Source organism: Vulpes vulpes, chromosome 4, assembly GCF_048418805.1.
Source record: "Vulpes vulpes isolate BD-2025 chromosome 4, VulVul3, whole genome shotgun sequence".
Classification (NCBI taxonomy): domain Eukaryota; kingdom Metazoa; phylum Chordata; class Mammalia; order Carnivora; family Canidae; genus Vulpes; species Vulpes vulpes.
In genome coordinates, this window is record NC_132783.1 from 114415752 (window position 1) to 114487840 (window position 72089).

Below are 72089 nucleotides of genomic sequence, written 5' to 3' on the forward strand. Positions count from 1 at the left end.
TTTGTGGAAAGATCATAGGCTTTGAAGGCAGACCTTCTGTGTCTGGTGTATGGAAACTTGGGTAAGATATTGACCTTGAGATCCCGCATCTCTACCTGAAGAAGTGGAGGTGTTGTACCCACCTCACAGTATTGTTGGGAGGACTGGAAAATGTATGCTATGTTCTTGGCCCACATGAAAGGCTTACAACTTGTGGGTCTTAGTAGGATGATGATCACAATGATTGTGACTGGTGATCAATAAGCGTCAGTTCTTGTTCCTTTACCTTTATGGTCTCAATGGGGGGTGAGGCCCTGTGCTTGCTTGTGAATTACCCAATACATGGGGTACTTCTCAGGAAGGCTTGGGCACAGATTTTACTTTTCTCCCTCGCAGGTGAAGATAGGACCCCACTGATGCTGAGATTGTTTCAAAGACCCAGAGAGCCTAACATCTAGAAACATTCCCTCATATGCAGATTATTTGAGTAAATTCTTTCTGAATGGTGATATGAGACCATTACAAGAAGGTTCTAATATAGCTAAGATAGGTTTTTCAGATCAGGGAAGAATCTGGCTTTGGTGGAGAAAGACGTGGGTACATCAGGGTCCCCCTTTAGGGGATTTGGGGGTCATCTGGAAGATGCTGCACTGTATGGCCACTTTTCTTTGGCTTAAATTTCTGATTTATTTTAGAAACTATTCAGAAATTTTCAATATGTTAGTGTGTGGGCTCTTCCAGCCAATAAACAGCCTACTCGAAAAATGCAGTCCTGATTAGCTAGAGAGTCCTGCAAGGTAAAGGCCAAAGTGAGTATAAGCAGTATAGACTAAAATAGAGAAGGATGGGATCAGGACTGCCGGAGCAATCAAGGCAAGCTTTCTGAAGGAGTAGGACTGCTAGCTCTTAGAGAAGCAGGGATGATGGGGGAGAGGCCTTTCAGGCAGGGAGACAGCCTGGACCAATGGTCAGAAATGAACATGTGGGCATCATTTAGGAGAGGAGTAAGAAATGAGGCAGAACAGAGGATTGAGGGGGGCTTATTGAGTCTGTGGGAGTCACACTAATGTATCATTTGAGCCAGATATCCTTCCAATAAGGAACCAAGGAAGGTTTTTGACAAGAGAATATGACAAAGCTGGCATGACTATAAATGGCAAACAATATTTAAGTGCTGAGTAGAAAATCTACCAAACCTAGAGAAGAAAACTGGTGTGTGTGTGTGTGGCGGGGGGTGGGGGGGGTGGGGGGGGTGGGGGGGTGGGAAACGGTTTAACATGTAGAAAATACAGAAAAGTACAAGAAGAAAAAAATTAGTCCTACTATTTCCAGATGATTTGTTATAATTTTGCTTTTCCTTTATTTCCTTTTACATAGTTTTTGCATGTATATATATATATATAATTTGTATATAACTCTTTATAAATAAAGTATCTAATGTCTCATGACATTAGATGAGATAGACCAAAGCATTCCCTCATTTGTAGATTTTTATTTTGCTTTAAAATTTCTATTTATAATAAATACAATTTGGGAAACATTTTAAGTGGGGAGATATATATATATATATATATATATATATATATATACACACACACATATATATATCCATATATGTACTTAGATTTGTTTGTTTTAAATATCCCAAGGTAGAAATATTACATCAAAGTGTATGAATAAATTAAAGAATTAAAGATTTTTGGAAAATATTACAAAATTGCTTTCCAAAAGAGTGGTACAACTTTACATGTCTGTTAACAGTGCTTGATCATGTTTGTTTAAATACCTCTTGCCTACACTGCATACTCTAAATTAAAAAAAAAAAAACTTTGCTAACTTTGAAGGTATAAATATTTTAAGTTTCATCTCTTTGATTACTTATAAAGCTGAATATTTTCCATATGTTTGTATGTTATTTAAGCTTCTTTTTAAAATTGCTTACTAACATCCTTTGGCCAATTATTTCTATTGAAGTTATGGTGTTTTCTTAGTATTGAATGAACTCTTTCCATAGTGACCATTTTTAATAGCTATTTTTTCTGTTAAAAATGTTTCTCTTTAAAAGAAATCAGAAAATGAAAATACATATTCAAAGAATATAGTAAATGTCAAAATGTCAATTATAATCTGACCAATCCATGGATTAGTACTGTTGATACTGTGGTAAACATCCTTATAAATTTTTTTCTCCTGATCATATATATGCATATAAATAGGGACATATGTCAAAAATGAGAAAAATGGGGCCACAATTTTGATATTACTTTGTAATGGCTTTGTTTTATATAGCAAGTTATAGACATCTTTCCTATGCTAGTAAGAGGAATATAGACTTGTCACCATTACTATTTGGGCAGTATTTCATTGCATAGATACATGCCTTGTTTATTTGACCAATGTGTAACTTATATATTGAAAAGTTTCTCTTTTTTCCTATTGTAAACACAGCTACAATGAATATATTGTAGTTATAACTAAGTGCCACTGTCCTATTTCCTGAGGAATAATTGTAAATGGGATTGCTGGGTCACAGAGTGAACATATTTAACATTTTGATATGTATTGTCTAAATGTTCTCTGTTTTTTTTAATTTTTAAAATTTACTTTTAAAGATTATTTATTTATTTATTCATAGACACACACACACACACACACACACACACACAGAGGCAGAGACACAGGCAGAGGGAGAATCAGGCACCATGCAGGGAGCCCGACGGGGGACTCGATCCCGGGTCTCCAGGATCATGCCCTAGGCATCAGGTGGCGCTAAACCGCTGCGCCACGGGGGCTGCCCTCTCTTATTTTTTTTTTTTAAAGATTTATTTATTTATGGTAGACAGAGAAGAGAGAGAGAGAGAGAGAGAGAGGCAGAGAGACAGGCAGAGGGAGAAGCAGGCTCCATGCAGGGAGCCTGACTCGGGATTCGATCCCGGGACTCCAGGATCACGCCCTGGGCCAAAGGTAGGCGCTAAACCGCTGAGCCACCCAGGGATCCCTATCTGTACTCTATTAAGTGTTAAGAATTCTCCCTTCTGTCCACCATAGTGTATTTCTCACTGTATCACTAATGCTGAATATTACTGTGTTTTTTTTTTTTTGCCAACTGATAGATGAAAAATAACCATATGTATGTATGTATGTATGTATTTAGGGGTGTTTACAGGGATCAAGAGACTTAGTTTACCAACTGACTATTATATATTTTCTCGTCCATATGTGGTCCAGTTTTCTTCTGGGGTATTTATACTGAGATATTTATCTTTTTCTATGAACTCCATATATTTTTCTTTTTTTTTCCCATCAATTCTATTAATTTTTAACCCTAGAAATATCTTCTTTCTGATTTTCTTTTTTTAAAATATTTTATTTTATTATTTATTCATGATGGGGAGAAAGAGAGAGTGAGAGAGAGAGAGAGAGAGAGAGAGAGGCAGAGACACAGGCAGAGGGAGAAGCAGGCTCCATGCAGGGAGCCCGACATGGAATCGATCCCGGGTCTCCAGGATCACACCCTGGGCCGAAGGCGGCACTAAACCGCTAAGCCACTGGGGCTGCCCTCTTTCTGATTTTCTAATTAGATCTGAGGAGGTAGCTTTTGAATTACTTTTTTGATATCTGGGTAGAACATGGCTCTGTTGAGAGGTGGAGGAAGGCTGATAATTTAGAGATAGTGATAGAAACAATTGTGTTGTAATGGAGCATAATGGAAGATTAGTTTGAATCTTTCCTAATGTTTAGTTGTTGTTGCTATTTAAAGCGGCAGCTCCATTCTCTTGGACATGGAAATCATCTTTTCATTTCTGTTTCATTTCATACATTCAGTGGTTCAACTTCTTCCATTTCTTCCTTTGAAATACTTCTTAGGTTTGAACTTCCTTTCCTCCCTCATATCCTCTAAATCTGGATTACTACCACCTTGTGTGTGCCTGTGTGTGTATGTGTGCCCACATACAGCTCCAGGAGGTCAGACTTTCTGGTATCTTACTATTTTATCCTAGCCCCCAAAACAGATCCTGAAACTGAATAGGTGCTCAACTGATACAATTTAAAATGAACAGATGGATTAGTAGCAAAGGGTGGGTGGTTCAGCTGCTTTGCCCATCAGACTGCCTCTCAGGAAGAAATCAGTCTGTCTACCGTCTACCGATCTGATCATCCATTCTTTTTTTTTTTTCTTAAAGTTTTAATTTAAATTTCAGTTAGTTAATATACAGTGTAATATTAGTTTCAGGTATACCATATAGTGATCCAACACCTCCAATCAATACCTGGTGCTCATCATAACAAGTGCACTCCTTCATCCATATCACCTATTTCACCTCTCTCTCCACTCACTTCCCCTCTGGTAACCACTAGTTTGTTCTCTATGGTAGAGTTTGTTTCTTGGCTTACCTTGCTCTCTCTCTTTTTACCCTTTGCTCATCTATTTTGTTTCTTAAATTCCACATAGGAATGGAATCATGGTATTTGTCTTTCTCTGACTGACTTATTTCGCTTAGCATTATACTCTAGCTCCATCCACATCATTGCAAATGACAAGATTCCATTCTTTTTTTTTTTGTAGTTGAGTAATATTCCACTATGTGTCCATGTGTGTGTGTATCACATCTTCTTTATCCATTCATCAGTTGATGGACATGGATTGTTTCCATAATTTGGCTATTGTAGATAATGCTGTTATAAACATCAGGGTGAATGTATCCCTTTGAATTAGTATTTTTGTGTTCTTTGGGTAAATACCTAGTAGTGCAATTGCTGAATTGTAGGGTAGTTCTATTTTTTTTAAAGATTTTTAAAAATTTATTTTGAGGGATCCCTGGGTGGCGCAGCGGTTTGGCGCCTGCCTTTGGCCCAGGGCGCGATCCTGGAGACCCGGGATCGAATCCCATGTCGGGCTCCGGGTGCATGGAGCCTGCTTCTCCCTCTGCCTGTGTCTCTGCCTCTCTCTCTCTATCTCTCTGTGACTATCATAAATAAATAAAAATTTAAAAAAAATTTATTTTGAGAGGGAGAGATAGAGCACACATGCACGTGGGTGAAGGAGGGGTAGAGGAAGATGAAGAGGGAGAAAAGCAGATGCCCCCTTGAGCAGGGAGCCTGATGCAAGGCTCCATCTCATGAACCTGAGATCATGACCTGAGCTGAAATCAAGAGTTGGATGCTTAATCAGCTGAGCCACCCAGGTGCCCCAGAGTAGTTACATTTTTAAGTTTTTGAGTAACCTTCATACTGTTTTCTAGAGTGGCTGCACCAATTGGCATTCCTACCAACAGTGGAAAAGGGTTTCCAATTTTTCCACATCCTTGCCAACCTGTTGTATCTTGTATTGTTGATTTATGCAAGTGAAATATCTGATATAGTGTTAGTATCCAAAATGTATAAAGAACTTATAAAACTCAACATCCAAAAAGTGAATGATCCAATTGAAAATGGGAGAAAACATGAATAGACATTTTTCCAAAGAAGACGTATGGATGGCCAGTAGTCACATGAAAAGATGCTCACCATCACTCATCATTAGGGAAATAAAAATCAAAACTACAATGAGACAGCACCTCACACCTGTCAGAAAGGCTAAAATCAACACAAGGACCATCCATTCTTTATTCATGAATGCCTGAAATCCCTTGTGAAAAGAGATAGGTTAAAAAATGAATTAATTGCAGTGTTAGCCAGGACTCTGTCAGTAATAGAACTTGAACTAAATCAAGTAAAAGGGGGAACTTACTGTAGGGCTGTGAGTTATTTTCATGGAACTCACAGGCAGAGATGTAGCTGGATCCTAGGAAGAGGCTCAAATGAAGACAATAAGACTTTAGGTCTTTGGACTTACTTTCCTTTCTTGTTGTCTGCTCTTGTCTATAGTTTATAATTAACACTGAAGAACAGTTTCCTCTTTTTTTCTTGGACCATAAGAATGCTAGTTTATAGCCATGTCCTACCTCCTAAATCTGTATCTCCTTTATTCAAGAGACTTGCCTACTCTAGAATCTCTCAATTCTATTTCCAAAAGAAAAGAGTCAAGCATCTGTAACTTGGGAACAGAGTCATATTGTACAAGCATGGCTTTTAGGGGCCCATGGCCTGAGGAGTAGTTAAGGGGATGCTGGGGAGCTTTGCAGATACTGTGAAGGGGTCTATAGTTACTATTATATCCAAGCCTTAGGCTGAATGGAACAGGCTATCTTTGTCAGCCAAACTCTATTGCGCTTTCTTCCTTGGAATAGCCTATCTGGATTCAATCCATTTTGGTCAAGGATTTCACAAGAATATTCAGAAGAGGGTAAAAATAATTGTAGTACTAATGGAACACCACAGAAATGGGACTGTATGGGAAAGTGGAACAATGTTAACACATGAGCTTTGGGATTAGTGGTACCTTTTATTAAGGACACAGCTCTCTACTGTTTACCTTCATTATTCTCCCTCCAGCTAAGTTTGCTAGATTTAACTGGTTATGTATGTCCCATGAAGTATTTAGGACATACTTATGCTAAAAAATTATTCATTGTTTGTTTGAAATTATCATTTAACTGGATGTCCAGCATTTTATCTGGAGATCCTAACCCCAACCCTATTAGGCATTTCATACCTTATCAGAGTCTTCTGATGCATAAGTAGTATAGCTCCAATTGCTTTCTCCTCTACACACAACCTAGTCAAAACGGATTTCTCTCCCTTCTACATTCCCATAGGTTTATTTGGTCAATCTACAAGTCTTTATCGAGTACCTACTATTTATTTACCAGGCATTTTGCTAGCCATAAGAAGGAGGTGATGTCTAAGATGTCCCCGCCCTCACCTATCAGAATTCTCAGTGCTATATATGAGTGCGTGCTCTCTGCCTAATTGCAGGTTAGGGGCTCCTCATGTCTCAACTTTGATTTCTAGCATAACATCTCACACAATTGTCAAATGTGCTCAAAGAGTTCGAGAGGGAAAGGTTCTGGAAAGTGTGGCTGATGGATTGAAATACTTTGGCTTATTTGTGATTTCCTAATAGGCTGAATCTTTCTAGAGGTTTGGTTACTAATCAATCCTACATGTCAGTGCATAGTCTCTATGAAATATTCCCGGATGATATGGAACTTTTTTGCACATAGGTAGACTAAGTGTTGGGCAAAGCAATGTTGGGGGAGGGGCACAGAAGTGAAGCAAAGAGTCTTCAGGGAAAAGAAACCATTACATTTAATGCAAGGGGTGGACTACTGTTTTCTCTAACCCTGCAGCAGTCTTAGAAAGTGTCTGGGGATTCAGACACTTGGAGTAGCATTTCAGCGAGTATTACATTTCATATAATATAGGAAAAGGCAATTCACTTTTTCTGAAGGTGTTGATGACTGCTCTTATTTCTGAGGAGAGTTCTCTATACTCATGACAGTTTGACTCCTTCCCTCTGAGTGCTCCCTCCTTCATCAAAGCAGTATAAACTTCCCAAGCTCAAGGAAACCTTGGACATCAGAAAGGCTACCCCTTTTATTTAGCTGATCAGGGTAAACGGTTTAGAAAGGTGAAGTTACTTGTGTGAGGCCACATAGGAAATTCATCTTTTGATTCTTAGTCCACTACTTCATCGTCTCCATAAATGGTTTACAAACTTTTGGAGTATTTTTAAGCAAGTCTTAAAAAAATTGTATGAGGGATACATATGCACACACATATATACATATACACATACACATGCATGCACACACATACAGATAAGGGTGGAATTGCCCTGAGTAAAGTAGGGGCCAGTTTTCCTTTCACATCCCTTTGGAGCACCCCCCCAAAGAATCATGGGGTGTGGGAGAGTCTGCTTACATAACCACTACAGTATCCCATATTTTTCCTAACTTTGACCCTGAAAATTTTTTTGTAAGAAATCAAATAGATTTTTGGCCATAATCATTCTAAAGTGTGAGAATATGCTAGGCTTGCTCCATTTTGTCTCTAATGCAGAACAGAAATCTGGTGCGGGGGAGAAATTACAGACAGCCAGGAAGATGTCTAATACAGTTTGGGAACCGAAAGGGTGATGGGAAAAACTGTCATCCCCCAGCCAAGCTGAAGGATGAAGATAACATGATCAGTATCTCTGCACCCACCCACTGCTTTTCAGCAGGAACACAATCTAGTTTCCTTCCTCTGTGTTTTGTGTTTCTACACTCAGATCTATGATAGATAGGATCATCAAGTGCATTTTAACATAACAAGATTTTCCCCCAAAGGTAAATACCCAATACAGCTATTTCTACCACTTGTTAGTGATAAGGAAGATGGAAGAAGACACAAGACGCCTGCAATGATGAAAGCTTTTAGAGTATCTTTCCCATGAGTGTGGGACACAGCACTATTTATTGGATGATTACATCTCTGGACAGACTCTTTTATCATTCATAGACTGAGGCAGAAATTTCATTTTTTCTTTGCAATTCCCTAGATCCCGTCTAACCTAACAAAGATGGTAGCTCTCCTTAATTTCAGATTTCAACTTTTTAGAAAACAAATTCTTAATAGATAATTATCACTATAATAGAATCAGAAAGAAGAAATAAGACTCTTTGGAAGGCACTGTTTATGCGCCACCCCCCACCCCCCCCCCACCCAGCACTTTGCTATTAAGCTAACAGATGGGCCCATCTTGCTTTTCAATCTTCCCCTGGGGTTGGTATCTGAAGTCTTTTTTGGATTATGAAACATATTTACATGTTTAAAGGGACTGTCCCTTTAGCTAAAATGCAAAAACCACTTGGGCATAAGCATAGAAAATCTCTTCATTCTGAGATGGAGAGCTATCAGCACCATCCAAGGCATTTTTGCATTTAGATTTTTCTTTTGTCCTTGCAGTTATTTTTAGATGATACCAAGAATTTTCAGGCTCTCACTTTAAGAGATAAAAACAATCAAAAGTTGAAATACCCTAAACCCCAATCCTAAAGCAAGAGCCATGATATATTACCAGAGATCTTCCCCCTGCCCCCAACCCCTTGCTGAAAGATCTCTGGTCCATAGTGCCCTTATATTTTGTTGGTTTAAGGGGAGCTTTCTTCTAATATGATACATATTTGTAGTTCTAACCTCATGACCAAACAAAGCAAAAATATATTTGCAATGTTCCTGAATTAAAGGTGAGTTTTACATTTTATTTTCTGAATAACAAAATATACTTTATTACAACCAAAGAAATTCTACTAATAACAAATTCTACCCTATTTAACATCAATAGAACTTGTGTGCAATAAATAATTAAGTAGTAGCATCCTGAAGATCAGTTCATTCAATTGCTAGTATTTGGTAATTGCATTCCTTCTCCTTGCTACAACCCTGCAAACTTTGTCTATCTCCCTTAATCCTGCTACGAGGTTCACTTCTGCTCAACCCAGTGCAGGTAGTGCAAGTGAACATTCAGACTTGATGTTTTTGCTGGAGCAGGTCACTGGTGTTGATAGGACCTTTGGATATACTCAGTCACTCAGTGAGGACCCTGTGATCTTTCCACGTGTTATGACAGAGTAGCCACAGATGACGGAACTCTGAGAAGTTCCACTTCTCAGACCACTGAACCACTAAAATAATTGGTACCATTCCAGCCCCCTACAGGCTTCTGTGCTGGGGGCACCGTATCTCCATTCTCCTTATATTATAGTAGAAGTAAGTCTGACTCCTTATCTAACCTTCTGTGGTTGTTTCATTTTCCCTATATCCTCTTCCAAAGCAACTACCTTTTCTCCATTATCATTCTCATCATGGACCTCGTAGATAAGTGCAGGAATTCTTTACTGTCTGTGCAGGAAAAGGTTAATAAAGAATGCTGTCCTTAGAGAGGCCTGTTTACACAATTGACCCTTGGCTGGTGTCTGAAAAATTGGATTTTGAGAGGTTTCCATAATTCCATAAATGATTCTCTCCCTGTGCCTAAACTGTTTGTACAAATGATGTGGTTTATGCTACACATTTGCTTTTGTTCTGGGAATCTGGAATTTCAGAATGTGTTAGGCAAAGGGTATCTACATGAGTAGCCCCCAGTAAAAACTTTGGGTTATGAGTCCCTAATGAACTTCCTTTTTTTAAAATTTTTTTTTAATTTTTTTTATTTTATGATAGTCACAGAGAGAGAGAGAGGCAGAGACACAGGCAGAGGGAGAAGCAGGCTCCATGCACCGGGAGCCCAACGTGGGATTCGATCCCGGGTCTCCAGGATCGCGCCCTGGGCCAAAGGCAGGTGCCAAACCGCTGCGCCACCCAGGGATCCCCCTAATGAACTTCCTGATAGCACTTCATAAATGTCATAATTTGATGTTGGAAGAATTAAGCACAATCCTATGTGACTCCACTGGGAGAGGACTATTGGAAGCTTGCTCCTAGTTTCCTCTAGACTTTGCCCCATGTGTCTTTTTCCTTTGTTCATTTTGCCTTGTATCCTATGATAACTTTTATTGTAATAAGTATTAGCTATGTGCTGAGTCTTGTCATTCTAGTGAATGATCAAAACTAGGAGTGGTCTTGGGGAATCCTTTCTAACATAGTGGTTCTTCAGCTCAGGACTCTAGACTCTACAATTGAGCATTTATCCATAGACTGCAGTTGCTCTAACAGCTGTAAAAACAGGGGAGTTTCATTGCAGATAGTGTGGCAGCAGCATTGTCCTCATTCCACTTCTTCTTCTTCTTTTTTTTTTTTTTATTGAGCTGTGATTTACTTAAGTGAGATGTTCAAAGCCTCTTATTTAATTCATGGAATGTATTTCTAGAAAAACCAGCTTTTACTGGGTAGAAGTTGATGATACTGTTATTCTGAAGTTAAATCCTGGGGCCTATATATATAGTTGGAGCTGCAGTAGAGGTTGCTATGAGGTGTGTTTGTAACAGGTTGGGAGAGTACTGGTGGTGTTTAATTTTATGTGTCAACTTGGCTGGGTCATGGGATGCCCAGGTACATGTTAAACATTCTGTACACATCTTTGAAGGTGTTTGGGAGTGTTTCTGGATGAGATTAACATTGAATTGGGAGTGGGTCTCATCCAATCATTTAAAGAGCTGAATAGAACAAAAGTCTGGCCCTTTTTTTGGCCTGACTGCCTTGAGCCAAGACAACATTTTTATCCTGCCTTCAGATTTAAACTGAAACATAAGCCCTTCCCGGTTCTTGAGCCTGTTGGACTTCAAACTGGAACTTATGCCATTGGCTCTCCTGGGTCTCTAGCTTGTTCACTCCCTGCAGATCTTGGGACATTTCAGCCTCCATAATCATGTGAGCCAATTCCTTTTAGTAAGTATCTCTCTCTCTCTCAAGGTAAATTTCCTTGGATAACCCTGACTAATGGTCCTCAAACTAAACCTCTTGCATTAGGCACTGAGAGGGACAACCCTACATGAGGTATGGTATTTGTCTTTCTTGCGTTTGGAGTGAACCCGTCCACAGGAGCACCAGTGCTTCAGATGAGATCTGTTCATGACTCTAAATTTTCATCCAGAGCTATTATTCCCACTCTAGACTCTAAAATACATATCATTTTCTTACAAGATGAATATTTTTTCTTTTCCTTTACTATGTGTCTTTATACTCTTCCCTAAAGCTTGTTTCTTTTTTATTTTCTTTTATTTCTTTACTTTGGATTCATACGTATATTTATGATTTTCATCCTGGCTGCTATTCCCAGGTGTCTTTATACCCAAGACTATGATTCTTGGTCCTTATTATTCCCCTTTTATTATTTTCTTTCTTTCCTTTGAACAAGAACCCATAGCTCCTTATCTATAGACATAGCCTGCTCTTATGTGTTTTCCACAAACACTGGCATAAAGCTTCAGCTGTCTTTGGTAAAGACACATTGGGAGACAATATGCTCATGAGAGTTGTGCAATGGGCAATGTGTTCTCAAGAATAACATTTGAGGTGGGAAAATTTACAAAGTGGTATGGAAATGGAGCTCCAGCTCTTATGTTATAATGATACCACCCATTGGGAAAGCTCATGCCTGCTCTTTTTGTCTGCTTCTTCCTTAATCTTCTTCCTATGTTTTCCTTTCCAGACATTTGGTTATACTTTCCTCTGGTTCTCCAACTGTAGGCTGATTTGTGGTTTTAACAAGCTCCCCAGTGATTTTTGAAATGCTTGGTCTGAAAACCACACTAACCACACTACCTGATTTCTCTGCCTCCTAGTCCTTTTATAAACAAGTCCAGCCAGTGGACATAGCCTGAGAAAGCAGGGAAGGGGTCATGGATGGCATCTGAACCTTGGATTGTGGGAAATCAGAGCAGTTCCTCTGGGCTTCTTTTGGTTTTGAGAAATGAGCTGAACAATATAGATAGTATTCCTGGGAGCTTAGATGGATTCATTCTATCATTCCAACTGTTGTCTCTTGAGAACCAGGATTGAAACAGTACTAGAAGGCTTTGTTTCTGGGAGTGTTGATGAATTAGAAAGAAGACCAATGTGAACCCAAATGTAATCCCCTTCTGGGTTATGAGAGACGAAATGAAGAGACGCCAAAAGTAGTTGAGCCACCATTAAAGACTCCTTGTTAATATGACTAGATGAGAAAACATTTAAAATCAATGAAGAATGAAACAGGCTTCCCAAGAAGAAAGAACATTATGAACTGCATTGTGGCAAAGTATTAAGGATTGAGAGAAGCCAAATTTTTTTCAATGTTGCTAATTTGATGTGGGAGATTTTTCATAGATATCAAACTCAGTGACATCAAAATGAAGGAGTCCAAACTGTCATGTACCCAGGGCTCTTTGTGGCTACCCTCTGTGACATTCGCTTTGTCAGGGATTCCACTCCTGGAAATCCTTGGCATTAAAAATGCATCACCTTGTGACAAACAGTTGGCTCAAGGAAAAAAGAATGTAGCCAAGAGAAAGTTTTTATTATAACAGTGTTTTTTAATGCTTCCTGCAATGGTCAAGCCAGAGACAGAAAGGGACATCAGTGTCCATCATTTAACTTTCCAGGCTTGAATTTGCAGGGTTTTCACCCCATAGGGAATCTGTCCAACAGAAGTAGGAGGTAAGGCACAAATTTAAGCCACAGGTTTTCAATTTTCTGGTATATAAGTTAGAGCCAGAAATATGAGACACACATTTTTAGTTTTCTGATAGACACATTAAAGAAAGGAAGAGGAAACAGGAGAAATTAATTTAAAATACATTTTATTTAACCCAAATATATGAAATAAAATATATGACAACATGTGATTAAAGTAAAAATTATTAAAGAAATATTTTCCGTTCTTTATTTTTTGTACTCATGCTTTAAAATTCTGCAGGTTTTGTTTTGTTTTGTTTTGTAAGTTTTATAAGTAAAAACTTCTAGAACACCTCATTTCAGACTCACCATGTTTCAAGTGCTCAATAGCCACACGTGGCTGCTGGTTAATGTAATAGCACAGTTCTACTGTTTGTTTGCCTCTTTTGAGTTGCTTTGGCTGCAAAAGTGATGCTTGCATGATTCATGATTCAGCCAGCTATAGTTCCAATTTATATGGTGAATGGAGATGTGGCTTATACATTTCCACTTTTTACATGAATGTAGGACTCTATTTAAATAGTTGAACATACCCATCAATTGGTATTGCTATAATATTTTTATGTTATTATAGTACATAGAGTAAGAGTTGTAGAAATGCAATACTTTAAAACAAATACTCAACTATTACCTGTTAGTATGTACCAGCATTGTTCTAGGAGCTAGGGATAAAGTAATGAACAAGACAGGCATGGTCATTGTCCATATGGAGTCCACATTCTTGAGTGAGGATACAGGCAATAATTAAACAAATAAACATATTGTGTGTTGATTATATAAATGCTATGGAGAAAAACAGGAAAGGGACTAGAGTGTTGAAGGAGACTTTACTTGTAAATTCTAACATTATCCAGTAGTGACTTAAAATCTTTCTTCTTTTTCCTCTGAGGACCTTAGAGAGTGATACCCTTGTGCCCACTTTTTCATCTCTTTACTTCAGTGACCCTCTATCCCTTCCTCCCAAAATCTAGAGCCTACAGAATTAAAGACGCTCTATTTTATTCTTTCTGGTACAGATGTTAATATGTCCAGGGAGAATTATCCAACTGATATTTTGAACCTCAAGGAAAAATACTTTTGAAATTTTTTGATTTTAGTTCTATCTCAGCTCACTGATAGCAATGGGAGATAAAAATGATTGGTGAGGGTGTTTGCATGAAGACACAAGACGTTGTATATCTAAATCATGAAAACTATTTACTGTTACTATTTTTTCCTTTCTGAGATGACTTTGCTCCTATTTACTTATATAATATTGTTCGAATTTGTCAAACTTTTGACAAATGACTGGAACATAGTTCAAGCAATTAAATATTTAAAAGGACAATTATTGACTCCCAACTGTAAAGTCTAGAGTACATGGCTTCAGGCATAGCTGGATCTAGGTAATCAAATGAAATCACTGGGAATTTATGTTTCTCTATCTCTCAGCTCTGATTTTTTACTGTATTGCTTCACTTAGGGCTTTTTCCATGTCACGGTAATATGGTTTACAGTCTGCCAGCTTAGCAACCCATGTGAAAATTCCTTTTTCACCATTGGAGTCAGCAAGGATTTCTGGTGGCTTTCAGTGGCCGTACCTATCCACAGGGGATTCAGTGTTATGATTAGCTTATCATGGGTTACACATTTACTTTTGCACCTGTGGTAGAATTAGTCCCATAATGAAGACATGATCTGAAAAAGGAGGAGAGGTGCTTCCATGAGAAGAAAGTAGAATGGTTGCTGGGGAAGCAAATAAACAAACAAAAAGCCAAACAAAAAATAAAATAAAAGAAGATAGGAAGGAAGGAAGGAAAGAAGGAGAGAAGGAAGGAAAGAATAATGGCATTCACATCATGAGCTATCTATGACAGGTGTGACAGGTAGCATGATTTGGAGAAAGAACCCTGAGCTCCAAGCCAAAAGACTAAGTCTGGGTACTCTATATTCTATAAATTACTAAGAAGCTATTTTTCATTCTTAAATGTCACTTGTGGAGTGGGGATAATATTCCTTGTTCCACTTAATTTACATGGCTGTTGGGAGAATAACTTTTGATCAAGGATGTATAAAAGATGTGCATATCTTAAACTATAGCACAAATATTTTATAATCCACAATCACTAGTTCCTTTATAAACCAATTGCAATTCAAGAGACTAGATGAGAAAATACTTTCTGTTCAAACACTTGAGTTATGGAAAATATAGCTATAGAAGAGCTAATTTTTAAAGACATTAAAATAGAACTTACTAAGGTTTTAAACAAGGAATATAAAGTACCTCTTATACAGTAAGCAATAGGAGGAAATAGATGGAAGATTTTTTAGAATCTTCAACTTCTCACTCTCAATTTCTCTTTCCATTTAGGAGCAGCTGTTTTGCTGTCCTCCCCTATGGCTCCAAGGTTGCTAAATTACTGCCTTGAAAGGAAGTCCATAAATAGATAATCTCACAGGAGCAAGAGATTCTGTTAATATCTAGCTCGGTTGGCAGTACCCTAAATCTTTTGCATTAGTTTAGGTCTTCCAAGAAACAGAAGCCAAGATGGGATTAAATGTCCAAGGATTTCATTAGGGAAAACAACTTAGAGAAAAAGTGTGGAGGGAGACAGGAGAGTCTAGGGGAGCTATCTACTCTCTCATTTCTGTGTACTCTTTACCCGTATTAATTTTGGCTTGATCAGTAATAAACTCAGTTTTAGATAGTATGATCTTAGGGATCAAAACCACAACTAGAGAAATCACAAGTTTGGCTAAATTCCAAGGATTAAGGTCCAAGATTAGTCCAGAGGAAGATTGAAACCCTTCATTCATTTGTAAGCTTTGTCTGGAGAGTCTTCATTAGCAAGATTAATCACATTTGGAAATAATTGAACTCTCTTAACCTAGCATAAAAAGCCATATTTGATTATGACTCTGCCTTTCTCCTCAGTCTTATTTCCCTCACTCACTAAGCTGCAGCTACACAGGCTTTGTTTCTGTTCTTTGAATATACCAAGCTCATTCTCCTCGAGGTTGTTTTCCTGGAATGACTTAATTTGGCTGGCAGATTCTTGTCTCCAGACCCTATCGTAAATATTACTTTTTCAGAGAGGCTTTCCTTACCATCCAGTCTGGAGTCGCCACTTCTTATCTATCATGCCACCTCATTCTAATTCTCTGCATTGCCTTTACCAGAACTGGGTGTATATATTTTTTCTTTGTGTTTAGTATCTTTGTCTACTACTTGAATGCAAGTCTCAGGAATGTAGAACTATTATGTATCTTGTTGGTCACTCACTGCACTTCTAATCTAGAGCCTAGAACAATCCTTTTACAGAAGGACACCAATAATTCCTTATAGAATGAGTTAAATGAAATGGGTGAATGACGGTTGAACAGCTTCAGCACCACGGAAAGCTCCAAACAAGTCTTTAGGCTTCCCAAACTTTTGGAGAAATGGATCCGGTTTATGACTTGTAATTAGAGGGCAGAGATTCTCTGAGAGGTTGAGACCTTTAGGTGTCTTGATTGGTTGGGATGGCTCAAACGGCGTCTGCCAGATGTTTCCCCTTGGAAAGCTTGGTTTCCAAGTTTGGTCTGTCTTGTCATGACTAAGATTTCCCTTATCAAAGCTGGCCAGGTATCTTGGGAATACTATCTTAAACTAACTTTTTCTTCTCTATGTTTTGTGCAGAGTTATTTTTCTTTTCCTTGGGGCAGCTTCTAGTCATTGAGTACCTCCTATGTGCCAAGAATTGTGTTTGTTGTTAAAAATTCAGAATTGAATAAACAGGGTTCTTATTCTGAGGGGTTTGCTGTTCCCTCACAAAAGTAGGCTACAAAAGAAAAATGAAAGAAAGGGCTATGGGATAGAGATAATAGAATGCCTGAATAACTGTTTATCAGTAGAGAGCACAGTTTTAAAGAGCTGACAAGAGTTTATAATGCAGAACATACAGAAAGGACATTCTAGAGAGAAAAGCATAAAAAGAGTCAGGAAAGTATATGATGAATTCAGAAACTGGATGGTTGGAATACATAAGGTGGTGAGGAGCAGAAGGAAATGAAGCTGAAGTGGTAGGATGAGGCCAGATTATATAGTATGTGAATGTGGTACAAATTGGACCTTTTTTTTTTCTAATAGTAGATAGGCTTAGAAAGGGTTTTAAGTAGGAGAGAAATAATTTCAGATGCTGCTTTGGGATTATCATTGTAAAGATTGAAGGATATAATGGATTAAATGGGGTTTCTAAAACAAAACCACCATCCTGTGGTAAGTAGTAGTTGTCATTCTTACTGTTGCAAGTAAAATCCTTACTAGGAGCTGCTTAGTGGCATGTTTATTTGGATCAGTGCAGTTAATAAAGCCCCCCTCCTTAACACAAGTGATGCAAATTTGTAACAAAAAATATAGATGAATAAGAAAAATAAATCATCCCTTAACTCAACACTCAGAGAAAACTATAGTTAGAAGTGTGTGTGTGTGTGTGTGTGTATTTTGAGGGAAACTATTAGGCACATATATTTTGTACATATTCTTACATATGCTTTTTTTGCTTCATAATACATCATGGACATAATTAATCATATCAATAATAATATACCTTCCTCATTATTTTAATGGCTGTCTATATTCCATTGGGCTGATGTACTCTTAAAGTCTTTAACCAACTGCCTTCCAGAAGGATTATTCTATATTTGCTAAGAGAAAACCAGTGGAAAATGGGAAAAGATCCATGGACCATAAACTTCAGGCAGGAGGAAAATTTTGAGGATTTTTCAAGGAAAGGATTAACACGCTCAGCACAAAATTTTAAACTCTGTGAGGCTTTTCTAAGAGCTCGTAGCCTGTTAGGCTTGAGATAGGGCTGGAGGGTGACCCTTGGGGTTTTCTCTGGATTCAGAAACTCAAATGGCTTAGTTATTCTTATCTGCCCGCTGCCATGGCAGGAACCTGGCATCTGAAGCTGAACTGCAGTGACTCTGGCAAAGATGACTGGAGGCCAGGAGTGCTTCTGGGCCCTGGGTTTTCACATCCCCCGCCATGATACTTTAGACCAGAAGCTCCCAAACTTACTTGACCAGTTGCTGTCTCAGTAAAATATTGTTGTGCACCCACTTCAAATATATGCACATTTATTCTAAAATTACACTCAACTACTACTGTACTAGATTTTTGGCACATTATAAAATCTAAAGCAAATAGAAAATTTAAAAGCATGAGAATGGAAGTGAGATATTTTATTTATTTATTTTTTAAAAGATTTTATTTGTTTATTGATGAGAGACACACACAGAGAGAAGCAGAAACATAGGCAGAGGGAGAAGCAGGCTCCATGCAGGGAGCCTGATGTGGGCCTCGATCCTGGATCCTGGGATCACTCCTTGAACCAAAAGCAGACGCTCAACTGCTGAGCCACCCAGGCATCCCAAGAAGTGAGATATTTTAAAATAAAAGCAAAATCTTTTAGCTCAGTTAAATATTATTAATATAGCCTGTAAAATAGTTATTAATTATTAATATTTTAGAGAGGTCAATGTGGTTGAACTAATACTTCACTATGCTTTTAAAAAAATCTTAAGACTTTGATATTTATGAACTCTTGACCAAATTAAGTTTATTTTTACTATCCAAATAAAAAATATACTGCACAGAGATGTGTTGATCCACCAATAGGTGTAATTGGACGTACTTTGTAAATCATGATGTTCATTCTAAAATTCTATCCACTACTTTACATAAAGGTTTTGGTTGAAATTAGCTGGTAAATTTCTGTCTTCTTAGGTTCTAGTTAGTTGATTTGTTTTAAAAACTGGTTTAAAACCACTGAAATTACTAATTTGGAGGACTTTTAAACAGGTAAAGAAATAGTTTTTATTCAGCATACAACTGAGGCAATATGAAATGGGGCATTTCCAGCATGTTTTTAAAATGCTCTCTCCATAGCACAAGTTTTTTTTTTAAAAAGCCAAATAAAAATGAGTAGCTTCATTAAATTTTTTTTACTTTAATTTCAACAACTGTTCAGTATTTTCCTGTAAAATAATCAGCTAATCTCAGTGGGGCACTAAAGATTTTTCTGATCACTTCCTACCTTATTATAGAGGAGTATAAACATTCCAGTATTCAGCAGTCTTAATTATCAGTGAACAACCTTAGTGACATGGTGGATCATATAAATTTCAGTACATTGTAATACTCTAAACCCAAGGAAATGAGAGAAGACCCACTTCTGACTCCTCTGAGTTGTGTAACTCCTTTCAGAGCCCATTGGAGTCCTTACCTGAGACTGAGGGAACCAGTGCTGGCCCGTATATTATGTAGTAGGAAAGTTTAATTTCTTTCTCAATTTCAAAAATTAATATGAGAGGTCTTGATATCTTTTCTTCCTGTACTCCTATCCTGTATGCTCCTTGAGGTTCATGGTCACTATCAATCCCTTTTTTTCCTTTGGGATACTGTTTCCTATCTTTAAAATGGGGAGAGGGGAGATTATGTTTAAGACTTTCCTACTCTGACATTCTAAGATTCTTTTCAGTTTCTTAACATAACAGAGGTCACCTAGCAGAAACCTATAGTGTTAGGGTGCTGGTGGATGAGTTTTGCTGAGGGAGTGGGAGTAAGAACTGTACCATTGGATGTAGCTGTGCTGTGATAGGTAGTTCCAAGTGGTAAAGGGTGTTGGACTGAGCAGCGGAAATATGGAAGTGAGGAAAGGATGATTTTGGAGACAATGCTTTTGCTTCTGACCGTGGACAGGTTATGTTTGACTTTCTGCATCTTAATGGCCTCATTAAGTAAAATGGAGTGGGGAAAAAGAGTTGATTTTCAGGTCTTTTTGAGCTGTAAAAGATTCCAACTCTGTGGGGTCCTTGGACGAACAGAGAATAATATAGAACAGAAGTACTTCACCCTGGAGACCAGGGTCACCTTTCTAGTGCTGGTCACCTGACATTGGTCAGAACTAACTTCTGGGATCTGGGACCTTTTCTGAAGTGGTAGCATGGCAAATGGGCTGGTAGGGGAGCCTTTGGACTCAGAATGCCCTAGCTCTGACACTTACTACCCATGTGACTTTGGGCAACTCTTTGAGTATGTCTGCCTCTCATTTTCATCATTTGTAAAACAGTCGTAATAATAGGACTTCCCTCCTGGGTTGCTGGGGAGATTAAAGCTAAATGAAATAATACAAAGCAGAGAATTTAACACAGTGCCCGGCATATGGTACATCTTTAATAAACAGCTGTAATTATTCCTGTAGTTCTTATGCTTCCCTCCTCTCACCTGGAGGGAACCTGCAGACTTTTTTGATCAAATCTAAACTCAGCCCTACCAAATAAAACAATAACAACAAACTAAATTTGCAGAAATAGAAAAGTCTTTCTTCCTACTGCGTCTATTCTGAAGTCCCATGAATGATAAACTCTTCCAGTTTCTTAGGCTAGTCTTTAAATATTCTTTTTTCCTTCATCCCTGCAAATGCCACCTTCTTGCCCTGAACAAATCTCAATGCCATATACAACAAAGTCTTCTCTTTTTCTTTCTTTTCTTCTTTTAAAGAACAGCTTGAAGCTTGGGTCGAAGCAGAAATACTACTCTGTTAGAGCTTAAAATTTGCAAGTGTAAATCTCTTCCACAGCCAGGTGCATGGGCCCAAAAAGATAAGGGTGTTAAGAGGTGCGATTTCCATGTTGGAAATATCCTCAGATTAATTTGAAGGCACTTGTTAATAGTATACTATTTCTCCACTCTTGGGCACATTATTATTGCTCAACTTGCCAATTTGATGTCTTAGAGTCAAACTCTCTTTTTTTTTTTTTAAATATTGTATTTATTCATGAGAGACACAGAGAGAGGTAGAGACATAGGCAGAGGGAGAAGAAGGCTCCCTGCAGGGAGCCTGATGCAGGACTCAATCCCAGGACCCTGGGATCATGATCTGAGCCATAGGCAGATGCTCAACCACTGAGCCACCCAGGTGCCCCTAGAATCAAAATCTTCATTAAAAAACAGAAGAAGGAATTAAGCATTACCAATTTTAAGTTGTCCCCAAATAAATAAGCATATGGAATACTTTTGGTTGCCTCTTTGCAAGATGGGAGGCTTTCCAAGAAAGAAGGCAGGTGTAGAGGACTCAAAGCCAGGAGGTTGCTCTGCAGGGGGCAGTCACATTGCCACAGCCAGGTGTGAGCTGCTGAGATGGAGTAGGTGCCCCAGTCACCAGTTGGGGGAGCTGGCAATTCCAGGAGGCTATCCAAAATGATTTCTGATAACATGTCAGAATAGCCCTTAATGAGTAAATTTTGTTGGACCTGTTCAGTTTTCTGTGTTTTCAACTGGTACATGTACATCTTCAGAAGTGTATGGTGCTGTGCCCAAGAGGCATGTGAGGTTGCAGAATAAACATGGCATGTTTTGTAGCACCTGTTGGTCTTGACACTCCTTCCTTTCTTAAAGATTAAAATTACCAGAATGTAATTTGGAAGCTGTTTAGCAAACGTATAGTTAGAAATACAGGCCTGGTGGTTAGGTAAAAATGTACCAAATCTTCTCTGAATCTCAGCTTCACCATGTGTGGACTGGGGGTAATAACACCTATTTCCTAGGATGATAATAGAAACTAGATGTAATTAAATCTAGCTCTTAGCACAATGCCTGGTACCCATAAGTGCTCAGTAAGTAGTGACTATTTTAAGTTCTTGGTAGAAGCAGAGTTAATTTGGTTGCAAGCAACAGCAATTAACTCAATTTAGCTTGATAAAGGAAGGTTTATTGAAAAATATAGCAGGTAATCTCAAGGTATCCAAAGATGGGAAATATAATCTAGCTGGTTATATGTGCTGATATGGTAAGTCTAGAACCAGTGACTCCTTCATTATGCTTTTCTATATATCTTTATTCCATTTGTCTCCATTTGGAATACTTTGTAGTAAAAATTTGAGAAAGTTTGACTGAATGCACTCCTCATATCATGGATGCAAAAGAAGAGAAATGCTGAACTGTCAGAGCAAAGGAACCTCAGCTATCATCTGCTCCATAGATGGCCACACCCATAGCACAGGAGTTGTTTCTTACCCCTCTTAAGCCCATGGCAGACATCACCAATTGATCTTGACGCCAATCTTTTATGCCGCATTCAGAGCTGACTTCATAATCTTTAGCATCACACTTCTGGACAGGGGCTAACAAATGAATGGAGAAAGCTCATGAAAGAAAACTGATCTGCCATTCTTAATCCAACCACTTTGTTATAAATGAAGAATGGAGGCTTAGAGTGGGAAAGTGACTAGCCCAAGTTCACATTGCCGACCTCGAATTAGAAGCACACATTCTTTGATGGAGAGGATAAAATTATCCCACAAGAAGAATCAGAATGCAATGAAGAACTAAGCCAGTGGGCACTGGAAAACTCTAGGAAGGCTTTCTGGCAGGGATTGGAAATACCTGAACCTGAGAGGATTTGGGCAGCTGCAGAGAAGAGAGAGTAGCATTTTTAATAATATACGGGTTTTCAATGTTGGGGAGGACTGGGAGACCTAGTCTTAGAGGCATAGTTCTTCCATATGCTGCCCTCCTGTCCTGGTGGTTGCAATAGGAATCATTACCATCATACCTGTCTTTGCTTAGAGTCAAGGAATACAGTCTAATACAGTTGTCTATTGATGGTCATCCTGATGACAACTGGCTTGCCTTCTTATCAATAAGTAGACTAATGATTTTGACATTGTATAAGAGACTGATTGGTGCACTTAAAAAATGTTTTTCATTTTTTTAAGAAGATTTATTTATTGGGGCACCTGGGTGGCTCAGTCAGTTAAGTGTCTGCCTTCAGCTCAGATCCTGGGATCAAGCTCTGAGTCCAGCTCCCTGCTCAGCAGGCAGTCTGACTCTCCTTCTTTCTCTGGCCCTGCCCCCTACTTGTGCTCTGTCTCTTTCTCTCTCGAATAAATAAATAAAAATATAAAAGAGATTATTTATTTGAGAGAAAGAGAAAAAGAGTGAGAGCGAGAGAGCACATGCATGTATGCACGAGCAAGGAAAGGAGGAGTAGAGGGAGAAACTCTAAGCAGACTCTGCATTGAGCAAGGAGTCTAATTCGGGGCTTGATCTCATGACCCTGAGATCATGACCTGAGCTGAAACCAAGAGTTGGGATGCTAACCCACTGTGCCACCCAGGTGCCCCTGCTTTTTTATTTTATTTTATTTTATTTTATTTTATTTTATTTATTTATTTAATTTTTTCACCCTGCTTTTTGTTTATTGTTTTTGTTATTGCTGTTTTTAGCATCATTTTTTTTTTCTCTAAGCAGATATGATGCCAAGAGGAAAGCAGAGTTGCTTTGTTTTTGGTGGACTACTTCAGAAAGAGGTACACATATTTCTCCTCTCTTTAAGTGGGACCTAAGGCTATAGGTTTTGTTTGCCTGTGATCGCCACTTCTTTTTTTTTTTTTATGTAAGTATGTAAGTATTCTCTTTTATTTTTTATTTTTTTGTATATTTTTTATTGGAGTTCGATTTGCCAACATATAGCATAACACTCAGTGCTCATTCCATCAACTGCCCCCCTCAGTGCCCATCACCCAGTCACCCCATCCACCCCACTCACCTCCCCTTCCACTACCCCTTATTCATTTCCCAGAGTTAGGAGTCTCTCATGTTCTGTGTGATCACCACTTCTAAAAGGTTGAATATTTCAGAAAAATTTCACTATTGCAGTTCTTCAGACACGAGCCTGTTAATTGGGATTTTCAAAGACAAATTCTTGTTTGGGTTGGACACTTGGATGAGATTTATGAGAGATGCTTTGGAGTAAGGCCCACTTGAATTCCAATACTTGATAGCTGTGTAGATTTAAGCAGGTTACTTAACCAGCCTGTCTCCGTTTCTTCCTCTGTACAATGTGGATAATATGATCACAGATCTTACAAGGTTGTTCAAGAGCTCAGTGGAACAATATATGTCCCCATAAATGATAGCTATTAGATTTTTTTATAATTAATTTGTAACTAGAATATTCTCTTGGCTCTCTAGGATTCTGTGATTTCCTACAACAACACGCTTCAGTCTCATTTAAGGATTCCTGCAAAGAGGTAATGCTAGGTATTTTTCATTTTTACCATGGCATTCTTCATTCTCCAGAACTACAGGTGGCATTTGAACAGAAAGGAAGCAATCAGAAACCATGACAGAGCTGGAAGGACACTTTGAGGCGAGACAGCTCTAGTTCAGCTCCTCACTTGTGCAGATATAGAGATTCAAGCTCAGAGAGACTAAGTGACTTGCCCAAAGTCACACAGCAAGTTTGTTACAGAGGAAAAAGAAGCAGGTGAGAAGTGAAGGGCTGCTTGTGCTGGACAATCCGATGTCTTTTGTTTGTTTGTTTTATTGTCTATTGATTAGTACAGGCCCTGGCGGGAGTAGGGAACATAAGAGAGACTTGAATTCACAGAATCCAGGATCTGCCAAAAAGTAGCTATATAACCTTATACCTGTCTCTGAGCCTTGCTTCTCTTATTGGCAAAGAGAGGATAATTCATCCGTATTCATCATTACAACATAGCCCCATAAGGTTGTTGGTGAAGGAAAGGAGGTCATACATGTGAGGTAGCTTGGGATAGTACCTAATCCAAAAAAAGAGCTCAGAAAGCATCAGCTATGATAATGATGATGATGATGATGATGATGTTGACAGTATCCAGAAAATTAGATCTGAGTGGGTCAAAAGAAACCCAGACAGAGGATCTATGAGGAAGTCTCCTTTGTCAGCCCCTCTCATTTTGCTCTGTGGTGTGGTGCTCATCAAATGAATGTCTGGGAGAGGATACTATGCGTGTCTTATGTGTGTCATGCTACCTCCTTTCCACCTGGTGTGGAAGAAGGATAGAAGACTGCAGCTAGGCAGGTTACAGTGAAGTGGAGTGCTGTAGGATGGGATGGGATGTAGCAGGAGACAGTATTGGGTTAAGGGAGTGTTAAAAATCCAGGGTTTGAATCCACATGGCTTTCACTTGGGCTGGTGTGTCTCTTTTTTGAGTTTTTGTGCTTCCTATTCTGTGAAGAGGATGTTCCTGTGATTCATTTGTGAATTGCGGACTGGGCTCCTGCTCTATGCTGAGTACTGGACTAGGTGGGCAGACACAGTGGACGTCCTGGTTCTCCCTTGGTGTCTAGCAGAACAATCTCTTGTGTGCTTACCATGTGGGGACGCTGTGAAGACCAGATGCTCTCAGATATAGAAGGGATTAGCAATTTAAATTATAATTACAAATTTAATTACAAATTCAAACTGTGTTCTAAAAGGAACAACAATAACAATAAAAAGATTACTCTGGCATATGATAGACACCTCACAAATCCTTACTAGATAGATGAGAGAATGTGAAAGGACCAAGGGCTGAATGTGTGAAAAATACTTAAGAACAACTCTAATTACCTTTGTTTTCCAGAAGAATCAAGATGGTACCCCTGTGGGGAGAGGAGCAGTGAGGTAGGAAAGAGGTTACAGATGCTATTAGAGGAAGTGGCAAGATGTCCAAGATAAATTTCAACTTCCTCACCTGCTTGTTCAGGGCCAAGTCAGCCCCAGTGAAGTACATATTATTTTCCAATTTCACAGCCCATCATTCTTCCTTTTTTCTTTTCTTTTCTGACTTTCCATTCTTCTGTGTTCGGTAAAACCCTTCTGGCATTTGCTCTTGTGGGAACACTAGCTGTTCGTCAAACCCTTCTTCCCTTCAGGGAAACAAAAGCAAATCAATATATGATATTAAACAACCTGGAAGACCCTAGTGATTTAACACTTCCCGTAAATGTCAGCCAGCCCTGCAGCTGTGATGGTCTCACTCTTCACATCTGTCATTTCCTCTCTTCTCTCAGCTGTCCCTTGATGTCTCCCTTGGAGTGGCTTGGAGAGGAAAGAAAAAAAATAAGCTAGGAAGAAATACTAAGAGGTAGAGCAGTCCCTGCAACTGAAGGAAATCAAAGGGAAGCTTGGTGACCTTCCCATGTGGGAAGGATTCTTTCCATTGTAAGTGACAGAAAACCATCTCAAGTAACTAAAAAAGAAAATTTAAAGGTTTAGGGCATTTAAAGTTCAGGAATAGGGATGGCTTCAGGGACAGTCTGATATTGGAGCTTAATGTCATTGGGAACTAATTTATTTCTTTTCATTTCTTGGCTCCATTTTCTGTTCCTTAAGCTTGCATTCAGGCTCCAAGATGAGAGCAGCAAATTAAGACCTACCATATTCTCGGGTTTATACCCAGCAGGGAAGAGCCATATCTCCATGCCAGCATTCCTAGCAAAGGGTAGTTTCTTTCAGAGCATGCTTGGATCACATGTCTACCCCTGAACCCATCACTGTATTGAAGGGGAATAGGATGGTCTCATCAGCTTAGGGTATGGGTTCTATGATCCACATGTGGGGCCAGTGAGTAGAGTGACTGAATATAATTTGAACAGAGGCTCAGCAGAACCCACAGAGAATCATTCTCATTATAAGGTTACTTCTTTAGGTCTTCAAAACCCTTCTTACTTTGGGCTTCTTTTAAAAAGCAAACCATCTCCCTACTGTTTGCATTTTAAACTCTAAACAAATAGTATCCTTTAATTAAAAGAAAAGAAGGAACTCAGATTAGGGGCCTGAGGGTTGCGGCAGTGGAGAAATGACTAAGTAGAGAATTCTTACAGCCAAAAGGCCGGGTATGGTGTGGAAGCTGGGTCTCTGCGCAATAAAAAAATTATGAAATCTTTCAAACATGTAAGATGAACTGACAATATAATGAACATCCATGTATGTACCACCAAGTTTTGGAAATAAAGTATTTCAAATAAATTGTAAGCTTCTTATGTTAATCCATTCCCCATTCTCCTCCCTTCCCAGAGCAAACCATGATCATGATTGGAGTTTAATATTCCCATAATGCTTTTTATATTCCCTATGTATATGTGTGTGTACAAGTAATATGTAAAGGTTTACCACTGAATAACTTTATAGAAATAGGCCATATGGTATGCATCATTCTGCAGTGTGCCTTTTCCCTTTCATATTATTTTGATGTTTATCCATATTGAAACATGTAGTTCTAATGGATTCACTTTAAATACTGTATAGTAGTCCCTTGAATGACAATAATATGCGGTCTACCTTTTCATTCTCTCTTTGATGGATGTTTAGGTTGCTTCTGCGATAAACACTGTGATAAACCTTCATGTAAATACCTCCTTGTTACATATACATGAATTTTTTTGGGACATATACCCAGGAACAGAATTTCTGGGACAGAGTATAGTCACATCTCCAACATTATTAAATGTTGAGATAAGTCTCCAAAGGCTTAGTACCAATTTGCACCTTTGCACCCCCTCCCCAAGCAGTGTGAGACAACTCAGTCCTGAGTGATGCCGACCAGTCCCAGGAAACACTAATCAGTCCAATATTATTCCATGACAAAGACCTGCACACTTATGCAAACACCAACTGTCCTCCTGACATGAACTAAGAGGAAGGGAGGTGAAAGGAACAGTCTTTGGGAGTGTTTAATTGAGTTAGACACAAATACAGATTTTTTGGGGAGACAGTAGAATATAGACTTTGAAATTTGATGAATTTGAATCCGGCACTGCCACTTACTAGTTGTGTGTCTTTACACACATGGTTGGTCTCTTGTCTCAGTTTTTCCCCTCTGTCAGGTAAGATGGTAATAGTACTGACTTCATGGGTTATTTGAAAGATCAGATGAATTAATACTTGTAACAGTATGGTATGTGGACCAGTCGATGGTAAATGGTCAATATATGATAGCTATGAGCATCATTACTGGTCACATTGCTTAGTGATTGTTTTTTTCATCCTTGAGGACTCCTTTCCCATCTAGGAAGCTCACATTTTATTATTGTTATTATAGGTTTTTTTTTTTTTTTTAAGAGAGAGAAAGAGCATGAGCAGGGGGAAGGAAAAAAGGAGAGAGTGAGAATCCTTAGCAGGCTCCCCACCCAGCATGAAGCCCAGTGTGTGGATTGATCTCACAATCCTGAGATCATGGACCTGAGCTGAAACCAAGAGTCAGATGCTTAACTGATTGAGCCACTCAGGCACCCCAGGTAGCTCACATTTTAAAACAAAAAGATAAATGAATATATTGTGCTGAACAAACTAAATGAATTCAGCAACTTAATTCTTTATTCATTTTTAGCTATCAAAGCCATCTGTGACTGCTAACCAGCTTCTGACTAGCAGAATGAAATAGTAATGACACACTAGGTCATATAATTACAGCCCCAACAAGGAAACTTGGTTTTTGGTTAGCCAGAGTGGCTTCATCACATGTAAGTGTATAGCTTCTTTCAGGTTTTTAGAAGTATTGTCTCTTACCAATGATTACCCATGATAACTTCTAGGTTATGGCCCTTGATCTAGTCCTACCTCTGTGTTTCATTGATAGGAAAACAGAGGCCCAAAGAATAGAAACAAATTTCTAATTGTTCCTTCATGGGTACATAGTTACTGATTTAGTGACCAAGACTTGTCTTGGTTTATGCATATGACTAAAGGGAAAAGGGTATCTGGTTATCACTGCATTAAAAAAAAAAAAAAAAAGAAAGAAAGAAAAAAAAGAAAAGAAAACCTCCCCAAAGTTCAGTGGCTTAAAACAACAATTTATCCTCTCTCATGTTTTTGTTGAATGGGCTCAGCTGGGTGGTTCTCACATGGGGCTGCTCCTGTAGTTGTGGTCAGATGGTGGCTGGGGCTGTAGGCATCGGCAGGCTTGAGTGGACTGGAGATCCAAAAGGACTCCCTCACATGGTTGGCAGTATGGGCTGGCTATCAACCAGAGTTCTGTGCATGGTGTCTCTGTGTGGCTTGGATGTGTCACGGTATGGTGATGAGGTTCTGGGAGTGATTACTTCAACATTGGGTGTTCTAAGAGGAAGGAAGCAGAATCTGCCGGGCCAGGTTAGGGCTGGGTCCACTTTACTTCTGCCATATTCTGCTGGTCTAGGAGATCAAGTAGGTTCTATTTCTTGTTGATGAGGTGCCAAAGTCATATTGCAAAACAGAGTGTGGGATGAGGGATGTTGCAGTTATCTTTGGAAAGCGGTAAAAAACCTTTCATGGCAGTTTTTTCCCCTTCCTCCCAAGGATTTGCAAACATCTGTGCTCACATGCTGAGGGAAGTAAATGAAACTGTGGCCTTTCCTCCTGGGCTCTGCCAGTTTTAGGGGCAGGAAGGAGAGGCAACTTAATCTCATTTGAAAGAATCACAGAAAGAGTGAAAAATTCTCCACTCCCTGGCAAAGCAGAAACATTAAATATTTCTTAAAAAATACTTTACTGGAGCAACCACATGCATACTAATAAGAATGGAATTATTTTTTAACTTGTTTTTGGGAAACGTTCATAATAAAACATCCTGTACTTGAATTATTAAAAACAATGTTGAGTAAAGAATTGCTTAATTTAGTAAATAATTTTAAAGCAAGCCATTATTTTCCCCAAACTTGAATTTGCTGAAAGCACTCCAAGAATTTTATTACCGGCATGACTGCATAATGTAATTGTGTAATTAGTAATACATCTGACACTGTTGGAGAGATTTAGTTTTACTTAGGGCAAGAACAAAATGTAGTACTTTATTATTTTTTAAGACTGCATGAGGGACAACTGGCCTGTTTTGCTGGTTAAGTTGTTTTTTTTTTTTTTTTAATACATTGTATGAAGTCACAAAGAAAGAACCAATATTTATTTTATTTATTTATTTTTTTGACAGAGAGCACACACTAGCCAGGGGGTGGGGGTGGCTGTGAGAGAATCTTAAGCAGGCTCCATGCCCAGTGAGGAGCCTGATGTGTGGCTTGATCTCATGACTCTGAGATCGTGACCTGAGTGGAAATCAAGAGTCAGATGCTTAACTGACTGAGTCACCCAGGCGCCCCCCAACATTTATTGATATTGGGTCTGTGGGTAGAACTTGTGGTATAAAATTAGAATTACCTTACCTAGGTTTGAATCCTGGTGCTGCCTCTTGCTACTTATGTTTTTCTTGAGAAAGTTACATAACCAAAATTTCAGATTCTTTATTTATAAAATGGTAATGAGGCTATTTATTTCATAAGGTTGCTTTGATTCTTAAATGGGATAATGTACATAGAAGACCTAAGGGTCTTCTTCTATGGTAGTAGGCTGGGTTTCTAGTGATTCTGTTTGAGTGCTTGATTTTGCAAGTGCTTGGCTTGGATGGTCAGTGTAAGATCCAACTTAGGTGTGTTAGCTGCCCTTCATTTGGTGAGTGAATGGACTACCAATTTATTCACACAGATTCACCAAGAGAAGTGGCTGTTCAAGGAATCTACAGCTGACATCCTTAGAATCCCTGGAATTCACAATTATAAGCATATATTACACTGATGAACTTTTTTTGCATTATTGGTTTGGAGAGACAAATCGATTTAGGAATTTTTTAGTCAGCATGACTGATGAAGTTGTGTTTTGTCAGAGTCTTGGGTTATAGTTCCAATGTGGAAGGAAGAATTCAAAAATGATCCCTGTTAACTCTCACTCTTGTGTTATCTCCTTTCCTTGAGTGTGGATGAAATCTGTGAATATGACTGGCTATCAAACTCATTATTTTGTTATGTTATCTAGCAAAGGGACTTTGCAGATGTGATTAAGATTACTTATCAGTTGACTTTGAGTTAACCAAAAGGATGGGTCTCACCTAACCACGAGTCCTTTAAATTCAGGTCTAGAAGTTAGAGATGGAGTAAGATCCTGAAAGCATGAGGAAGATTCAATGTGAAGAAGTTCCATTGCTGGCTTCAGAGGTAGAGGGGGCCATGTGGCAGAGATGGGGGACAGTTTCCAGGAGAGGAGAGTGACCTTTAGCCAACAGGCAGCAAGAAATGAGAACCGTGGTCTTAGAACTGTGAGAAACTGTATTTTTCCCCTACAACTATGTAAGCTTGAAAGACAACTCAAAGCCATGGAAAGGATGGCAGCCCAGTCAACCCTTCAATCTCAGTCCAATGAAATATGAGCACAGAGCTCAGCCATGATGTACCCAGACATTTCACCTACAGAAACTGGGAGATAATAGATTTATGTTGTTTCAAGTCACTAAGTTAGTGGCAATTTGTTATGCACACAATAAAACTAATATGCCCAGTAATTCTCACTGTGAGATCTCAAATTGAGTCATTTCCATAGTTATCAATTTCCTTGCTTTTTTTTTTTTTTTAATTTCCTTGCTTTTAAGTAAGAGTATTTTCTAGTCTAAAGCACTGGTACTTATACTAATTGTGCATCAAAATCACTTAGATTATGGGGACCAGCTTAAAAATGTAGACTTCAGACCTTTCTCTTGATCTGCTGAATCAGATGATCTGGGGGTAAGGCTAGGGGCTGCATTCTTAACAGGTTTTCCCAGGTGATTCTGATGTTTGTGGTCCTGGATCATACTGGCACTGATAAGTAAAAGTGACAGTAGAGTACTTTTTCCTTTTGTTATAGTAAAACTCATAACCCTGTAGACACAGGGCTCACTGGGCATAAAGCACTTTGTGGAGGCTCTATTAAGAGGGCTCTCGTGTAAGCCTTGTAGTTATGTCATTATGTATAAGATAGGCCCCATTATTAGCCAAATTTCCCTGCAGCTTGAGGAGGCAGGGCCAAAGTTATACAGCACAGAAGAGGTAGAACTGGAATTTGAAGGCTTGTATCTCTCATTTCCAGTTGGGGTCTTAACCACCAAGTATATCTTCTGCCATGAAACAGTGTCTATTCTGTATCTGCAGCACCAAACACACATGGTAGATAAATAAGGCACATTTTTTGGTATATTTTTTATTGGAGTTCGATTTGCCAACATATAGCATAACACTCAGTGCCTATCCTGTCAAGTGCTGCCCTCAGTGCCCATCACACAGGCACCCCATCCCTCCACCTACCTCTCCTTCCACTACCCCTTGTTAGTTTTCCAGAGCTAGGAGTCTCTCATGTTCTGTCTCCCTCACTGATATTTCCCACTTATTTTCTCTCCTTTCCCCTTTATTCCCTTTCACGACTTTTTATATTCCCCAAATGAATGAGACCATATAATGTTTGTCCTTCTCCAATTAACTTACTTCACTCAGCATAATACCCTCCAGTTCCATCCATGTTGAAGCAAATGGTGGGTATTTGTCATTTCTAATGGCTGAGGAATATTCCATTGTATACATAGACCACATCTTCTTTATCCATTCATCTTTTGATTGACACCGAGGCTCCTTCCACAGTTTGGCTATTGTGGACATTGCTGCTATAAACATCGGGGTGCAGATGTCTTGCCATTTCACTGCATCTGTATCTTTGGGGTAAATTCCCAGCAGTGCAATTGCTGGGTAGTAGGGCAGGTCTATTTTTAACTCTTTGAGGAACCTCCACACAGTTTTCCAGAGTGGCTGTACCAGCTCACATTCCCACCAACAGTGCAAGAGGTTCCCCTTTCTCTACATCCTCTCCAACATTTGTTGCTTCCTGTCTTGCTAACTTTCACCATTTTCACTGGTGTAAGGTGGTATCTCTTTGTGGTTTTGATTTTCATTTCCCTGATGGCAAGTGATGCGGAGGATTTTCTCATGTGCTTGTTCGCCATGTCTGTATCTTTTTTGGTGAAATTTCTGTTCATGTCTTTTGCCCATTTCATGATTGGATTGTCTGTTTCTTTGCTGTTGAGTTTAATAAGTTCTTTATAGATCTTGGATACTAGCCCTTTATCTGATAGGTCATTTGCAAATATCTTCTCCCATTCTGTAGGTTGTCTTTTAGTTTTGTTGACTGTTTCTTTTGCTGTGCAGAAGCTTTTGATCTTGATTAAGTCCCAATAATTCATTTTTGCTTTTGTTTCCCTTGCCTTCATCAATGTATCTTGCAAGAAGTTGCTGTGGCCAAGTTCAAAAAAGGTGTTGCCTGTGTTATCCTTGAGGATTTTGATGGATTCTTGTCTCACATTTAGATCTTTCATCCATTTTGAGCTTATCTTTGTGTATGGTGTAAGAGAATGGTCTAGTTTCATTCTTCTGCATGTGGATGTCCAATTTTCCCAGCACCATTTATTGAAGAGACTGACTTTTTTCCAGTGGATAGTCTTTCCTGCTTTGTCAAATATTAGTTGACCATAGAGTTGAGGGCCCATTTCTGGGTTCTCTATTCTGTTCCATTGATCTATGTGAATGTTTTTGTGCCAGTACCACACTGTTTTGATGACCATAGCTTTGTAGTACAACCTGAAATCTGGCATTGTGATGCCCCCAGCTATGGTTTTCTTTTTTAATATTCCCTTGGCTATTCAGGGTCTTTTCTGATTCCACCCAAATCTTAAGATTATTTGTTCTAACTCTCTGAAGAAAACCCATGGTATTTTGACAGGGATTGCATTAAATGTGTAAATTGCCCTGGGTAGCATTGACATTGTCACAATATTAATTTTTCCAATCCATGAGCATGGAATATTTTTCCATCTCTTTGTGTCTTCCTCAATTTCTTTCAGAAGTGTTGTGTAGTTTTTAGGGTATAAATCCTTTACCTCTTTTGTTAGGTTTATTCCTAACCAAAGGAATGCTTTTGGGTGCAATTGTAAATGGGATTGACTCCTTAATTTCTCTTTCTTCAGTCTCATTGTTAGTATATGGAAATGCCACGGATTTCTGGGCATTGATTTTGTACCCTGTCACATTGCTGAATTGCTGAATGAGTTCTAACAATCTTGGGGTGGAGTCTTTTGGGTTTTCTAGGTACAGTGTATCGTCATCTGCAAAGAGGGAGAGTTTGACTTCTTCTTTGCCAAATTGAATGCCTTTTATTTCTTTTTGTTGCCTGATTGCTGAAGCTAGGACTTCTAGTACTATGTTGAATAGCAGTGGTGAGAGTGGACATCCTTGTCATGTTCCTGATCTTAGGGGAAAGGGTCCCAGTGTTTCCCCATTGAGAATGATATTTGCTGTGGGCTTTTCGTAGATGGCTTTTAAGATGCTGAGCAATGTTCCCTCTATCCCTACACTCTGAAGAGTTTTGATCAGGAATGGATGCTGTATTTTGTCAAATGCTTTCTCTGCATCTATTGAGAGGATCATATGGTTCTTGTTTTTTCTCTTGTTGATATGATCTATCACTTGATTGCTTTACAAGTGTTGAACCAGCCTTGCATCCCGGGGATAAATCCCACTTGGTCATGGTGAATAATCTTCTTAATGTACTTTTGGATCCTACTGGCTAGTATCTTGTTGAAAATTTTAGCATCTGTGTTCATCAGGGATATTGGTCTATAATTCTCCTTTTTAGTGGGGTCTTTGCCTGGTTTTGGAATTAAGGTGATGCTGGCCTCATAAAACGAGTTTGGAAATATTCCATCCCTTTCTATCTTTTGGAACAGCTTTAGTAGAATAGGTATTGTTTCTTCTTTAAATGTTTGATAGAATTCCCCTGGGAAGCCATCTGGCCCTGGACTTTTGAAGGCACATATTTTGGTGGGTGGAGCCGAGTTCCCATAATGGCAGCACTCTGGTAAGAAGCCCACACATGCTCCCTGCTGTCCAGGCCCCTAGAGCCAAACTGCCTCCTGCCCTTCTTGATATTCCAGTATCTCTTTACTATGTTCCTGCCATGATTTAAGACCGCCAAAGTCAGACTTTGTTGCTGGTAATCTAAAGAAGCTCTGCTAATGGAGGAGCAGAGACTTTAAGAGCTGGAAGATGGCTAGAATGTTCTCTGTCTCCCTGTGCACTCCTGCTGAGCATGGCATAATTCTCTTTGGCCTGCAAGTATCCTCCCCCATGCTCTTCAGACTGGCCTATTTCTCTAGACTCACTCATGCCTCCTCTGCCATCTGTGGAAGGGCTCTCCCCACAGCCCTCCCAAACCAACTCAACTTTGAAGGTGCTATGTAAGCCCCGTCTCCTCCATGTGAAAGGCTTAAAACTGTTGTGCCTTAAATATTTAAAGTATCTTTCCCTTTCTATTCTACCCTTTGATATTCTCTGTACTTTTAACTTTCATTGGTTATAAAACAAGAGTGTTTTTAGGTTAAGATAAATCTCCTTTCTGTATGAATTGTTGCAAATTCCAATTTTGTGACATCAGAATAACAGCTAACATGTCTATTAGAAGCCAAGCTTACTCATATGTAAGTGCTTCATGAAGTTTGACTTGTTTAATCTCAAAAAATTCATTGAAATGTAGTTATTGTTACTTCTTGTTTTGGAGATGAAGGAATTGAGGGTTCAAGAGGTTCCAAATGAACAAAGTTATATTTTAGATTTGTGTATATCCAAATAGTAACAGCAGGACCAAATTGTGAGGCATCTCTAATTGCTTTTGTACTGCCATCTTTGAGCCATTTATTTTCTATATTAAGAAGGTAGTGAGAGGTTCAGGGTAATGTGAATGCCACAAGAACATTGGGCAGAAAGGGAGGGAATATGTTGGGTGGAGGTGAAGAATGAGGGAAGACTGTCTGGGGAAGTGGCACCTGGGAGGTGTGGTAGATTGTAGTTTTCAAAGAAAGCTGCAAAGATCTTTCTATCCCATATGCTTCTCTGAATCTTAATAATCTCATGTCAAGGGATGCCTGGGTGACTCAGTCAGTTAAGCATCTGCCTTCGGCTCAAATTATGATCCCAGGGTCCTGGGATCGAGTCCAGCTTTGGGCTCCTTGCTCACTGGGGAGCCTGCTTCTCCCTCTCCCTCTGCCCTTCCCCCTGCTCATGCTGTCACTCTGTCTCTCTCTCTCAAATAAATAAATAAAATCTTTAAATAAAAAAACCCCTCACATCAGGAGGTGGAGTCCATATCCCCTGCCCTTGAACCTGGATTGGTCTTTGTGAGTGTCTGGATGAACAAACCACAGGGGATGTGATGCTCTGTGATTTCTGTGGCCGTCCTGCCTCTTGGGATGCTCCGTCTTGTGACCTGGTCACCATGCTGTCAGGAAGCCCATTCAACTCATGGAGACAAACTGAGTCCCACGGCCCTCCCTGGCTGAGCTCCCTGCCACAGGCTGGCATTAGTGTTCTACTGGTGTCAGTGAGTCGTCTTAAAAGTAAGTCCTTTAGTTCCCACCTCAGCTATTCCAGCTGCTGTCATATGAAGTAGTCTGAGCCATTCCCCTGGGTCCTGCTGAAATTATGGGACTTCATCTTATTGAATTCTAATGATAATTCACTGAGGTAGATACTATTATCCTCATTTTTTAGATCCTCATTTTTTAAACTCAAATCTGAGGATTTGAGTTTACTTTAAGGTCACACAGATAGCATCTAGGGGGTGATTTCTGTCCCTCCCCCCAAATTCCCTTTGGTAATATTCCTAGGTTTTAACCTTTCCTTCCTTCCTTTCACTCCTTTCCTTCCTACGTGCTCTATCAGAAGGTTTATTCTCTCTTCCACGTAGGACTCACCTAGGAAAATGATGCCTTTAACCAGATTCACAGTAAAGTGGGAGTAACTGGTAGGTAGACCAACACATTCTTTCACCAATTTGTTTATATCGTGGATACCCATTAATCAAAATGAAACGCTCTTCTGGAGAGCATTTCTCTAGAGTACTCTGGAGTCAGAAGTGGTCCTAACACTTGTTCAGATAATTTTATGTCCCAGATGAAGGGCTGACATCGTCCAGACAGCTTACAATTGTTTCCCCTTTTGGCAGTTTGGAAAACAGGTTGATTTATGGTCCCTCTCTCTAAGCTATGCTCCATCCTGGGGTGCAAGGTAGTTGTGTTATCACCCCTACCTTAAACCACGAGGAAACCACAGCTCAGACACATTCACAGCTTGCTCCAGATCACACAAAAGAACCGAGACTTGAATGTGGGCCTTCTAACATCAAAAGCTGAGTCCAACCAGCAACATGACTCTTGCTGTACCTACCCCCACATGACAGGGACATTTTAGGGAGGTAGATGATAAAAGACAGCAGCTGGCAGAAGGAAAGCAGTGATCTGAACACCTAAGGGGAGTCCTAAACAGTGGAGAGAAGAAAGCAAATGTGAAAAACCCATGGATAGGAAAAAAAGAAAAAAAAAAACAGGGAAAAGAAATAAAGCCGTTTGGATTGCTCACTGAGTTGATGCAGTGGATAATTTAATAAGCCGTCTGTTCTGATCCGTCTTGCTTCCCTGCTCTCAGCAGGGTGCCGTATGGAAGCTCCTACTCAGTAATTGTAACAAATGATCTTTCCCCTTATCTGGAATCTTATGGTGTGAGTTGGGGAGCTCAGCTGTTAAGCTTTTTTTTTTTTTTTTTTTGCGGGAGGCAGAGTTTGGAGCAAACATGAGTTGGCAAGACTGTATGTTGTGGGGATAAGGGACAGGGGTCTGGGATTAGACCTTACAATCTCTTTGCCCTTATAGCAACCCTATTTCTGCTACTCTCTGAGACTCGGATGCTAGGGTGACCTTCCTGCCTTCCTCCTGATCAAATTTTATCCACCCTGTGACCTCAGGACTCAGCTTCCAGCTAGATGTCAATAAATTCATCAGACAAATGAATTCTTTCTTAATGATTATGGTTCTTGCTCAGTTAAGAACATTCATTTACTCACCAAATAACCATTGAAAATCTGTGAGCGCCAGGCACTGAATGAGAATGTCCGTGCTCTCATCAAATCTGCAGTTTAGTAGAGAAAGTTGGTAGGAAGCCAAAAAAAAAAAAAAAAAAAAAAAGAAAAAAAAGAAAAAAGAAAATAAATATGGATTTTAGAGACTAGTAAGTGGTAAGAAACCTGTGGTGTCATGTTTTATGTGGATGATCGGAGGGTGAGTTCTGAGAAGGTGATTTAGCGTGGAGACCTGGCTTGCGAGAAGGGGCCGGTTGTGGTAGGGGGTGGGGGCCTATGCTCCAGGCAGAGAGAGCTGTGAATGCAGAGACTCCGAGTGAGGAACTGGCTTGGTGTTATTGAAGGAACCGCAGAAAGTCACAAGGAACAGTGGTCAAGATGAGGCTGAAGAGTGGCAGAAGCCAAATTATTCAGGACTTAAAGTCCAGGGCAATGGTCTGGGTGACATGATTTGATTTATATTTTATTCTGATACTTAATCTTTGAACACTGAGGTTGGAGGGTACTTTAGAACTCAGAGGTGACTTCTGGAGCTCAGAAGCTCCAGGGCTGGTTAGTGACAGAACCAGGACAAGCACTGCTCTGATTTAAACAGTGTCCATTGTCCTTGTGATATTTCAGCCCTTCTGCAGGCACCTCCAGAGCTGAACGTATTGGAAATATTGGGGAACATGCTGGATCAGGTGTTCTTTTTAAAAATGGAGATACAATTGACATAAAACATTGTTTAAGTTTAAGGTGTTGGTTTGATATATTTATATATAGCAATATGATTACACACTAACTTTAGCTAATACCTCCATCATGTCACATAATTGTCATTTCTTTTTTGTGGTAGACATTTAAGATCTAGTCTCCTAGTAACTTTGTAATACAATATTGTTAAGTATAGTCACTGTATATTGGGTCCCCAGAATGGACTCATCTTCTAACTGCAAGTTTGTATGCTTTGGCCCAATCTCTCCATTTTATCCACCCTGAGCCCCTGGTATCCGTCATTCTACTCTGTTTCAGCTTTTTAATATCCCACTTATAAGTGATACCATACAGTATTTTTCTTTCTTTGTCTAACTTCTCTCACTTAGCATAAATGCCATCAGGGTCCCTCCATGTTGTTGCAAATGGTAGGATTTCCTTATTTCTCATGGCTGAATAATATTCCATTGTGTGTATACTATTTATTTTTTTATCTATTCATCTGTTGATGGACATTGAGGTTACTTTCATGTAGTGGCTATAGTGAGTCAAGTGGCAATGAACATAGGAGTGCAGATCCTGTTTTTATTTCCTTTGGATATATATATACTCAGAAGTGGGATTGCTGTATCATATGGTAGTTCTCTTTTTAAATTTTTTTTTGAGATTTTTTTTTAATTCATGAGAGACACAAAGAGAGAGAGAGAGAGAGAGGCAGAGACACAGGCAGAGCGAGAAGCAGGCTCCATGCAGGGAGCCTGACATGGGACTCCATCCGGGGTCTCCAGGATCACGCCCTGGGCTGAAGGTGGCGCTAAACCGCTGAGCCACCTGGGCTGCCCTCTTTTTAAATTTTTGAGGAAAATCCATACTCTTTTCCAGAGTGGCTACAATATTTTGTGTTCCTGCCAGCATTGCACGAGAGTTCTAATTTCTCCACGTCCTCACCATCATTTATTAACTTTATTATTTTTAAAATAAAAGCCATCTAAACAGGTGTAAGGTGACAGCTCATAACAATTTTGATTTGCATTTCCCTGATGATTAGCAATGTTGAGTCTTTATTTTATTTATATGGTATATTACATTTACTGACTTGCAGATGCTAAACTAACCTTGGATTATTCTGGAGATACATCCCACTTGGTTACATTTTTGAAACATACCATGTTCTTATTATGTTTATCGTCTATTGCTGGAAGATCAGTTCCAGGAAGGCAGTAATCCTGGCCCATTGATTTTCCCTGCTGGGTCCCAAGAGTCTGAAAGACTGCCTGGTGTATGAGAGGCTCTCAGTTAAAGTTTCCTGGATCTGACCCCAAAGTCCCAGCTCTAAACCCTAAATCAGTAGCTGGGTGTGAACTTGAACTCTCATTGGACTTTCTAAGCCCAGGTTCTTAATGGATTCTCCAAAGCACAAGTTCCCAGCACTGGTACGATGAGATTTGTCTCATCTGGGGGTACAGAGTTTGTTCCCAAATGGCCAGAATTGACCTTCCAGGAAGCTGTGTATCCCTCCTGCCTCTCCATATCTGTGCTTCCCTTGCTGGCAGCTCTTGGTGATGCTGTTTCCTTGGCATGGGTACATTGGAACAAAGGCAAGGGCTGCCTGACTTCTGGGGGCTTTTTCCTTCAGGCAGCTGTTGGCAGAATTTTCCTGCAGGGAGTGGAACTGGAGAGACAGAGAGAGTGGTGTGTGTGTGCGCGCACGTGTGTGTGTGTGTAAGTGCACATGTGCACACATAGTGCATGTGGAGACATAGCAGCTGTATGTGCAAAGTCTCTGAGGTGGGAACTGCCTTAGGTATCTGAGGAGCAGAAAGAGGTCCTTCTGAATGGATCAGACTGGACTGAAATGATGCAGGCAGGGGAGAGTGGGGAGAGGCCCTATGTCCATGAGCTCCAGGGGCAGGGGAGTGCTAGGTGGAGCCTGGCTATCCCTGACCCTTAGAACAGCTGCCCCTCCTCTGCTGCCCTTGCTTTCTTAGGACCCTCCCTCCTCTGGGGCTCTGACATACTTCACAGTGATCAAGTCGGTCTCTGATAACAGATGTGATATCAGGCCTGGAAAGCCATTCAGGCACATCCTTTCACCTTACAGAAGCTTGAGGCCCAGAGAGATTGGGTGACTTGTCCAAAATCACATAGGAAGTTGGTGGCAGATTCATAATTCTTAGACCCAAACTCCTTCTACTATTGGAACTTGTTTCTTCTTTCTCTTTTCCTTTCTTTAATAAAGTACTTTGATTCTGGAAAACAGTATGGAGGTTCCTCAGAAAGTTAAAAACAGAACTACCCTACCACCCAGCAATTGGTATTTACCCAAAGGATACAAAAATACAGATTTGAAGTGGGGTACAGGCACTCTGATGTTTATTGCAGCATTAGCAACAAAAGCCAAATTATGGAAAGAGCCCAAATGTCCATTGACTGATGAGTGGATAAAGATGTGGTGTGCACACATTGGAATATTACTCAACCATCAAAAAGAATGAAATCTTACCATTTGCAGCCACGTGGGTGGAAATAGAGGGCATTATCCTAAGCAAAATAAGTCAGTCAGAAAAAGAAAAATACCATATGATTTCACTCATATGTGGCATTTAAGAAACGAAACAGATGAATACATGGGAAGAAAAAAGAGGGAAGCAAAGCATATGAGACTCTTTTTTTTTTTTTTAAGATTTTATTTGTTTATTCATGAGAGATACACACACACACACACAGAGGCAGAGACACAGGCAGAGGGAGGAGCAGGCTCCATGCCGGGAGCCTGATGTGGGACTCGATCCCAGGTCTCCAGGATCACCTGGGCTTCAGGTGCCACTGGGGCTGTCCCATATGAGACTCTTAAAGATAGAGAACAAGCTGAGGGTTGATGGAGGGAGGTGGGTGGGGGATGGGCTAGGTGGGGGATGGGCAGTAAGGAGCACACTTCATATGATGAGCACTGGGTGTTGTTTATAAGTGATGAATCACTGAATCCTACTCCTGAAACCAATATTGATTGCACTGTATTAATTAACTAGAATTTAAATAAAAAATTGAAACAACAACAAAAATGTACTTTCCACGGAGTAGGTATGACATTAAACACTTTCCACTCCTTACATGCCTTAACTCTCCAGGAATGAGGCAGGTGCTGCAGCCATCTATACTTCGCAGCTGATAAGCTGAGGCTCAGAGAGGGAGGAAATTTTCCCAAGGTCAAGTAGTCAGGATTCTAACCAGGTCTGTTTGCCTCCCCACCTGGTGTCAGGCCCCGCCCCTCTCTTCCCTTCACTGATGGGCCAGCTAGAGGTTGCAGAGCTCTGTGGATGGCAGGGAGGTGGAGTGAACAAGGCTGACCCCAGGCTGCTCCCCCTCATCTCTCCCCAGCCTCAGAGGAAGTGACCATCTGGGCCTCACCCCTAGCACTCAGGATCCGGGTGAATTAACCTCTGCCAGAGCATGTCTCTCCCAGAGTTCCTGGGCCCAGAACCCACTGAGGGGTCAGCTTCCTGCTGCTTGCAAGCTTCTGGGGCTGCTGACTTGCAGTTGCAAATTTGCCCTTCATTGTCCTGCATAGGTGGCTTAGCCCTCCTGGTGGTGCAGACTCACTATTCCCCACAGAGCTTATGTAGCACTCTCCATAGCCACTGCCAGTATCAGGGGCCCTACTTGATAATATTCAAAGTGCTTTTCTTATGAAACATCTCTTATTGTCCTCTGTGGGATTCATATCACTGTGATCCCTATTTTCACAATGAGAAAAGCTGAAATCTGATGTTAAAGATATGTTAAAACACCCATGGCCATAGAACTGGCAGGCAGTGGAGCTGGAGCTCTGGCCATGCTAGCGTTCCCCAGATTTGCCAATTTGGGGTAGTGGCTGCCATTCTGTGACTGTGTATGTTTTCCTTAATCAATCCTCTATTTTTGCAGCTGAGGAAAATGAGGCTCAAAGGGCTGGGACTTGCTCTGGATCTCCTAGCTGGCAGGCAGAAGATCAGTGAGGCAAATCGTGTGTGTGATCCAAGCTGTGAGGGATTGAATGGTGTCCCCCCAAAATATGTTTAAGTCCTAGCCCGTGGCACCTCAGAATGTGACCTTACCTGGGCATAGGGAATTGCAGATGTAATTTGTTAAATTAAAACAAGGTCATACTGGATCCAGAATGAAGGATGTCTTCATAAAAGAGAAATCTGGATATAGATGTGCACACAAGGAGAATGCCATGTGAAGAGAAAGGCAGAAATTGGGGTGATGCTTCTACAAGCCAAGGAACACCAAATATTGCTGGTAAACTGCCAGAAGCTGGATGAAGAGGCCAGGGACAGTCTCCCTCACAGCCCTAAGAAAGAACCAACCCTGGCAGCACCTTGATTTCAGACTTCTGGCCTCCAGGACTGGCAGACAGTGAACTTCTGTTGTTTACTCCCCAACTTGTGGTACTTTGTTACAGCAGCCCCAGGAAACAAATACACAAGCCCATGTTCTTAATGACTCCATGGCACTGCCTTCTGTTCCCAGAATCCTACGTTTTTTTGAGCTGAGAGGATTTTACTTCTAAGTTCCAGACAAAAGGAATAATAACCAACCCCCATGAATCCCACTGTGACAGCCCAGAGGTGGGAGGACCATGGCTCAGCCAGGGGTGTTGGGCAGGAGGAGAGCGCTCTCCGTGGTACAGGGAAAAATGCAACTTTACAGCCTTAATGAGCGTGCGTGATGCCTGCGGGGATGTGGGCTGACAGCGCCTCACTCGCTCACTCTGCAGAGGCTGACTTTTGGAATATTGGTTAGACTAGAGCATTCTGATGTGTGAGGATCCTAGGAGGACCCAGGGGATGAAGAAGTGCTGGACTGAGAAGTGGGAAACTATTCTGCTGCTCAACATGCTATGTGACCTTGGGACAACCTCCTGCCCTCGCTGGGCCTCAGTGAAAAGATTTGACTAGATGATGCCTGATGGTCTTGAAAATTTCCATCTTTAATCTGATCTAAAGGAAGAAGAAACAAAGGGAACCTTGTCATTTGGAAATATCAAAGAACTCACTTAAGGGGAGCTTCTTTCCAATTTGGTTTCATGTGTGTTGATGAGGCAGGTTGCCCATTCCTCAGCATGCCAACCACCAACTGTGTCTTCCCTTGACTTCCAAAGATCTCATTTCAGGATAATGATGATGAGGGTGCTGATGGCGATGAATAAACACTATGTACCTATAGGGGGAGAAACATTTAAAACATGTTTGAGGCTCACTCTCAAGGAACTTATGATGATTTTTTTTTGAGCTGGGGCTACAGCCAGTTGTTGTAAGATCTTGGACTAGTCCCAGTCTCTGTCTGGTTTTTCTACCTGTGATGTGATGGTATTGGGCTAGATCTGTGGTTCTCAGACTGTGGTCCCTGGACCAGCAGCCTTCATGTAACCCAGAACTTGTTGGACATGCAAATTCTCAGATTCTGCCCCAGACCTCTTGGGAAAGAAGAACCTTTCTGGCTGCTTTCCTCCCTTTGGAAACTTTTAACGCCTCCCTTTTATCCTTCCTTTCTCTCAGTGTCCTCTGATGACAGGAGCTTATTAAGATGGGGGATTTTCCACAGGCTTGTTTCAGAGGTCCTGGGGAGGAGTTTTAATTGCCAGACTTCATACCGAGGGTGTTAACATTTATTAAAGTCAGCTCCTCTGATTGCCTTTTAACAAGGCAGTGACTGTGCATAGGAGATAACACTGGGCACAGCCCGGTGAGGCCTCAGCGGCGGCTTAAAATAATCAGGCCCCAGGAAGGCAGCCCGGTGTGGTGGTGGTGGTGGTGCCACAGCCTTGGCTCCCTGCTCCAACTGGTGGAGGGGACAGCTGTAGGGGTCTAGGGTGGCTTCCCTCAACAAGCCAGGTACAGGAAAATGGAAGAAAAGAGCCCGGGAACAGAGCTGTTGCAGAGCCTGCCTCCAGCCAGCCAAAGCTCTCAAACTCAGCTCTGCCTCTCTCCTTGCATAGATCAGAACCTTACACTTGCATAATTTTGAGGGGAGGGATAGGACCAGGTAAAGCACCTATTGTCAGGTAGTGGAGAGTGAACTTGCATCCAAGGCCCTGGATCTAATTTTGGTTTGCTGCAGCATCCCATGGGCCTTTGCTGCAGGACCTCGCCTCCTGGGTGGGCCCCATAGGCCACAGCACTGATTCTCCCAAGTGCATTCTCCTGGTCTCAGCGCACAGCCATTATACTGCTGGGTCAGATCTGTAGGGCTGAAGGGTTCTCACTTCTCCTGGGGGCAGTGAGGAGCTGGGTACTCTTCCCAACCACCTGGAGTGGCTCTGGTTTCATCTGCTTTAGGCCACAGAGGTGTTACAAGACATTCTCACAGAGTGAAAAGCAAAACAACATGGCTGGAAACCCCTGTGCCTGGTGGCTGCTTTTGCTGGGTCCTGACCTCCTCATCCCTCCCTCCCAACTTGTGCCTTCTCTGGATTCCCCATCTTGGTGAAAGGCAGGCCCAGCCTACCACATGTCCCTTCTCTCCCTCCCTTGTCCCCAAATCCCATTTGTCATTACATGTTGCTGATTCTTCTGCCCAGTGGTTCCAGAATGCATTTCCTTTTCTGCTCTTCATGACTGCCCTGGCTTAGGTTTGGATTTATAGTGGATGCTCTGAATTGTTCCTTCTGTTTCTGGCTCTGCTACCTCCAACCTTTCTTCCCTTGGTTCGAGTGATCTTGCTGAATGTCACTGTGAGCTGAGTAGTCCCCTGCCCAATGCTTCCCTTTGCCCATCAAATGCAAGCCCCTTGGTTCAGGTTTCTGGGGGCCCTCCCTGAGCTGTGCCCATCTTTCCAACCTTAGCACTTACCTCTTGCCCTCTCTGCTCAGCCAAACCAAAGTCCTCCTGGTATCCTCAATACTTTTTGAGAGTTAGTTCAGGTGGCATTTCCTCTCTGGGACCTTCCCTGGACCTTCCCTGGCTCCCCTGGGCACAAGAAATAATTCTCTCATCTGTCTGTGTCTTGTAAAGCTTGTATCCCCTAAGATTATAACTGATTGCAACACCTGTATTTCCTACAAGCCTGTGAGTTCCTCAAGGGTATAGAGAGCATGAATGATCCAACTTTGTACCTATGATATGTAGCAGGTACTTCACCTGGACTCTTTTGAAATGAATTCTGCAGGGATGCTCAAATAACCTCTTTCATCCTGTCCCCACCCCTGTGTTCAAAGTGCACTGGCATTTGCGTGGAAGTTGATAGTCAAATATTAATTGAGGCTGCCATGTTGGTGAAAAGTAATGAGAGGCTAAGTAGGCACTGAGGGGCCAAGGAAGCATGTCAGACTTCTAATGCTGTGTCACCTCGGGCCAGTCACTTGACTTCTTTGGACTTCAGTTCTCTATTGGTATATTTGACAAGTCGTCAGCGGTGAGACCTCTCTCTGTCTTTGGCCCACAAGACTGAGATCCAGTGGTAAGCTCTACCATTATGTATCCCACTCCTAGTAATTATTATTTACCAAATTATTGAGCATGTGCCAGATATTGTGCAAAAGCTAAGGCCCATCTTGTCTGACCTAATTCTCTCAGCAACTCAGGAACACAGCTATTATTACCACCACCACCCCCCTCTAGGAGGCCCAGAAACATGTAAACTACTTGTGTGAGGTCATGCTGGAAGAGCCAGGATTCAAATCCAGATGTAGAAGGTTACAGATAATTAACTACCAGGGCATCTACCTCTCCAAAATAGGACGGAGAGCTGCCTGTGGGCCAGAGAAGGTGAGGCCGTCCTTCACGGTCTTTAGAAGTGCTCTGTGGTGAGAGCACTGGTGGGCTATGGTTAGGAGGGCTCTGGTGTAGAACACAGTTGAAATTAACACAGCATGGCTTTCTGTAGCATACAAATAAATGCAGGGAGCACATTTTTTCCTTCTGGGCCTTTGAAGACTTCATTATGGGGATGATGAAGAAGAAGATGGTGATACGTCACTATGGGGGAAATATGTTCAAGCAAGAGTTGGTCATTCACATTCACTGCCATGACCCAGCACTGGCATCTCTGCTCCTCCACCCTGACTTCAGGCCATTCTCTTCTCCCCCTGTACTCTGGCCATAGGCACCTTCCTACAGTTCCTTGCACCTGCCACCCTAGTTGGACTTTGTTGGACTTTGCAGTTGCTGTTCCTTCCACGTGAATGCTTTTCTATCTACTCTTTATTGCCTCATCTCTCGTGGCCAAGCTCAAATGTCACCTCCTCAGAAAAGCCTTTCCTTATTTTCTGTCCAAAATATCTCCCCAATCTTCAAATGACACCCTGCCCTGTCATTCTATTAGTTTCTTTCCTAGCACTGTGCACACTTTGTAGTTATTCCTCTTTACTTTTTTAATGTGCTGGATTCCCCTAATCCCTCAAGGGTAGGAACCCTATAGGTAAGGGCTTTATATTTGTTCTGTATGGCAGCATTTTCACCCAGGGCCTGAAGCATAGGATGACAAAAAATACCTGTTGAGTGAACAACCGCGTGCCTGAAGGATGACCAGCTCTCACGTGACTTGCTCTTTTCTTCACTAGGTGATACACAACTCCTCGAATAAACTTCAGTGGTTTCCTAAGCTTCTCTGGACCTCTGTTTTTCTACATCTAGAATGAGGGCTTTGGAAAACAACAAGGATCAGCAGATTTAAAAGCCAGAGAGTAAATATTCTAGGCTTTGTGGACCATGTGGTCTTTGTGCAAACACTTGACTCTGTTGTTCCAGCATCAAGCAGCTACTGACAACTTGTAAACCAAAGGGCATGGTTACATACTAATAAAACTTTATTTACAAAACCAGGAGGGCCAGCCCATGGGCCATAGTTTACCAACTCCTGACTTTGAAGGCCCCTGGAGAGCTTTATAGTTTGGACAGGTAAAATCACTTATTGGTCTTCTTCTAAGGAGACTCGTTTGGCTTGGTTTCTTGGCCTTAATGTTGAAAATCCCACTTCTGGTAGCATGTATGTTTTGGATCCTCAAAGAGACAAACTAATGAGGAAAGGAATAATGGACCCATGAAAGCTGCATGGCAGGCCAATAGGTTATCAACAGTGTTTGAAGGCTTTCCTAAGATGGTTGTAAACACACCTCTAAAAATACAGAAAGTTGTGGAATTTGGAGACTACCTTTGGAAAGCATCCAGAAGGGTTCTTTTCTCAAGTTGCTCCTTTCCCTGAAGATTTGGCCAGTCTCAAGCCTTTTTACTGACCCCTGAATGCGCTGTCTGTGTGTGTGACAGGTCATCTCTTCGGGGTTGCATGCACACTGTCTTTCCTACCTACTGCATCATAATCTCCTTGACAACAGGGAATTTTATTTCATCCTTTTCCCCAAATGGCATCTCATATTGTCTGGGCACAAAGAAGTGCTGAATAAACACTGAATTTACATCCTAAGACTCTCTGGCTCTCCCTTCCCGTTATGCTTGATTCAAGAGGCTAATGCTGCTGTGAGGATGGGTCTCGATGGCTTTTTTTCCTTTGCTGGATTCTGTTTTCTGTGTTGTTTGGGATCTGGGTTATCCGACACATATCAATGTCATTTACAGCCTGGCCAAGCAGCTATGGCAGTCAGATGGCTATCCTCGGACACTGCAGAAGTCAGAGAGGCAAGGAAGCGGCATGGGAGGGGATTTCGGCCCTGGATGTGGAAAGAAAACATCTTGGATTTAAGATACAGTTGTGCCAGGAACTCGCTGAGGGACTTTTAAGCAAGGCCCTGAACAAGCCACTTAAGCAAGCCAAAGTCTGAGTTTCTTTATCTAACAGCATATAATCAATCTACTGTTAGGAATTTTTATGAAGACGAAGTAATTTATGGGAAGGTATTGGCAAGGAATGAATAAGAGCCATTCTGACATCATAACAATTATCAGTAACAAGCCACCATCCCCCTTACATCCTAACTGGCCTTCTGGCTTCCACCTTTGCCCACTGAATCTGTTGTCTAAGTGGCAGCCAGAGTTATCCTGTAAATATGACTTGGATCTTAGATCTCGTCATTCCTCTGCTAAACCCCCAATGGCTCCCCTCTCACTGAAAGCCCAAGTCCTAATGATGGCCGACAAGCCCCCACATGTCACCAGCTCTGTGTGCTCTGACATCATCTCCTACTACTCTATTCTCTAGTGATCTCGTCTCACTCACCTGAGGTGTTCCCACCTCAGGACCTTTGCACTTGTTCTCAGCCCTGGAATATTCTTTCCCTAGCATCTGCATGGCTTACTGTTTGCTTCAGGGTTTCATCCAAAGATCACCTTCTTATTCACTGAAGCTCTCCTTGGCCATCTTTTAAAAAATTGCATCCTTTCCCCCTTTCCTGCTGCTGTTTTTCTGTTGTACTTTCAACCAGCTAACATTGTATTACTTGGGATGCTCGGGTGGCTCAGCAGTTGAGTATCTGCCTTTGGCTCAGTGGGTGATCCCGGAGCGCCAGGATTGAGTCCTGCATCGGGCTCCCTGCAAGGAGTCTGTTTCTCTCTCTGCCTCTCTCTCTGTGTCTTTCATGAATAAATAAAATCTTAAAAAAATATTTGTATTACTTGTTTTGCTTTTGTTTGTTCCTCTACTGAATGGGCATTTCATAATGGGCAGGGATTTTTATTTTTTCACTGCTGTGTTCCCAGTGTTAAGCACAGTGCCTGACACATAGTAGGAGCTTAAAAAGTATTTGTTAAATGAAAAACAGAAGTTACAGCTTTATTAGCCCACTAAGGCTGCGTGCAGGGGAACACAGGAACTGGGTAGCATTTAGTTTAATCCTTGGTTGATATGGAGGTCCCTCATTTGCTACAGCTTGGTCAATTAATGCTTACCTTTTTCCCGCTGGGTATCTTTGGAGGCAGCATAGTAAAGTGCTTAAGAAGATGGGCTTGGCAATCAGACTAAGATCAAGTCCATTTATTTCCTACTAGCTGTGTGAGCTTCAGCAAACAATTTACCTCTCTGAACCCGAGTTTCTCAACTGTGAAATGATAATTTCTACTTGGAAGGTTGTTGTGAGGATTACATGGGGATCATCATCATTCATGTAAATGTTTAGATCAATATTTAGCCCATCATAAATTGTTCACTATTGGTAGCTATTTTATATCAGTAACAGCATAATAACATTGTCTAAAGAATGCATAGGAACAAGCATAATTCTAACAGCTCATAGTCATTGCAAAAATGCCTTTTGCTTTTAAACTTTTATATTCCTTTTCTGCTATTTTGGAAAGAAAGTTATTTCCCTCTTTCCTACTTCTTTCCATTCTTCCCATCTTTCCTCTATTCCAGGAAACCTGAATTTTCATCCCATCTGTGCCACTGACTGGCCACATGTCCTGACTCTAGTCATTTTGCTGCTAGAAGCCTCATCTGTGTAATGGGACTAGAGATGCCTGCTGCATCTACCTGGCAGGTATACTGAGAGGACCAACAGAGAAAATGGGTATACACAGTAACCACAGCAAGCCCTACAAATGTGAAGTCTGCCTCTCATTTTTATCACTTCTTCCCAGCAGTGGTTGTTTTGAATGCCCAGACCAGCCTCCCTGCCCTTGTCCATCATGGGGAATTAGACACAGCAAAGGCACAATGGGAACAGCTTGCTTTCCTGTCTCTGATTCTGTGGGTTTATAATAGATGCTTCCCTGAAGCCAAGGTTGAGTTTATCTTTGGAGAACCATTTTTAAAAATGTTATATTGGAGATGACTTCCAGTTCAGCACAATAATTTAATTTTAATTATTGATGTGACTTGAACCTGGCATTTTGGATCTGTTTAGGCCTCTTGAAAGCTTGAAGATTTTTCAACATTGTGAGGCCTAGAATTTACTATCTAGCCAGAGGTTTTCTGCATCAAGTAAATGTACTGTAATTCTGTTATTATAGTTCTCTGGAGAAATCAACTGTATCGTTGGTGTTAAACTAGAAAATTCATCAGCAAGGAGAGATTGGTGATGACTGCAGGCTCCGATATGGCAGCTAGGGGCGGGGAGACAGACTGGTTCCCTTTTTCCCTGTCTCCTGTCTCCTTTGTCTCTAAGGCCCTGAGGGGTGGAGAAATTCAGCCCTCTGTTCTGCTAGATTTAAAATATTAGAATGGGGACAAAAAAATAGCCCTTTTGGAAATCAGCTAGTTCAGGGATGGCAAATGGGTTTCTTTTCATGTGCCAACAGACAAGTGGTGCTTACTGAAGCAAGTTGTTAAGGATTTTGAGTCCGTCTCTATTTAGCAATTTATTCTGTACTTCCCCGCGCACTAGGCATTTTCCTAAGCCCCTCCATTTGTGTTAACTCACTTAATTCTAGCAATGACTTGATGAGGCAGGCACCATGAATAATCCCTTCTCTACAATGAGAAATCTGAACTAGCTTGCCTCAAGTCACGCAGTTTATAAGGGCTGGGGCTGGGATTCAGACCGGAGCAGTTGGACTCCACCAAGATCTAGTGATACTGTGAGGTGCCTGGCCCAAAGTCTGACGGATGGTGAAATCTTGATGAACCTGAGCTGGGCAGGTGGTATTTTATTACTACTATGGTTACCCCAGATAACCCCAGATAACTACTCACCACCCCCCCCCCCCCCCCCCCCCCGCCAGGAATGGGACACAGTTGCCTAGAATACTCCCCTTCTTCCTGGCTGCTCTCTACTCATCCTTTCATCCCAGCTGAAAATTCCTTCAACAGGGACTCTGGTCCACCTCGTCATCCTACTAGTCCCAAATTGGTGCCCCCATTATGATCTCCCATCATGCGCTTTTTCCACATTTGCCTAAATCTGTAGTGTTAAATATGTTCTTGCATGATCATTTGTTTAACACCTGTCTCCTCCACCTGCCTGTGAGTTTGATGCAGCGTCCACAGAGCTTGGAGGATGCTGGGGAGTCAACTGTTAGATGAAGGGGCTGGTTGGCTGCTTATCTGGGGGACCCTAGAGTAGTGTTTTTTTTTTTTAAGATTCTATTTATTTATTTATTCATGAGAGACACACACACACACAGAGGCAGAGACACAGGGAGAGGGAGACGCAGGCTCCGTGCAGGGAGCCCGACATGAGACTCGATCTTGGGCCTCCAGGATCAGGTCCTGGGTTGAAGGCAGGTGCCGAACTGCTGAGCCACCTGGGTTGCCCAGGGTAGTGTTTTTTGAACTGTGAGTCATGACCCCTTAGTGAGACTTGAAATCCATCCTTTCTGACAGTATTTAAAAGCATGAAAAATAAGAACAAGTACTGGAGGACTTTACATGTGGAAGTGATACCAGTTATTTTTGTGAAGCTTTTACTGTGATGTGTGTACACTGGGCTGGATGTAAATGTAATGTATTTCTGTGCATTATAGTGAAGGTTTTGAAAGCCCTGGTCTAAGGTAGATTATCACATATTCTGGGGAGTGGGACCAGGTGACCCCTGAGGTCTCTCCTTGCTGATGCTGGGGGGGGGGTGTTCTATAGGCCAGGCGAGGGCATTTGGAGCCCAGGGCTAATTCCCCTCCATCTGATGCATTATATTTTTCAAGGCTATTTGATTATGCCTGGATGCTTTGGAGGCGATCTCTCTCTTGTTCAATTAAGCTCATGCTTGCTTTTCAGCCTGCTAAATGAAGCCTTTGATCACAATTGAGAATTCACTGTTTCCATTGGTATTACAGCTCTAAATTTGCCTATTTCCAACAGCCGCTGATTCTAATTGAAATGGAAGGACTGTGGGGGTTTTTTTCTTTGGGGTTTAATTGTGTTTTTCTCCTTATGCATTGCCAAATGTTGGTCTCTTTTTAAGAGGAAAGGGGGTAGGATTGGAGAACAATGTGACAGAGCTTTTTTGGGCTAAGGTGAGCAGCAGTTTACACTGTTGAAGATGCAATGTTGCCAAGACAGGATTGAACCAGAAAACCAAATTTAATTTTCTTTTAAAAAATGTGTCTTAAAAATGTGACTTAGTGGTAGATTAAGAAAGTTTCTGGGCACACTCAGGTGTTTTTTTGCTTTTGTCCCTACAATCTTGCTACTTAAAGCTTGGTTCATGGACCAGCATTTCAGCATTACCTTAAAGCAATGCAGAATCTCAGGCACTGCCCCAGACTTGCTATCTATACTTTCTTAAGCTCCCTGGGTAATGCCTGAGCACGTTTCAATTTGAGCAGTGTGGTCCTATAAGATCAAACATGTGGCTGACATGAATGGATAAGTGATTGACTTGTTGGATGGAACATGGTAATTCTTCTGTGATCAGAAAGTTCAGTTAGCATATTAGGGGTCTCCAGGGAAACAAAATAATGCTATTAGGAGTCTCCAATAGCATGTGTGTGTATATATAGAAAGAAAGATCTATTTTAAGGAATTGGCTCATGTAACTGTGCAGCCTTGGCAAGTCCAAACTCTGATGATGGAGGCTGGTGGGCTGGAGACTCAGGAAGAGGTGGCAGTTTGCATCTAAGGTCAGTCTGCTATTGAACCAGGAAGAGCTAATGTTATAGACTGTCTTAGAGTGTTGGGGCTTCTGTAACAGAATGCCATGAACTGGGTGGCTTAAAATAACAGAAATTTATTTCTCACAGTTCTGGCGGCTACAAGTCCAAGGTCAAAGTGCTGACAGTGTTGGGTTCTGGTGAGGGTCCTATTCGGGGTTGCAGATGGTGCCTTCTCATGATATCCTCACCTGGTGGAGAGCAGAAAGAGGAAAAAGTTGTTCTGTGACTCTTACAGGGCACTAATCCCACTTGTGAAGGCTCCACCCTCATGATCTCATCTAATCTTAATTACCTCCCAAAGCCCCTACCTCTTAATACCTTCACATGGGAGGGGTGTAACGGTTTTGAGATACGAATTTTGGGGAGACACAAACATTCAGAACAGAACACAGATGAAGTCTGAAGTCAGTCTTCTGGGATAATTCCCTCTTGATGGGAGGTGGCAGGGAGGTCAGCCTTTTGTTTTAGCCAGACATTCAACTGATTGGATGAGGCCCACCTACATTTTGGAAAGCAATCTGCTTTATTCAAATTTTACTGATTTAATGTAGGTCTCTTCCATGGACTTCCTTTCAGAAACGGCCAGGATAATATCTGACCAAATATTGGCACAATGGCTTGGCTAAGTTGACATAAAACTAGCCATCACAGTTGGAAAGGAGTACTTAAAAGATAGGAGGAGAGATCCTCCATGGTCACCAAAAGACATTATTTTCCAAAGATTTCTCTTTTCTATCAAAGAACCAGTGACTATCTTCTGGACCTTAGATTTTTTTTTCAAAAAGCCTGATGTCAGAGAAGAGCCAGGTCTTGGGAAGAGCGGTAGCTCCAATAGGCTGTGGGGAGTGCCTGGTTGGTCCCCCACACAATTCTGTGGCTCAGAGCATTGGCCCTTGAGGCACACTAGGGGCCCTCCATCCTCTATCACTTATTAGCTGTGTGATCACGGGCAAGCTCTTAAATCCAAAGGCCTCAGTTTCCTAATCTGTAAAATGGGCTTATAATGGTTCTTGTTCATGGAATTGTCATGAATATTATGAAAGGACTCAGTGTTGTAAGACCAGATTGCAAAGAGGCTGGCCCAGGGCAATTAATACACGATGGCTGCTACTCTTGCTGTTTTCTGTCGCTGCTCTTACTGCTGCTGCCTCTATGAACTCTGATGGCTATTTCTCTTACCCAGCTTAGGTCTCAAAGTTACCATCTACAGTTCAAATACCAATGCTGCCTCTTTCAGAAGCAAGATGGTTGGGTCACAATTTGGTATCTTTACAAGCGGGTGGAGAGGTCCTATTTTTATAATTGCTGTTGTGCTGAAATGAATCATTCCAAGGAGAAAGGGAAAAATGTTACCCCTAAGCTGGATATACTCATTTTCTCGTAAAATGCATTGTCTGAAGACTGAAAGTTCCAGAGTCTCTGAAATGAGACCTATCAACCTACCAACCCTTGCCCCCACTGCCCCAGACTGTGTTTCTGCTCTACTGTGTCTCCCCGTCCCAGTTAGGCTCTCGCCCTATGTACTACATTTCAGTAGCCTAGTTTAGTCCAATTCTCTCAAGCAGATAGAGGGAAATTGTTTTCAATTAGCAAGATCTCATTGCTGAGGGCACTAAGAGACAGTTCTTTTGGAGCAGAGAAACTAATTGAACGTATGTTGTGTATTTACTAGAGGAGGGAGCACCTCGCCAGAGTTTTAGTGCTTTCATCCTTGCCGGTCTGGGGCTGCTCCAGCCAGGAGCTCATCATTTAAAGCCACCTAGCCCAGGCTCCCTTAGGATGTGTAAATCCCATCTGCAATAGCCCTGGCAGTGTCTGTGCAGCTCCTGCACACATGTGCGTGCGCGCGTGCGCACACACACACACACACACACACACACTCTGAGGGAGTGAATCACTTACAAGACAGCACATTTCTGGGTTGGACTATTAGAAACTTGGAGTTTTTTTTTTTTATGTTGAGTACAACTCTGAGAGCTAACCACTTCTCCTTGTCCTGTTTTTTGAATTCTCATCATCATGGTCATTACTCTTTAGTGTCCGTCTATTTCTGTTTTGTCTCTTCTTTCCCTGCCCTCTATCCAAGTATTAAAAGACACAGAAATAAGAGAAACAGTAGTGGATTAATTCATTCCTTACTTATTCACTATCCAACAGACATTTGTTAAATGTCTACTATTTACCAGATATTCTTTGAAGTACTGGGAGTAGGGTGACAGACAGGTTTCTCGTGTCATGGAACATTTTTCTAGTAGACTGGACAGATGACAAACTGATGAGATAATTGCAGGGTGGCAAGTGCTTTGATAGAAATAAGGAGAAATGATCATGAGAACTGTGATGTGTGTGTGTGTGTGTGTGTGTGTGTGTGTGTAAGAAAGAGAGACTGGGTTTGATTGATTTTCCTGTACATGGAGTGGTCAGGAAAGGCTTTTTGAGGAGGTGATGTTTGAGACTATATCTAAAAAAGTAGGAAGTATACCATACAAAGGAGTGGGGGAAGAATATTCTCAGTAGAGGAGACAGGAAGTACAAAGACTTCTGTATGGACAGGTGCTGGATGGACAGAAGGAACCCATTGAGGCAGAAGCTTCAGGACCAAGGAAGAGAATGATGAAATGCTTATGGAGAGAGACAGAGAGGCTGGGCCAGTTCTGAAAGACCTTGCAAACTAAGGGAAAGAATTTGGATTTTTTTTTTTTTTTTTTTTTTTTTTTTGCAGTAGTGAGTTTACTGGAGGAATCTAATGGGGTTTAGTTGCATCTAAGTATGTAGGTACAACTAAACCCCATTAGATTTAAGTTTTAAAAAACACTGGGTATGTGTGGAGAATGAATTGCAGGGTGAAAAGGGGATAGTGGGAGGACCAGTGAGGAGCTATCACATAGTTCTTAGGATATGGCCAAGAGGATGGATTTCAGCTATGGAGGCAGAAATACCAGGACTTAGTGATGTATTGGAAATTGTGGTCAAAGAAAGAAGTTCTCGGGATCCCTGGGTGGCGCAGTGGTTTGGCGCCTGCCTTTGGCCCAGGGCGCGATCCTGGAGACCCGGGATCGAATCCCACATCAGGCTCCCGGTGCATGGAGCCTGCTTCTCCCTCCTCCTGTGTCTCTGCCTCTCTCTCTCTCTCTGTGACTATCATAAATAAATAAAAAAAAAAAAAAAAAAAAAAAAGAAAGAAGTTCTCTCTTTATCTGAAACATATTAGAGGGATGCCTATATGTGGGTGCCAAAACCTAAATGTTTTCAGCTCTTCAAAAATCATATGTTCAAATCCTAATCTCCAATGTGTTGGTATTGGGAAATGTGGCCTTTGGGAAATGATTAGATCATGAGGTGGAGCCCACATAAACAGGATTAGTGCTTTTCTAAAAGAAACCCCAAAGGGCTTCTGTGCCTCTTCTGTCATGTGAGGACATAGAAGATAAACCAGGAAGCAGGCCCTTACCAGACACCAAATCTTCCAGCATCTTGACCTCAGACTTCCCAGCCTCTAGAACCATGAGTAATAAATGTTTGCTGTTTAAGTATCTTGTGTATAATATTTTTGTTATAGTAACCTGAATGGACTAAAACTCTGTGAAAGGACAGAAAGAATTGTTACCCTTGAAAACCTATGGGATGAGAGTGGGGGCATCTTATTCCTGGAAGAAATTTCACTTTTTTAAACTTGGAGTCACATAAAGACATGGCAACCATATGGATGAATGCATAGAAAGGTGCCAGAAGAAGTCTTAGCATGGTTTCATGAGCAGATGAGTTAGTAGGGAATAGACAAAGCTAAAATCACAAAGCAAGGTAGTGGCAGACCCAAGACTAGAATCAAGTCCTGCTATCTGGGCTCATGCTCTTTCCACTGGTCCACTCTAAATGAGAGTTCTTGGACCAGGGTATTAAAGGTCACAAAAGTGAGGCATCCAAGAGGATCCCAGGTGCTTTAGTTGTTTGGTGGGAAAGGGATTGGAGAAAAGATAGAATGATTTTCATCCATTTTTCCCCTTTCTTAAATCCTTTATGATTTCCCATTGTACGCTATACTCTAAGCTTTGCAAGGGTAAGAATGACCTCTATCTACTTACCACCTGGTTCCATATTGCATGTATTAGGTACTCAGTAAATGCTTGCTAAATGAAAGAATACATGTTTCAGAAGTTGAGAGCTCATTCACAGGTATTTTCTTTCTTTTTTTTTTTTTTAAAGATTTATTTATTTATTTATTTATTTATTTATTTATTTATTTATGATAGACATAGAGAGAGAGAGAGAGAGAGAGGCAGAGACACAGAGAGACACAGGAGGAGGGAGAAGCAGGCTCCATGCCGGGAGCCCAACGTGGGACTTGATCCCGGGACTCCAGGATTGTGCCCTGGGCCAAAGGCAGGTGCTAAACCGCTGAGCCACCCAGGGATCCCCTCACAGGTATTTTCTAAGGAAATTCTTTCTGCTGATTAAATACTTATTTTGGGCTGGAATCCTATCAATAGGTTATTCAGACCAGGGATCATATTGTCCTTTCCATTCTACACTAGTTGAGTGACACTTGAAGACAAACATTCCTTAGATCATACTTCCGAAGAATGTTGAAAATTGGATGGTTGGGGATCTCAGAACCATACTGAATGTTGTTAAAGGATCTGGGGATATTGAGCCCGCAAAAGAGTTTGGTTTGATGTTCAGTGGGCTGTCCTGTTAAAATGGTCTGACTTTTTTTTTTGGGGGGGGGGGTGTCCCAGATAGTAGAATGAGGACTCATGGCTCCCATTTTCAGGAAGGAAGAAAGATTCGTATTCAGGTAAAGGTGAACAAAGAAGCATGGCCATTTGAAAATGAAGTGGATTTTGTAGAGTGAGGTAGAAGAATAGTGAGTTGGTTGATATGGCATGCATTCTTGCCAAGAATGTGGTTAGAAGAGATCTCTGAAATTGTGGAGACTAGAGTAGATGTCTTCTCTCAGGTCATATTTTCTACCCTGAGATTCTAAGGAATTTCCCCCACAGTGCTAAAGGCATCTTGATCACAAAGCCTCCTAAATGGCACAAAATGTTTTCAAACATTCCTCTTTATTAAAGCCAAATCCAGTGCCAAATAGAAATCCAGATACTCCAACCAGAACTGCAATGGTAAAAAGCACAGGAGGCTGTAACTTTTGTTTTCCCAAGTGAGCTTAATTGTTTAAAAGCCAGCTGGCTCCCAGGGTCCTGATGCCACCTTTTTATTTCCTTACAAATGAAGTTCTTCTCCGCCCTGTTCCTTCTCTGCTTGTCTCAGCCAAGAGCAATCTCTGTCTACAAGTAGCTTTCAGTGACAATTATAGTGGATGTTGTTCCAAGCACCATCTTTGCTGGAGCCAGTGGAACTGGTAGTGCTGTGAGTCATTAATATTGTTTTTGAGAGTTGTGACATTGGGAATATGTAGGATCCTCTGGCCAGGCTTTCCTCACTGGCACGTCCTCTCGACTGAGGGTGTGTTTAAAGGAGGCAGCCAAATCTCATTAGAAGTTAAGAGATGGGTCCAGCAGGCACTATTTTCTTCTGAGCATAGTTGGGTCACCAGAATCTTCTGTTTTTCTCTCATTTCATTCCAAGCACATTCAAAATCTGTCCTCTTGAAAAGGAGCTGCCTGGGGGCAGCTGCATCCAAACAGAGAAGAGATTCATGATGTGTCTGTACCCCGTTCTTTCTGTTTCTTAAAGCAGTTTTTTTGATAATATAGTTACTTTTTCCAGCTCTTTTGGTCTGGTTCAACTTCTTCTTTAAGTCATACTCATCAGTAAACAGGGCTTGCTTAAGTTGTAGGCTAAGATTCTTTAACTCTCTTTTAGGCATTTCTTAGCATGTCCATAAGTGATACATGATCCCTCATTGGGGATTACTATAAATACCCAAAAACTGTATTTATCTAACTTACCATGTGTCCAGACCTACAAGCCTCAGGCTTTTTCTTTTCTCCTGAGAGGCTCTGACTTGCTTTTCATCAGGAATATGTATTCAATAATTGCATTTATCTTTGACCAATGGTACATAGACTTCATGGATAACAGAGTAAAAAGATACATTGAAGGGGGCACTTGATGGGATGAGCACTGGGTGTTATACTATATGTTGGCAAATCGAATTTAAATAAAAAAAATATAAAAAAAGATAGTTATAACACTCCATATATTATCTTAAGTTTAAATTTTAAAGTACTTATCTTGACAGCAGGGCATAAAACCAAGTAATGTGTAGAATGACATCTACAGTCCACAAACATTTGTTGACTACCATGATAGCACAGTGGTAGATAGTTTCTGGAATCAGTTCAAATCTTCATCGTTTCCTACTTTTGTGCATTTGAATAAGGTACTAGTCACTCTGAGTGTCAGCAACCTACTCTGTGCATTAGGACTGATAATAGTATCTGCTTCAAAGAGGATTAAATAAGATAATATATATTCAGTGTCATATAGTAAGTATGTATTACCTGTCAAGTGTTAAGAAGTCATATATACCAAGAATATAGGTACCTTGTTGCCATGAATCTTGGAGTAACTGAGTTGGAGCAAAGGTTAAAGGAAATGAACCCTTAGTACAAATTGAGCATAGCATTACTAATTATAAGTATTTTTTCTCTAAATATTTTCTTGTTTATCTTTACTTCCATCTTTGTACTGCCCTAGGTCTTCTAATAGCTATTGAGCCCCATCTGTTCTCATTTATATTCAGCTGCTATTTAGAATATAAGCGTTAATTATCTCCTTAACACCTCACTGCTACTAATTCTGAGCACTCTGTGTTCTTGGTTCCTTTGGTTTATACCATCTGCCCAAGTCCCATACCACTTGTCTTCAATATCTCTTCTGTTTTAGTGGCTCTTGACTCTCTTTTAAATATTACATGTCTAGAATAACCTCTTCCAGCTATTTTTTTAAAGTATTTTTTCTGATTATAAAAGTAATCCTTATAAAAACTGAAGTAATACAGGGAAAATAGCCTCTTTCATAACCCTTCCACCCAGACAAAATAAATTTATATATTAAATATATTTTCTTTTAGTTCCTTTTTCCCCCTGAGCTTTTATATGTGTTTTAAACTCGGGATCATACCATGTATCAGATGGGAGTTAGCTACAAGTAACAAAATAAACAACTCAAACTGGTTAGTAAAATGAGGAAATAGAGTAGCCCACGTAAGTGAAAATCCAAAGGATTTAGGATGATCTCAATCCAGTGGCTCTGCCTTCATTTTGTGTGATTCTCTTAGCTCTATCATCTCCTGCTTCAATTAGCTTTAGCAATCCCAGGCATTGCATTTATATTCCAAAAAAATCCAGGGGAATAAGTGTTCTTTCTTTTTAAAAACCCCCTTATAAGTGTAGAAACTTTTTTTTCCAGAAGTTCCCAGCAAACTTTCCTTCACATTGCATTGGCACCAATTAAACAACGTGTCCATTCTTGAATTAAGACTGTAAAGGGAGATCGATTTACCATAACTGGCCTAGATCAGTGGTTCTAATTTTTGAGTGTGCATCAGAATCCCCTTAGGGGCTGGTTAAAATTCAGACCTGGGGTTTCACCTCCAGTGTTCCTGATTCAGTAAATCAAGGTAGTGCCCATAAATTTGCATTTCTAACAAGCTTCCAAGTGATGATGACATTGCTGGTCCAGGGACCACTCTTTGAAAACTATTGGCTTAGATAAATTTGACCCCTTTTTTGGAGTTGGGTTCAATTCCCACAAATATGTTGTGGCCATGCAAAACAGAAAGGGTGAACTGGATAGTGGAGGGAAAATCTAGGTGTTCACTACATCCTTGACTATTTCTCCCATATCATAAAAATTTCTTTAAGTGTGTGTATCTCGCTGGTAAAATAAACCATGGTACTTCCATATAATGGAATATTAACAAACCAGTCTTCTCATGTTGGCCATTGATGGTTTTAGTATTTTAGTATTTTGCTGTTATAAATTACATGGGAACATCAATGTACAGAATCATTTGTGTGCTGCTCTGATTATTACCCAAGGATACATTCCTAGAAGTAGAATTATTTTTCTAGCTATTCTTATCTCACTGACTCAGGGTTCTTTTTTTTTTTTTTTTTCTTTTAAGAGAATAAATGTTCCATTTTCCCCTAGCTTTCTTAAAGGGCCAGACTTTTATATCCTGTGTACATTGAAATTCTCTCACAGAACAGAACCATTTGGGGACAGGATGGGAAGAAGGGCAGGATGACTTAGCAAGTGGAAAGGGCAGGAGAACAGGTCCAGACATTTGTGAGTGCAGGGCTTGCTCAGGGAGCAGGAAACCATGTATGAAGATATGTGGAGTAGTGGCAGATGAAGTGAGAGAGGAAACTTGAGATAGTTTGAGCATGAATTTTTTCTTTTGGGTTGTGTTTTCTAAACTTCAACTATTCCTTATCCCATTTTTACAATTTTGTTGTTTCTGTGTCTACCTACATTATTATAAAAGTTTTTTAGTCCACTCAAGTTAATTTACTTTTTGTAGAAACTTGATATCTCTAGGGTTAATAGAAAACCATTATCAGTTACTATAAATAGAAAGTAATCATATTTATAATAACAATGTTATTAAATTCTAATTTAATACCATTGCTCACTACAGGCTCTAAACCTACAAAGTGCTCTCTCTTTGTTGTGGAAGAGATGAGCTTGTATTAAGAGGCGCTAAAGACATACTGTGTCCAAATAGAAGCTCTTGTCTTGATATCAACAGAAAGATAAAGGGAAAGCTTGCAAAGAAAATAACTTTCTTATGATGCGAATGAATGTTATTTAATGTCAAATTATACACTCTCTAAAATCATGAACATTCCATTAGCTGGATACACCAGGCTAATGTGCCTCCAACCTCAGAACTACTTAGAATTAAATAGACCCTTGGGATTGATGGTAGGAAGTGGGCCTAGGAATCTGTATTTACCAAGTCTTCAGGTGATTCTCCTGCTCACATAAATTTAAAGAAACATAGCTAAGCTGTAGAGAATCCTTAAGTTCCTCCCATTTTTATGAAGCATTTTATGTGGAAATATTGAGGAATTTACAGAAAACTTGCAAATACAGTATGAAGACTTACTGCTCTTCCTTTATCTGATTAATTATTAATATGCTCTTATTTGCTTTATTACTATTTGTGTTCAGAGAGGTTCTGAGACACCTCTCTGTGTCTTTCTCTGTGTCTCTGTCTCTCTTCAACTCTCTCTGTTTCTGTCTCTCTTGATGTATATTTTTTCCCAAACTATTTGAGAATGAGTTAGACAAGCTAAGCACCTTTCTCTCTAAATACTTCATTGTGTGCAGTATGGTTATTAATTTTAGGAAATTTAACATTGATATAATGTTTATCTATGTGTAATACATATTCCAATTTTGTCAATTGACAAATAACCATAAGCCAATATAGTAATAACATATTTTACACCATTTTTGCCCTTTAGTATCAGTCCAATCTCTGATCACCTATTGTATTTAGTTGGCATGTCTCCTTAGTTTTTTTTTTTTCTCCTTAGTTTTTAATCTGAAATAATTCCTTAGTCTTTGTTCAGGTTATACATTGTTGACTTTTTGGAATAATAAAGTCCTGCTTCCCTCTGTACTAGAATGCTCATTATTTTGGGTTAGTCTGACATTTCCTCATGTAGACCCTCATAAAAGCAGGCTATGCATTCCTGGCTAGAATCATCCCACAGTAGTATAACTAGAGCCACAGCGTCCATCTGCTGTCCACTGGTACTATTAATTTTGATCACTTAGTCAAGGTATTGCATGAATTCTCTATTATATAGTTAGTATTTTCCCCCTTGCAACTAGCAGGCAATCTGTGTGAGGGAGAAGCAAATACTGTGTTCTTCAACATTAAACATGTTTGTGCTGGAATCAGCAATGGGGAAAGTGGATGGAATTGAAGAGAGAGAAGACAGCTAAAGGCCACAAAAGAGGATGAGATCTGAAGACACTTAGTTCAGGGAACTGGGGAACTGTTGCAACAATATGAATGGATGTGCTTGTGCAGATAATCCTGGGTCTCAGGATTATCCATAGTTTATCAAGTCTATTTGGTAAATGTTCTACATGTACTTGAAAATAATATATATTTTGTAGTTATTGGACATAATGCTCCACATTTTTTAAATTATGACAGGTCTTGTTGACTTCTATATTCTTACTGATTTTTTTTAATCAGCTTGTTTTATCAGTTACTGAGAAAGGTGGGTCAAGTTTCCAACTATGGATTTTTCTTTTTTTAGTTTGTTAGCTATTACTTTGTGTGTTTTGAAGTTATATTTTATGGACCCTCTGTATTAAATCTTTTGGGTTCTTAAGTATGTGTTTTGTAAAAAAATATGTAATTAGGTTTTGCCTTTTTAATCCGGTCTATCAATGTCTTCTAATTGGAATATTTAGTTGATTTACATTTAATTACTGAGATGGTTCTGTTTAATTATATGATATTGCTATTTATTTTCTATTTGATTTATTTTTGTTCCTTTGTTTTAGATTGATTATTTTCATTATTGCATTTTTTCTTTTCTATTAGCCTTTTAATTGCTATTCCTTCAGTGGTTTCCCTAGAAATTCCATTATACTTCTTGGATTTATTATAGATTGTCTTAGATTAGTACCTTTATCACTTTCAAAATGATGCAAGAACCTTAAAACAATTGAACTCCATTTACCTCTAACCTTTTGTGCTACTATTATATATTTTAAGGCTACATTTATTTCATCATTTTTATTTTTATTTTATTATAGTTATTGTTTTTAACCCAGAAATTTTGTATATATATATATATATATATATATATACATGTATATATACATTTATTTATCTTAGAGAAGAGAGTGTGCATGGGAGGCAGAGGCAGAGGGAAAGGGAGAAAGTTAATCTCAAGCAGACTCCTCGATGAGTATAGAGCTTGACTTGGAGTTTGATCTCACACCCCGGGATGAAATCAAGAATTGGATCTTAACTGAGCTATGCAGGTGCCCCAGAATTTTATATATATATATATATATATATATATATATATATATATATACACATATATATATATTTTTTAAGATTTTATTTATTTATTCATGAGAGACAGAGAGAGACAGAGGCAGAGACATAGGCAGAGGGAGAAGCAGGATCCGTGCAGGGAGCCCCATGTGGAACTTGATCCCCAGACTCCAGGGTCACTCCCTGAGCGGCAGGCAGACACTCAACCGCTGAGCCACCCAGGAGTCCCTATATATTTTTAAACACAGTGAAAAACCTTGCCAATCCTCTGTTCTCCCTTTTCTAATCTATTGAACCCATATTTCAAATTCTTGATATAAATAAAGATATTTTTCAGTTCTAAATGTTCATTTGATTTTAAAAATAGATTCCAGATCTTTGGTAAATACTATATTTATTATTTTGAATGTATTAATCACACATTCATAATTAAAGTTTTTGTATGGTACTTTTACTACCTGAATCATCTGTGGGTCTATTTCTATTGGCCCTTTTCTTTTTGATTTTTAAGTATTTAGTCCTGTTTTTTTCCTTAATCGTGCCTTATAATTATTTCTTTAGATGATGAATATTGTGGATAAAAAGTTGTAAAAGATCTACATGAAGTTATCTTTCTCCAAATAAGTTGAGTTTTCTCCTAGCATTCACCTCTATAGCACAGGTGAATCAGCTTGATATTGTCATAGGCTTTCTTATGATTGACTTCTTTCTGTTTTGCCCCTAACCATCTTATTCCTAGTGTATGACCCTTCTGGTACTTTAGGATCTTTACAAAGGCCTGTCCACCTTGATTGGACTTGAACTGCAAACTGCATCATGTGGTGGCTGAAATAGTTGCTAGATTTTTAAACTTCCATTTGCTTTTTTCTGCCACATGTCTTGGAGTCTTTCTCTGTATAGAATGTGATCAATAGGGACACCTGGGTGACTCAGTGGTTGAACATCTGCCTTAGGTTCAGGGCGTGAACCTGGGGTCCTGGGATCGAGTCCCACATCAGGTTCCCACGGAGAGTGTGCTTCTCCCTCTGCCTATGTCTCTGCCTCTCTCTTTGTTTTTCATAAATGAATAAATAAAATCTTTAAAAAAAGAATGTGATTAATAATTTGGGAGGAATATATGCCCAGTGCTCAGGTTTTATTTTCTATGGAATTTTGCCCTCAAGTCCTAAGCTCTGAATGTTGACTTTTGTCTCTTCAGCACAGTTAGGCTGTCATTTTCTTCTTGGACTCTATTCCTATGTACTGTAATTTGGAAAATGCTTTCAGAGAAAAAAGCCAGAATAAATAGCTCTTTTCTAAAATCTCTCTAAAATCATAGACTTTCATGTTCTGCCTGCATTGATTGTGCTACAATGGCTTCAAACATTTTTTACATATTTAGTGCAGATTTTGTCATTGTATTTGACAAGAAAACTTGTCCAGTGTAAGACACTCTCGTGATAGGGCTTGTAAGTTTTTTCTCAGTTTTAAATGAAGAAATTTAAGCTTGGAGAAGTTATGTAAGTTTCCCAAGGTCAAATAGATTGTAAAGGACAGAGCTGGGATTTAAGCCTCAGTTGTTTAGACTACCAAACTTATGTTCTCATTCATGACACTTACTATATCCTTAATAATAATAGCTATTGTGTATTGATTACCTATTAGCTGCCAGGCAGTATTCAAATAATAACTCTGTTCTTTACAAAAATCCTATCAAAAGTATGGTGTTGTCTCTATTTTACAGATGTAGAAACTGAACTTAGAGCCCAAGTCTCTTTTTTAAGGATAATAAGAACATAAATGGCCATATGTGGGTCTGAATCCAACTCTTTCAAGCTCTATCTCTGTGTCATCCACCACCCTTATATTAGAAAGTAATTATTAGATGTATGAACTTGGTCAATCATTTCTGTGAGCACTGGAATTCTAATTTGTAAAATGTAAATGCCAATCATTGTTTGGACTCTAATAATGTTTGATTTACAAAGGAGATCATGGGTGAGAAGACTTAATGTAAAACCACATGGCATTTCATAGATAAGAGTGTTAAAAGAGGGACAGTTTTTCTACTCAAGCTGTAATATTAGTGGATTTTTCTTATTATTTGCAAATGATAATTTCCTTAATTTTGATTTTATTTAAATCAGTTTCAACAGTTGCACATTCAGCAGCTACTGTTTGCCTAATACTCTAGGGGAGACAAACAAGTGTCAGTGGCTTAGCCTCTGTCTTCTATTAACCATAGTAATCTCATTCGAGAAACAAAGATCACAGCCCTGAAATTATAACAGAACAAATAGATCAAATGCTATATTAAACATAAATAGGAATAAAACATGTGGCACTGACACTTTTGTTTTGAGTGTTCAGGAAAGGTAGAATGAACTTTCAGAGGTCAGACTTTATAGTTCACCTGCCTGAATTAGAAGCCCAGATCTATTGCTTACAAGCAAATTACCTTTGGCAAGCTTACTTACCTTTTTATCCTTGTTCCTCATTTATAAAGTGGAGATAATACTAGTACTTAATTAATGGGATTATTGTAGAGAATTTATCCATATGAATGTTTAATACAGTGCCTTCCTCAATATATACTTTTTATAATTCTTAATAATAGAAAACTATTTTCAACTGTTATTACTGAGGATAACAGGATTTGGGCCGAAGAGGTGCAGAGAGGCATTCTAAAGGTAAAGTTTTTTGAAAAAAAAAAAACAAAACAAGAGCCCATTTTCCAGATTGCTGATTAGAAATGAGCAGGAAAAAGAATAGCTGGAAACATTTATGTCCACAATTTGGAAAATAGTCTTTGACCCCTTCCTTAAATTTGGCATCAGTCTCTAAGCTGTTGGCTAAGCCTAGTTTTATCACCTAAGAATATGAGAGTCGAAGAGGAGGAAGCAAGTAAAGTAGATAATGGTATTTCTCTTTGAGATTTTTACTCCTCTGTTCCTAGTGGGCTTTTATAGAAACTTTATGAATTCTGAGTTCTTTCTCTCCTTGCCTTCACTCTGGCATTCCCATGGAATTGAGGGTTACCTGTTCTGGGGAGTTAGGTTCACTTGTATGTAGGATAAAATTCTGACCCCATTTTATTTATCCTTCTAAATCTATAGTTCATAGAGTAGGCATACAAAAAATGCTCATCCCCACATTCCCATTATGCTTAAAACTCACAGAGTGACACTGGGCAACTTCAATTTCACTAGTTCTGTTCTTTTTCCCACTCCATTGCTTTGGGGCTATCTGTGCTGTAACCACATCTGCAGTGACTCAGACCTCTCTGGTGCAGATGTCCTTAGGAGTAAGTCAGTGTGTAGCAAAGTCCGTTCATGAGCAGTTGTTTTGTGGGATATGGAGGATTGATAGTGATGATCTAGTGCCAGGAGCTCTGTACCTCCTCCTTCCATCCACAAGCTTCTTTGGGCTGACATAGGCAGGGATTAGGCCTTATCCTATGCTCAAAGTCTGGTGGAGCAGCTGATAAGCCCAGAGTCAGGCCAACATAACAAGAGATTTGAGAAATAGGACAATTAAAAAAAAATCTAAACAGGCTGAATTGGCAATTCTGTCAGAAGCAGAAATAGTAGAAAAACAAACAAACAAAAAAACCCCCAGACCATCAAACAAACCAGATGACCAAAAATCAAATTAATCTAAAAAGAAATCAGGGAAGTAATTGAAAGTATGAAACAAAAATAATCTTCATGCTTTTCTATTGTTTTCTAATATTTCAGCAGTGAATTTGTATTTTTGAAAAAGGGAATTTATTGGGTCACTTAAACTAAAAACAACAACAAAAACACAAACACAGATTGGCTTGATTTAGGATGCATCTGATGTCTCTAAGAACCCATTATTCAGCTTGGTTTCCCAGTGGCTTTGCAGTCAGGTTACCTCTCCCCACTCCATGAGACCTGGAAGAAGGCTGCTGGCTCATGTCTAGAAGAAAAGAATCTGTGTATCCTTTTTTCATTGGAATGAAATATGCTCAATTGTTGAGAAAAATGAAGAAGTATATTATTGATGGAGCAAGTTTCCAAAAGTCAGAGACATGAGTGAGTCCAGGGTGCCTGGGATAGCAAGACACACACATTTTCCCCTATAGCAAGAAGACTGCCATGCATGGATCTGGATAGATTGCTACATTTACTCTAGCTCTAACAGTCCCTGATCCTCTGGAGATGAGATACTCCTCCATGCCTCCATATCCCATATCCCATCCCAGCCTGATTACCATAGTATGGGGTGTGTTTGATCTAAGTCATCCTTTCGAGAAAATGTAATGTAATAATTTTTTTGGTATGTTCTATCTTTGGGGAAATCAACTGGATGTTATCTTTCAGGCACCAGAGTGCCACTACATTAAATCTAGCCCCAGCCTTCTCCAACAGGATGGTTTGTGTCTTTTCTACACAGTCTGCAGAGTTGCTATGATAATTTGCAGTAGTGAATAAACTATCCCTTGATCATAAGGAAGGAAGGAGAAATGTGGGAAGAGGTATTTCAGAGCCTGAAATTATCAAATGTGACATCTAAAGTTCCTGCTTTTGATGATAATTTAGAAAGCCTATCACCATCATGTTGAGTATCCATCAACATCAACTTAGTTTTATTGAATGCTTTCCATGTGTTAGCAGAGTCAAAGGAAAGAAGATAGGCCAGCTGAAGTCACAATCTAGGCCTACATGGAATGGGGTCTAAATGGATCCATGTTTAGAAGTGTTAGGGAGCAGGGTCACTGAAAAGACTCTTAAATGGTTTTTGGGCCACTTGTACCTCCTTCTGATTCATTGGGGTGTTAAGTTGTGGATTCTTGGGCTACAAGATCTGAGTCAGGATCTCTGAGGGAGAAGCTCAGCATTTTAAATATACTTCTTGTTCTCTCCTCACTTTCATGTACACTGAAGTATGAAGACTGTTGGCAGGTCTCCAGGGAAGGCTTCATGGAGGTGGAAGGTAGGCATTGAGCTTGGCGTTGAAAGATGGAGAAGAGCAGGAATGGCTTTCCAGGTAGAGGGAAGCCAGATACAAAGGTGGAGAGACATTCTGTGGATAATGAGAGAAGCAATTTGGTTGGAGCAAACAGTACCAGTTGGGGAATGTAGACAATAAAACCAAAGAACAATTGTGTCACAAGAATAAGAACCAGTATTTCTCCAGCTTCCTACTTTAAAAATTTTGTTTGATTTTTATATATGTATATGTATATATATACATATATATATGAATTTGATATTTATATGCATAACACATTGTCATAACCATTCATAGAGTTTAATAGCACCTCCCAACTCACCCTTTCTACTCATCAGGCACAAAACTCACATTTTCAGGAAAATAAAACAATTAGTGCCATATTCTTTTTTGTTCTGGGATTCATAAAATAACTTATGAAGCATGCTAGCAACAAAATGAACCACTTAAAGTTCTTAAAACATTGTTATCTATAAGGAAAATAAATAGACTAATTTAATCTTTCACAATTAAATTTTATCTTAGAAAATGAGATTTGGGTTTTTCCCACCCTTAGATATCCATTCACACTCTACTTCCATAAAAGTGAGAATGTTCTATGAAAGAATAGGCATCAATAAATCCTGTTATCTTATGCTGTTAAATAATAAAACCCATAGAATTTGCTAGTTTTGAATGATATTGATATAGCAATGATATTTTATATATCATTAATATGTGTAATTGCAAATTTTGCTTCCATCATCACTTTGCATTTGATGTAGTATGGCTCTGTTGATATGTTGGATGTTTTTTATAGTGTTCTTATTCATGTGCAATGAAGAGAGAGATAAACCAGTCATTCTTTTCTCATCTGTCTCTGATGTTTTCCATATTAAAAATTAGCTGACCTCCTTGGTGGAGTTCAGGACACTTGTTAGCCACTGGAAAATCCATAAATCCCTGTGTTGAACCTGCTATGTAGCATTGCCAGCAAGTTGAAACTTGTTTGTGTCTACACCTGAATTATATTCTTGTGACTTTGAGTTTGAGGCTCATGTTCAAAGCTACAGTGAATTTTCTCTGTCACTGGCAGCTTAATGGAATGACATATCCTCCTGCTCATTCAGTGAGCTAGCTTTGGCAAATTAATCTTTTATCTGAATTGGCTTTTGACTTGTCTCATTTCCTATTTTTGTGTCATATGATAACAAGCATTTAAATTAGGTGAAAGTTCATCAGGCTATTATTACAAGATGAGGTAACAATCATAAATTTAGTACTATGGTTTAAACTGTGGGTAAGATTCTAAAAAATGGGAGTCACTGTAAAATCAAATCCATACCACTTCAGTAATTCATAATTATCACAAAACGAAGAGTATAGGTAGGAGGTCATGAGGCATATGAAATCCCCACTTTGCTGGCTAAAAAATCTACTCATTTTTTCTAATTTGAGAAAATATAATAAAAATATTAATAATATATTAAAAATATATTAGTTTTGTGCCTGATGAGTAGAAAGGGTGAGTTGGGAGGTGCTATTAAACTCTATGAATGGTTATATATTAGTCAATATATAAATATATTGACAATAATCCTTTACTATAAAGATGCCTTTAAATTTAGTCTAACATATAAAATGGATATATTGTTTGCAATCTTTAGTAGTTTACGTGTTTTTCATGTTATGATATTTAGTACTGACCCTGTTGATGGAAGTGCCCCACAGGGCTGTCGTGGTTGGCAATGGGGGAATCCCTTGTAGGGGTGTGGCATGATGAACTGATTGATATGTAATCTTAGGATACAGGAGATAGACTGAAGGTGAGGATGGAGCAGGGAGATAGATCATTGAGAAGATTACTTCAGTAACCCAGGGGAAACACAATGTAAGCCTTCTTGGCTGTTGGTAGGAGGGCTTGGGAAGAGGGAATAGCTGAGAGAGGGAAAGTGGCAAGAAGTCTTTGGAAGAGGCCAGTAGGAGGACACATATGGTATTTGTAAGAGACAAATATTTTCAGTGGCATCCTGTCTCCTGAGGAATGTAAAAGAACAAATTGGGGCAGTAATATGCTCTGTGTGGCAGCCAATATTCAGGTTACCCTGGGGAGAGACATGAAAAACCTCTTGTTTGCAAGGACTACAAGTCATTTCCATCTCCCTGGGCTGAGGGAAAGCCCCAGCTGTGTGATTTCTTAGCCAATTATGGGAACTTGCACAGCAAATGCAGTGCATTTAATGCAAGGCCACAAATCTGGGGCAGCTTTCTGCTTTGAAGATTTTCTTATTTCATCTGCAATTTGCTTTTTACGGTTCTCACTTACAGGGACTTCTGGGGTATCAAGGCAGCCTCTAAGGCACCTTCCTCCTACTCCTGCCTCCATCCTGCTCCTTGCATCTTGAAAGGCAAGTGCTAGACAAGTTGGTGGGTTCCCGTCAGGGCTTCACCACCAGGGCATTGAGTTGGCCTCAGACTAAGTGGGACTGGGTGAGGCAGTAGAAGCCCCATACTGGCCCTCTTAGTTGGCTACCAGACAAGGTGCTTGGACTGAAATTTGGGGTCCCTTTTTGTAAAGAGAAGTGGACTGTGAAAAACTGGATAAATCATAAAAGACATTGAAAGTCTTAAAAAATTGGTTCCAAGGGCCTTCACTATTATTTTATTTCTCATTTTGCCAGTGATTATTTGGTCCTTTTACCTTGAACCATGAGGATAGTGACTCATGACTTTCCTGTCAGCTGTATGCACAGACTTGATTTTAGTTATAATTTACACAGATTATCTGACCTCTTGACTGTCTGTGGGATTGACCTCTAATGACTTCAGCTAGCATGAAACAGTTTGCCCTCCACACTGGGGAAAAAGGAGACCCTCTTCATTCTCCTACTTCCCTCCTTCCAAATTAACAATAATAATAAAATAAGTAACTTTCCAAAGTTACATTCAAGGAGACTGGTAAAGCAGAAAGGATCTTCATAACCAGGTCCTAGTGAGAATAGGAGTGTTACTATCTATGACAGCTGTCCTTGGTGAGCATATCTGGACATAACTGTGGAGGGTGAAAAACATGCCCCCTTTAAAGATAAGTCTACATCCTAATTCCCGGCACTTGTAACTATTATTTTATTTGAAAAAAATATTTTTTAGTTTTTTTTTAATAATAAATTTATTTTTTAGTGGTGTTCAATTTGCCAACATACAGAATAACATCCAGTACTCATCCCGTCAAGTTATTTTTTAGTTTTTATTTAAATTCTAGTTAGTTAACATATGTTAACTCTGTTAACATATTATAATATTGGTTTCAGGAGTAGAATTTAGTGATTCATCTTTTACATACAGCACCCAGTGTTCGCCACAAGTGCCCTCTTTAATACCCATCACCCATTTAGTCCCTCTCCCACCCACTTCTCTCCTTCAGCAACCCTG

The 72089-nt window shown here is 40.1% G+C and overlaps 1 long non-coding RNA gene across 1 annotated transcript; it reads right to left on the reverse strand.

Moving 5' to 3' along the window:
- Window positions 1–25530: 25530 nt before the first annotated feature.
- On the reverse strand, window positions 25531–48372 carry LOC112928683 (uncharacterized). Its single transcript, XR_003236772.2, has 4 exons — window positions 46729–48372; window positions 43294–43457; window positions 37545–37609; window positions 25531–25699 (listed from the first exon to the last, which is right to left on the reverse strand). It is a non-coding gene; the product is annotated as an uncharacterized lncRNA (long non-coding RNA).
- Window positions 48373–72089: the final 23717 nt, after the last annotated feature.